The following is a 55,407-nucleotide window of genomic DNA, read 5'->3' on the forward strand; positions in this document are numbered from 1 at the left end:
AACTAAAAAAGCGTTGGTAGAGAAAAACAGATAAATACATAAACGATTGCTGCTTAATATGGACACATGATCGAAAGCCCACATAAAGGCAAGGGAGAAAGAGAAATTGATGGCGATTATAAACAAAAGCACAATACCAAATGATTTGACAATTATTCACAAGGTCATGGTCTTTATCAAAATGAGTATATATACCTGCAATGAACCACCATCTTTCCTGTTAAGGCATTCTGATAATTCTTCACGCGACGATGGAATACAACAAGTTCATTAGGGTCCGGTGTCCCATGGTCGGGCCACGTGGTGTAATGGAATTGATGTACTTGTCGTACGGTCTTCGTCTGATTAGATAAGTAGAAGTTCATTATAAAATAATACTAAACGACAAAGGTATTGATTTCATCAAAGAATATTTATTTCGTGTTTAATATCACCACCGTATATACCTATATAAGGGCAATCAAGTTATAAATTATTTAATTTTTATAACACCGACATGACAAAGTTTCTAATCCTAAAATAATATATGATGTTATTTTTTTATTCATTACTCTCGTTGGTTCAAGTGGAAGCGCAACAAAGGTCTAGCTGTAATAGAAAATCGAACTACTCGAAAGAAAATATATGGCCGGACAGGTGAAAAGCACATGCATTATTACCACACTACCCGAGCACCCGCTGATAAAAATAAACAAAGCAGAAGGATACGGTCGAATAGTCAGTTAAGTTAAAACAGCATAATCACTACACCTTCTTTTCAGTTACTGTAAGATCCCGGATGACATAAAAGGCATAAGATCGTTCCCTATCCAGGATGATGTTGAAATGTGTAGTTGACATTGGTTCTCCCTCATCTGGCCAGTATTTATCACATTTAGGCTGAAATTTCGATAAAACACAAAAAAAAACATGATAGCCATTGAAAAAAACATTATTGTTTGAAAACAATTTTGCAGTAATGTTTATTGGAGGTTTGACATAACATTATTTTTATATTTCTTCAGAATTACACATTCGAAGCTACTCAAATTTTCACTTATTTCATTCTTATGTTTCTGTATGATTTTAAAATGTTGCTTTGAAGTTCAACAGTACCGTAGTATATTTTGTTATTTTAAACGAAATGTTTTACCTTTGCTCCTTCTACCAGATTGGTCAACATGACAATTTTGCCAGTCCTAAGTTGCCAGATCATACGCCAAAAGTCGTTAACAGTTCCAGGCCTTGGACCTGTTCAATATAATTATTATTGAATTGAATATGTAAACATTTGAATAGTTCAGTTAGGATAAATAATATTTTCGCCTTGTATTTTATAATTATTCTGTATTTTTGACATATCAAAGTACAGCAAAAACTAGACATGTGACTTACAGGTTGAATGTTGACAGCCACTAATAGCGGTGTCATCACGGTCAAGCCATTGGTGGCATTGATATGGAACCGTTGACGTGCTAAAGTTTTGGGGTCACATTAAAGTAAAGCCAAACAAAATCTTTCCTTTTTTCTAAGTTTTTCTTCAAATTTATATAAAGGCAGCAGAGTTGAAAGTGTTGATAAGATAATTAGTGTGAAAAGGCGTTTTGCAACTTTCCTACCTTGTGTAGCGACATATTCTGCAGTTTTTGTGGCGCTCTGTAACATAAAATATTTTAAATTCTAATACACAATTTCATGCATAGGTGACAACGAATTATTGCTGCGGACAAATTCAAATATACACTTCTCCATACGTTTGGAACCACCAAGTCTAATATGAAAATTTTGATAAAAACTTATTTATCTTTGCAGAAGTAGGTCTTGTTGAACACCTTGAGTACCTTTTGTACTGGATGCCGCATGATAAACCTAACGATAACCTGGATTTAAATTCCAGCAAATAACTGTTATTGGTAAATCATACCTGTGATCGTATTGTATTGAAAACTGGCACATCGTAGATTGACATATGTTGAAAATGGCAAGCGTATGGACAGGTTCAAGACCGTAAGACATACGGACAAGAAGTTGCATGTTTTAATGTTGGGTTGGCCATTATGTTATATCATGTTGATGCATGGCTGTATGTATCTTGAAGGGTGGATTTAGCATCAGGATCGAGAAACACTGGCATATGTTGTTTTGTTTTTTTGTTTTTTGTTTTTTTTAATTTTAATAATAATTGAACTATATGGGATCGAATGGATTAACCAGCTCTGAAGGTTTATCCATTTCCTGGCATAGTTTTCGACGGAATCCGTAAGCATGTTGCAATTCATATTTCAATTAATGGACGGGGTTTCAAGATGCTTTAACCCTTCTAAAACTCTCGTAGCTTAACATTTTGTATAAGTCTAAGTCGTCAAGTGCGGTGTGTCTGATAGGGCACTAGTTATAAGTAGATGTAGAATAAAAATAAGCTGACGGAAAGTGGTTCTTATATCAACTTAATCAGTTGCAGTTGAAATGTAATGATACAATGGCTTTAGAATAACTACGAAATTAAAGGTGTATTTCTGAATTGAAAGTGTGTAAGAAAGATAGCTTGAACGAATTTATGGCGTAAAATGTTGCTAATGTTAATAGTATCCACTCACTCAATAGTAAGAGACGACACAACTTGTGTATAGCTTGTAATAGAAGTGAGGTGTTTTACCTGATGTTGGCATTCTATTCACATAAAAAGTTGATGAGTCAATCTTTCTGATCAATTAACTTTTGGTAATTTGATGACTTTTCTGCTAATATGAAACAGTTAAAGTCAATATTTTTTCTAGATTTTGGTAATGCCTTTTTAAACACGTGTGTTGATACAGGACTTACGGTTCCATAAATGTCTATTCCTGTCGATTGTGTATAGTTTCGTTGACAATTTGAAAAAAAAATCCTATATATCCTGTAAAGTTGTCATTGAAAATGTTCCTTGAAAACAAACCTAGGCCCTAATTTTAGATAAGAGTGGTCCCTAATGACCAACTGTATATACGAGATCATAAACAAGCGAAAACCCGTAAAATGGTTTTGTTTCCATTATCAATGTCTAGATGACTTTGAAAACAAATTATACTTACATCAATATAATTGGCATTGATATAGTCTGAGTGCGGGTCGTTCCCAACTGTGCCAAGGATTACACGAGAATGGTCATCTGTTGAAGAAGAATAAAATGAATATCATTATATTAGTTAGATTTATCTAGATGACTAGAAGGAATGAATATGTACAATACAAAACTTAGATATTTTTCATATTTATTTGAAAGCAATAATTCATATCGTTCTACTAATCTAAGATCCAAGTATATACTCGTGCACTTTCTTTTCTTTGTCTTTTGGATAACAAACATGAGATACTCACAGGGAAACGTGGTCTTAAATCGATTTTTGGCTTTGTTTTGTTGAAGCATTCCAATTTTATGCTCATGTAAAGCTCCATATGGTATAGACTACAATGAACATGATATATATATCATATATGGATAGTGAATTGATATATAAAAATAGAAACGACATGCAAACAGAATCTTAATTCAGATTCGATGAAACTAGTGCAAAATATCATCAAAAGACAAATAAGGTGTTCTTGCGTCACTGACGACATCCAAACTAAGTAAGTGTCGTCATTTTCCCAACAATTCAAAATCTCAATGAAATCATTAAAAAAAATACGATTTTATCAGTCACCAACACCTTCCAAGAAAATTGTGATATTGGGAACAGGGGATTCAATATCGAATAAATTACGACACCGTAAGTTGAAAACGTAGAGCTGTTGCTATCCCGAAATGGACAATTCATTGTAGGAATTGAACTCATGACGCTTATCATACAACTTGGTGGAAAGTTGGATCGAGGTGTCGTGTTCTTTATTTTATATTTATATTTTATAGTTAAAGTTAGTTAGAAAAGAAAATAGCTTGAACATAAATAAAAAAGTAAAACGTACTTTAATTATTTGGTGCATTATAAATTATGTAATGTGATAAAAAATAGACAATTGATTACATATAAATGTGATCAGACATAAATACTTTTAATAAAGAGCATACCTTGTATTCAATCTCGAAGGCTTTTGACTTGTTTTTCATCTTAGCAATTACTAAAGACTTGAGGTCAGAAACAGGAAATCCAACAGGACCGGAATTGTAGTAGACGTTATCTCCAATGTCTGATTTCCTAGACACATTTTCAGCATTGACGTATACGTTGGCGGAGTCGTTTGGTAGTTCGTCTGGTTTTTCGTCAGGCACTGCATTAAGGTTCAACATACAAGGTATGTATATGTGTGTATGCGAGGGTTCATTGTGTTTTATTTAGAGCAAACAACAGTTTATTATTTATCAATAGTTTCAACTTAATGTATAGAGTGTGATACCGTTACTCAAAATACAGACAAAATCTTATAGCTTGGAAATATGGCAAGTAAGATTTTGCTATTTAGCAGAAAGGAAATTGTCTCCCTTTTGCTGTCCTAGGTGAAACTAAAAAATGTTCATCATATGCTATACATGTAAATCAATAAATGATAACATTTTGAAAGTTAGTAAATCGTGACTATGATTGATTATTTCAATACCCAGCGGGTAACCTGCTGAAATACATTATACAAATAAGTTTAAAGTACTCTGCCAAGGGAAAAACATATCACCTAAAGCATTGCTATAGACGTTTCTTTCAGCGATACCACTGTCAGCATGCGAGTCTACTCGCTCTAATGGTTGGTCGTACACATTCCCATCGTAGTCTTTGTGATGACCTATATCATCGAAGGAGTCTTGTTTACTGGCACTCAGTCGCCGTCTATATATAGAAGGTGAGTAATTGTAAAACATGAATCATATCAAGATCAGAAATATCTTGAATTTACCAGTTTCATAGAAAAAAACCGACAATGATGGAATAGTCGAAAAAGAGTGATTGTCTTCACATTTTGTTAAACGCTTGAAAGTATTAAAATGAATACAATGAATTACACAATGAATATTTTTATCTCCATTTTTGACATGTTTCATGAGGTTAATACTAAACTGCATTTTCTAATACGATTCTTTATCTGAAAAATATATATATCTTTTGTTTGCAAATTCAGATAAGTCGTGAACAAGATACAAATTAATTTGGAAGTAAAAAAAGAGCACAGTTCGATGATATCTTTGCTTGTTTTAACAATTGCACTTGGAAATTCAAAGTAGAGAAAATAATAAGACTTTCATTTGATTTAGTGAGGTCGTTTAACATATAATTATGTTTTTGTTGAATAACCACGGTGGAATTACCTCCTGATGATGACAACTATGACCGCGGCGATGACAAGGACGACAACCACGCCTACTAAAGCTCCGACTATTGACCCTGTGTCTACCGCTCCAGGAGTATCTGACCTCTGATCTTGTCCTGGCGAAAAGGGAAAAGCATCAATGGTACATATATAACTTCTTGGCATATTTTCTCTCTATCTGATTAGCATGATGGAAGATATACCGACACGACAACACTAAACTCAACGAATCATTTTATTGCTTCAAAATACTTCAATGTTTTGAATGTTCGTTTTGTGATATTTGTTTTCCTATGCACGGAATTAAGATTCATTATCAGTATATGTTGAAACATGTAGACGATTGTTAAGACTTTATCAGCCAAAGCAGCAGACAGAAATAGCATATATTCCGAGAAAATGAACTGCCACCTTTCTATTTTATAAAGCAAAATTGGCACGTAGATATCACGACTAAATATTGCTGGCAACTTATATTAAATATTTGGTCATGATGTCAAAGAACGCAGTTTTAAACAACAACAACCAGGAAGGTACCGACATCTCAGCTTAATCTTAAATCAAACTCAAATTTGATGGAATAAAGGCAAAATATGATAAAGGAAAGATCTACACGGAGAAAAGTACGAGAAAAATAAGACAAGGGTTAAAAAAGTAAGCGACCTCTGCCGCATTATGTAAGTCTTGGTGAATGCAAGCAAATACTGTTACGTTTTCGAATGAGAACAAGTTACAGAACAATGAACCACTAGGCATACTAACGAGCATCAGCACGTAAAGCTCCATATAGCACCAAGAGGTGGAATATATCTAAATGCGATCATTATGACGACCGTAAAACTTTCTCATATTCTTCATGGTACTGTATTTATTGAAACCTTGTGTCGCGAATTTGTATGTTGTTTGTCAGTTGCTTAGTTCTTTCATGAAATTCTTGACCCACTGGGTGCATGGTGTCGCTATCCCGGAGGAGAAAATTTACACCCGGAATATTAATAATATATTGCTTAAAATACAAATTTGTAGAAAGCTGTCCATGTTGATTTCATTGTAGGAAAAGATATATATTTCAATTTACATATTCAAAGTAAAAAAATTCTTAGATAAGCAATCGTAGTTAAATATTAAAACTGTGTATTATACAGATCAAACTTCTTCATTTCTACCATGTACGAAAAGTACGAAAATTACTTGTTTCACAGTAAGGTCCTTGGTATCCAGGATCACATTCATCCACACACAGACCAGTGTCTTTTTTACAACTACTACAGTGGCCACACGACGTGTTGCAACTCATTCCGTAGAGACCCGGCTTGCATTCTTTTGAGAAACGAAACAAGTAAAGGTGTATATTGCTAGAATATAGAAAGCAGATCAATAACTCTAACCAATACTAAACTTTGTGCAAAGTTAATCAAATACTCAATTGCATTTCATAGAAGGTTTACTGGCAGTACTTACTTGTACATTCACCGTTTTGTTGATAACACTCGGAACAATTGCTGTTGCAGGGCATTGAACAGTTTGTCCCATAAAGTCCATCAACGCATCCTGTTATTGAAATAATTTCATTAACCTATTAACAGTGGTTCCATAACAAGTTATAAAGAAATCTGCTTTAACAGTTTGATAAACAATAACGCTTCTGTCTTACATCTGATATAAATAAAGATAAAGACACAAAAATGATTTATTTGACTTCCCGTAAATCATTCCGAGGAAAAAGTTTAGATATCAAGGCGACTTCAATTTACCTGTCAACCTTGATTTTCATGCTGTCATGATAAAATGTCAATTGTGTTCTTTTGGGGGGATTGTTTTTCTCAATATATGTTTTCACATATGCTATTCACATTCTTGGACATGCACCCATGAATGTAGTTTTACGATATAATTTAAGTAGAGGAAGAATAATAATGGATTATTTTCTAATAATAGCTCTTTACTTTTTCTTATTCATTAAATTTACTTCATGCTTCAACAAATACAGTATCAAGCTATCCAAACAAATGAAATTGTCGCTTTAAACTCAAGGGAAACATATACACATTTAAATTTTAAAATTGCATTTTTTCCTTATTTATATTCCCATTAGATGATTCCGTTTTCACTTTTCATTTTATGATTTTTCACAAAATTTCCCCTAGTGTTATAACGTCCAGGCAGCAATTACGAACCTCTATACATTACAAGGCAGCCGATTTCTCCGATTGAATCACGTGGCCATATGACGTATATGAAATCATTTATGGATGCAATTGGTCACCGAAACATAATATACCATCAAAAATGAAAAAAATACAAATGCCGTAAGAAAATCTACTGAAGGTAATATACGGAATTACATTATAAAATTAACTCTTATGGCGGATTCTATTTTTCTATGTACGAGGTAAAATTATTTCTACAACGAATGAAAATCTCGAAAGGTATCTGATATGTCTGTTTACATGTACACCAGTTTCTTGATGTAGTATGCCATGTTTGAAAAGTGTGCACCTTTAACTCTTAACTCGGTTATTTACCATACGAATACTTGTGTTTTGTTGTCGCAAGCCATAACTATAGATAGGTTATAAGTTCAGAGCCAGGTCTGCTAGGTTAGGGAATATTACCATATTATTTGACGTTAGATAACTAAAATGTCACGTCTGACAACAAGACTGTGACACTTTGTATCAGCCATTTTACACAAAATCCTATCTATTTGCACTGTTCTCTTGGGAATTGCCAACAAATTGTATTAAGATATCCATTTTAAAACACATGCTGTGTACATATTATATATGTCATGAAAACTATTTATTTTACACTAGCCATATTTTTCAACCACCAAGAAAACGACGTATTTTGATGCTGTGAACACAAAATATCATTCTTTTTAATTAAATGCAAACAGTTTCATTATCACCGGAAACATTATCATTGCTAGAGTTTATATGATATACTATGTCTTATATCCTCAGTGACGTTGTAGGCTTTTGTCCTAATGATATTGTCTAATATAAGCAAAATTCATTCACTCACCTAAACAAGTTCCGTTGGCATTCTCACACAAGCTATTCTTACAGTTTGCTGAACAGTCTTGATCACATGTATCGCCATACTTTCCAGGAACACAACCTGAGACATAAAAATTATCTCCAATCACCTAAAGAATTTGGGTTTCTTTGTATTATTTTTATTTCATTATACGTATGGCAATTACATTGTGTTTCTGATCATGAGTTATATTCATAAATCACGTCAAAAACCCGATAGAAACAATAAGATTTCCCGGATAAATGGAGACTGCACCAAATCCAACATTAATTAGAATGACCATCTACATTTCTCTTATCCGGAAGTTGATAACCACGTGACTAAAGGGAATATATGCATTGCAGTTAAATAATATCATTTTATTAAACTATTGCAACTTCTTTTTGATAATTCATTTTTAGTCATTAATCACCAAACGAACATCTGTGTAAGTCGATTTCAATGTCAAAATTAGACCACATAATACATTACTCACCAATACAGTATCCATTGGATTTCATGCACAAGTTATTATTACAGTCTGCAGAACAGTCTTGGTCACATGTATCGCCATACTTTCCAGGAATACATTCTGATAACACAGAAACATCTTTCATATTTCTATATCTAATTAGTTACAGCGGCACTTGGTTTCTTCACATGATTTATGTCAACAGGAAGTAGTTGCTGCTAAAGGAAAACTTTCTTATTCATTTTGAATTGGTGTTGTAGGTGTTTGGGAGTGATGTAGGAGAGATAACAGTGGTTCCCAATAAATGGTCGTTATTGTTCCTCGCATGGTCGTCACAAATATCATAAAAACAATAACAGAATGCACATTTATTATTTCTTCCTAGAAAATGGTTATACGTTTGATTGATTTAAAAACCTGAGAAGGTATGATAATGTTTACAATAAATATAAATGAGATAGAAACATATTCTGGAAACTGAGCAGTGGAAAATACACGTAACAATTCTGGACATGTGATATAGTTTGCGGGCATAATCTACCGAAGCTGAAAAAACACAGTGAAAACATAATCTGATGAAAATTCAGACATGAGACATATTTGTCGACAACACCGTCAGCATTGCCTAAGGCTGATAAGATCAAAAGTTCTGCTATATAGGAATTGGCAGTTCTGCAGTACCACATCCCTCATTTAGGTTTACATAGATCTGCCTTAAGCTTGTGGTACCATAACTATATTGATGAGGTTGTGGATTACCTTAGGTATTTAAAAGTGTTTTTTGGTATGATACATAAATAATATCTAACGGTTTCCCACTTAACTATCTAATATTTGTGTATAATTTCGTAATATATTTGTACGATGAAAATCAGTCTATTTTCTTTGATAACCTTTTTACTGAGAAATCATACCAAAACGTCGACCCTAATAAAGCCAACCGTGGTCTGAAGAAAGGCCAAAGAAAATATTACCATATTATTTGACGTCAGATAACTAAAACGTCACGGCTGACAGCAAGAATGTGATATATTGTATCAGCCATTTTACACAAAATCCTATTGAATAACACTGATTTTGTAGGAATTGCCAACAAATTGTATGAAGGTATCCGTATTAAAAAAACAAGCTGTGAACACATTAAATATGTCATGAAAACTACATTTAGTCATCACATGCCATATGTTCCTGCTAACAAGAAAAAAGTGCGTTTTGATAATGTGAATACAAACACCTCATTCTATCTAACCAAATGAAAACAGTTTCATTATCACTGGAAACATTGTAATTGCTAGTGTTTATATGATATACGATGTCTTATATCCTCATTGCAGTGATGCTTTAGGCTTTGATCCGAATGATAATCTCTAATGTAAAAAACATTTATCCACTCACCAATACAATTTCCATTGGCCCTGACAGAAACAATCAGATTTCTCTGATAAATTGAGACTTCGCCAAATTCCCATTTATCAGAATGACCATCTCCATTCTCTCATCCAGAAGTTGATAACCACGTGACTAAAGGGAATCTATGCATTGCGGTCTAATGTTATTGTATTATTAAACTATTGCAACTTCTTTTTGATAATTCATTTTTAGTCATTAATCACCAAACGAACATCTGTGTAAGTCGATTTCAATGTCAAAATTAGACCACATAATACATTACTCACCAATACAGTATCCGTTCGACTTCATGCACAAGTTATTATTACAGTGCGCAGAACAGTCTTGGTCACATGTATCGCCATACTTTCCAGGAACGCATTCTGATAACACAGAAATATACTCCATATTTCAATATCTAAAACGTTACAAACATTCTTGATTTCTTGACATGAATTATGTCAATAGAAATGTTGTTATTTCCTTGTAATTGTTAACAGAAAACTTTCGTATTCGTTTTGAATTGATTTTGACTAATTACTGTCATTCCGTGATAAATCGTTGTTATTGTTCCTCGCATGGTCGTAGCAAATATTGTAACAAGATTAATAAAATGTATTTTCATGGAACATATTTATTTACAATGAGATGAAAACGTATGCCTTTATATATCAGTTTTATTGATGAGGTAGTGAATTAACTTTGGTACTTAAAAGCGTTTTTTGGTAAGATGTATAGATAATATTTAATGATTTCCCACTTAGATATATGATATCTGTGTATACTTTCGTACTATATTTGTACGATGAAAACTGATATATTTTCCTTGATAACCTTTTTGAAGAGAAATCATACCAAAACGTCGAAGAAAGGCCAAAGGGAATATCACCATATTATTTGACGTCAGATAACTAAAATGTCACGTCTGACAACAAGACTGTGACATATTGTATCAGTCATTTTACCCAAAATCCTATTGATTTACACTAATATCATAGGAATTGCCGACAAATTGTATTAAGATATTCATTTTAAAAAGCATGCTACGTACACATTAAACATGTCATGAAAACTACATTTATTTTACGCTAGCCATATTTTCCGGCCAACAATGAAAAACGTATTTTGGTGCTGTGAATACAACAATGTCAATCTATTTAACCAAATGAAAGCAGTTTCATTATCACTGGAAACATTGCTAGTGTTTATGTGATATACGATGTCTTATATCCTCATTGTAGTGATGCTTTAGGCTTTTATCCGAATGATGTTTTCTAATGTAAGCAACATTTATCCACTCACCAAAACAATTTCCGTTGGCCTTCTCACACAAGCTATCATTACAGTAAACTGAACAGTGTTGATCACATAAATCGCCATACTTTCCACGAACACAACCTGAGAACATAGAAAATATCCCTTATTACCTTAGGATTTTGTATCATTTTATCATTATTTCAACATAAGTGAAGGCATAATATTGTGTTTCTGGTCATGAATTATATGCATATGTCACGTCAAAATCCTGACAGAAACAATAAGATTTCTCTGATTTGGAGACTTCGCCCACTTCCCATTAATTAGAATGACCATCTACATTCTCTCATCCAGAAGTTGATAACCACGTGACTAAAGGGAATCTGTGCATTGCGGTCTAATGTTATTGTTTTATTATACTAATGCAACTTCTTTTTGATAATTCATTTTTAGTCATTAATCACCAAACGAACATCTGTGTAAATCGATTTCAATGTCAAAATTAGACCACATAATACATTACTCACCGATACAGTATCCGTTGGACTTCATGCACAAGTTATTATTACAGTACGCAGAACAGTCTTGGTCACATGTAACGCCATACTTTCCGGGAATACATTCTGAAAACACAGAAATATACTCCATATTTCAATATCTAAAACGTTACAAACATTCTTGATTTCTTGACATGAATAATGTCAATAGAATTGTTGTTATTTCCTTGTAATTGTTAACAGAAAACTTTCGTATTCGTTTTGAATTGATTTTGACTAATTACTGTCATTCCGTGATAAATCGTTGTTATTGTTCCTCGCATGGTCGTAGCAAATATTGTAACAAGATTAATAAAATGTATTTTCATGGAACATATTTATTTACAATGAGATGAAAACGTATGCCTTTATATATCAGTTTTATTGATGAGGTAGTGAATTAACTTTGGTACTTAAAAGCGTTTTTTGGTAAGATGTATAGATAATATTTAATGATTTCCCACTTAGATATATAATATCTGTGTATACTTTCGTACTATATTTGTACGATGAAAACTGATATATTTTCCTTGATAACCTTTTTGAAGAGAAATCATACCAAAACGTAAAGGCCAAAGGGAATATCACCATATTATTTGACGTCAGATAACTAAAATGTCACGTCTGACAACAAGACTGTGACATATTGTATCAGTCATTTTACCCAAAATCCTATTGATTTACACTAATATCATAGGAATTGCCGACAAATTGTATTAAGATATTCATTTTAAAAAGCATGCTACGTACACATTAAACATGTCATGAAAACTACATTTATTTTACGCTAGCCATATTTTCCGGCCAACAATGAAAAACGTATTTTGGTGCTGTGAATACAACAATGTCAATCTATTTAACCAAATGAAAGCAGTTTCATTATCACTGGAAACATTGCTAGTGTTTATGTGATATACGATGTCTTATATCCTCATTGTAGTGATGCTTTAGGCTTTTATCCGAATGATGTTTTCTAATGTAAGCAACATTTATCCACTCACCAAAACAATTTCCGTTGGCCCTCTCACACAAGCTATCATTACAGTTATCTGAACAGTCTTGATCACATAAATCGCCATACTTTCCACGAACACAACCTGAGAACATAGAAAATATCCCTTATTACCTTAGGATTTTGTATCATTTTATCATTATTTCAACATAAGTGAAGGCATAATATTGTGTTTCTGGTCATGAATTATATGCATATGTCACGTCAAAATCCTGACAGAAACAATAAGATTTCTCTGATTTGGAGACTTCGCCCACTTCCCATTAATTAGAATGACCATCTACATTCTCTCATCCAGAAGTTGATAACCACGTGACTAAAGGGAATCTGTGCATTGCGGTCTAATGTTATTGTTTTATTATACTAATGCAACTTCTTTTTGATAATTCATTTTTAGTCATTAATCACCAAACGAACATCTGTGTAAATCGATTTCAATGTCAAAATTAGACCACATAATACATTACTCACCGATACAGTATCCGTTGGACTTCATGCACAAGTTATTATTACAGTACGCAGAACAGTCTTGGTCACATGTAACGCCATACTTTCCGGGAATACATTCTGAAAACACAGAAATATACTCCATATTTCAATATCTAAAACGTTACAAACATTCTTGATTTCTTGACATGAATAATGTCAATAGAATTGTTGTTATTTCCTTGTAATTGTTAACAGAAAACTTTCGTATTCGTTTTGAATTGATTTTGACTAATTACTGTCATTCCGTGATAAATCGTTGTTATTGTTCCTCGCATGGTCGTAGCAAATATTGTAACAAGATTAATAAAATGTATTTTCATGGAACATATTTATTTACAATGAGATGAAAACGTATGCCTTTTTATATCAGTTATATTGATGAGGTTGTGAATTACCTTTGGTACTTAAAAGCGTTTTTGTGGTATGATATATAGATAATATTTAATGATTTCCCACTTAGATATATAATATCTGTGTATACTTTCGTACTATATTTGTACGATGAAAACTGATATATTTTCCTTGATAACCTTTTTGAAGAGAAATCATACCAAAACGTCGAAGAGGTCTGAAGAAAGACCAAAGGGAATATCACCATATTATTTGACGTCAGATAACTAAAATGTCACGTCTGACAACAAGACTGTGACATATTGTATCAGTCATTTTACCCAAAATCCTATTGATTTACACTAATATCATAGGAATTGCCGACAAATTGTATTAAGATATTCATTTTAAAAAGCATGCTACGTACACATTAAACATGTCATGAAAACTACATTTATTTTACGCTAGCCATATTTTCCGGCCAACAAGGAAAAACGTATTTTGGTGTTGTGAATACAAAAATGTCAATCTATTTAACCAAATGAAAGCAGTTTCATTATCACTGGAAACATTGCTAGTGTTTATGTGATATACGATGTCTTATATCCTCATTGTAGTGATGCTTTAGGCTTTTATCCGAATGATGTTTTCTAATGTAAGCAACATTTATCCACTCACCAAAACAATTTCCGTTGGCCCTCTCACACAAGCTATCATTACAGTTATCTGAACAGTCTTGATCACATAAATCGCCATACTTTCCACGAACACAACCAGAGAACATAGAAAATATCCCTTATTACCTAAGGATTTTGTATCTTTTTATCATTATTTCAACATAAGTAAAGGCATAATATTGTGTTTCTGGTCATGAATTATATTCATATGTCACGTCAAAAACCTGACAGAAACAATAAGATTTCTCTGATTTGGAGACTTCGCCAAATTCCCATTAATTAGAATGACCATCTACATTCTCTCATCCAGAAGTTGATAACCACGTGACTAAAGGGAATCTGTGCATTGCGGTCTAATGTTATTGTTTTATTATACTAATGCAACTTCTTTTTGATAATTCATTTTTAGTCATTAATCACCAAACGAACATCTGTGTAAATCGATTTCAATGTCAAAATTAGACCACATAATACATTACTCACCAATACAGTATCCGTTGGACTTCATGCACAAGTTATTATTACAGTACGCAGAACAGTCTTGGTCACATGTATCGCCATACTTTCCAGGAATACATTCTGAAAACACAGAAATATACTCCATATTTCAATATCTAAAACGTTACAAACATTCTTGATTTCTTGATATGAATAATGTCAATAGAAATGTTGTTATTTCCTTGTAATTGTTAACAGAAAACTTTCGTATTCGTTTTGAATTGATTTTGACTAATTACTGTCATTCCGTGATAAATCGTTGTTATTGTTCCTCGCATAGCAAATATTGTAACAAGATTAATAAAATGTATTTTCATGGAACATAATTTACAATGAGATGAAAACGTATGCCTTTATATATCAGTTTTATTGATGAGGTAGTGAATTAACTTTGGTAAGATATATAGATAATATTTAATGATTTCACTTGATATATAATATCTGTGTATATTTACTATATTTGTACGATGAAAACGATATATTTTCCTTGATAACCTTTTTGAAGAGAAATCATACCAAAACGTCGAAGAAAAGGGAATATCACCATATTATTTGACGTCAATAACTAAAATGTCACGTCTGACAACAAGACTGTGACATAAGTCATCTTACCCAAAATCCTTTTGATTTACACTAATCTTATTTGTAAGATATTCACTGTACATATTAAACATGTCATGAAAATATATATTTTATAATATCCGGCCAACAATAAAAAACGTATTTTGGTGCTGTGAATACAAAAATGTCATTCTATTTAACCAAATGAAAACAGATTTCCTGAAACATTGTCATTTTATTTAACTATAACTTCTTTTTATATAATCTGTCGCTTTAAATTTCAAAATTAGACCACATAATACATTACTCACCAATACAGTATCCGTTCGACTTCATGCACAAGTTATTATTACAATGCGCAGAACAGTCTTGGTCACATGTATCGCCATACTTTCCAGGAACGCATTCTGATAACACAGAAATATACTCCATATTTCAATATCTAAAAAGTTACAAACATTCTTAAGACATGAATTATCATGTTGTTATTTCCTTGTAATTGTTAACAGAAAACTTTCGTATTCATTTTGAATTGATTTTGAATGATAACTGTCATTCCGTGGTAATGTTATTGTTCCTCGCATGGACGTAGCAAATATTGTAATAAAATTAATAAAATGTATTTTCATGGAACATATTTATTTACAATGAGATGAAAACGTATGCCGTTTTTGATATCAGTTTTATTGATGAGGTTGTGAATTACCTTTGGTACTTAATAGCGTTTTGTGGTATGATATATAGATAAGGTTTAATGGTTTCCCACTTAAATATCTTATATTTGTGTATACTTCCGTACTATATATGTACGATGAAATTTAATCTATTTTCTTTGATAACCTTTTTGAAGAGAAATCATACCAAAACGTCGACCCTAATAAAGCCGATCGTGGTCTGAAGAAAGGCCAGAGGAAATATCACTATATTTTCTGACGTCAGATAACAAGACATTTTGTATCGGCTATTTTACACAAAAATATCCATTAAAAAATAAAAACATTCTTCGTACACATTGAATATGTCATGAAAACTACACTTATTTAACATTTGCCATATTTACAAGCCAACAAGAAAAAGGCGTGTTTTGATGTTGTGAATACAAAAATGTCATTCTATTTAACCTGGAACGCGACAGTTTCATTATCACTGGAAATATTGCTAGTGCTTATGTGATATACGATGCCTTGTATCCTCATTGTAGTGATGCTTTAGGCTTTTATCCGAATTATATTTTCTAATGTAAGCAACATTTATCCACTCACCATAACAATTTCCGTTGGCCTTCTCACACAAGCTATTCTTACAGTTAGCAGAACAGTCTTGATCACATATATTGCCATACTTTCCGGTAACGCATTCTGATAACATAGAAACATCTTTCATATTCTATATCTAATTAATTACAAAAACAATTATATCAATAGGGACACTATTATTTTGTTGTTGCTGCTAAATGAAAATTTTCTCATTCATTTCGAATTGATATTGTAGGTGTGTGGGAGTGATGTAGGAGAGATAACAGTGGTTCCTAATACATCGTCGTTATTGTTGCTCGCATAGTCGTCACAAATATCATAAAAACAGTAACAGAATGCACATTTATTATTTCTTTCTTGGGTAAACGTTTGTTTGATTTAAACACCGAAGAGACATGGAAATATTTACAATAAATATAAATGAGATAAAAACATATTCTTGAAACTGAGCAGTGAAAAATACCCGTAACAATTCTGGACATGTGATATAATTTGCAGGCATAGTACTGAGTCTTCATGGCTCAACTTGCTAAAGGGATAGGAATCTCCAAATGCATATCTAAGCAGCTTTCAGATTTCAAACAGAACTATTATTGATATGCCCTATAACGTCAGATTGTGAAGTGAAATATATTATTTCTGTTTACTGATAGGATTAGAGAAATGATTAATAAGATTTTGTAACATCCAAAGTAATGGGAATTAACACATAATTGCTAGTTTCGGATTTTTCCTGTTTGTTCTTAAATGAGAATTAACATTGTATGATTGAAATCAACCTAGCTGCTCTCGCACCATTGACTCTGAGTTGGAACCAAAATTATGTTGAGGGTCTAAAAACAAAGTATGCTAATCCAGACGGAATAACACCATGCAGTGATGTGATATTTCGCCTGGAGATATTGTGTTCTGTTCATGTCTATGTAAACAAAAATACAAAAATTGTTTCATACAATAAGGGCATAAAAATAATCATATGTCACTAAAATCTTGATCGTTTAAATGTAAAATGCATGTTACATGTTTTGTTATATGTTAATGCTTTGACGAGTGTTTTGTGATTAACTTAACTTTCTGTTTATTAATCAATATTAAGCAAATAGAGGCGGAAGGTCTTTTACAACATTTAATTTTGATACTATCGTACTGAAGAAAATTAAAGGAAGTCATGATAGTGATGAATAAAGCTTACAACACTATTATACGTTTTGAATATATATGATATTAAACGCATAAAAATTCCTTTTCGTTTTATTTTGGCCAGTGAAATATTGAAATGTATCAATTTGGGAAAAGATTATATCATCACCGCAATGATAACATAATATTTATTATGTCAATATTAGTGATAATATTACATTTCCAGTGATGATATTACTTTTTATTGATGATAAAATTTTCGTACTTTTGACCAACGAAAGCGGTGTTCTCAAGTCACTTCATTAAGAAATCACCGACTTTCATGTTTGGATGCAAATGAAGCGAAGGTTGAATGAACCACATATCTAAGGCCGATCCAAACATAAAAGAAGCCAGTGTGTTCAAATAGGAAAGTCTGCGTAATTCAATGACTCTGATTGGTCAAAACTGTTTAAGTTATATCTTTACTGTTAAAGTTATATATTACTGCAGTGATGATATACGTCTTTCATAAACTGATATAAAGTCCTACATTTCACGGTAAAAGAGTAAAACAATTATGCATTACTGTTTCTTTATCAATAACGAGAAATCATACCAATTTTTATGGCCGCCTGTTTTCATATAAACTTACATAATAACAACTGCAATATATAATGACCTTTTATGGGAATTCAGTTGGCACTTTTTCTAAACATAATGTGATACTTAGATTATCTTCAAAAACGAAATTTCAGACAGAAGTTTGTCACAAAAGTACCTGGTAATAATAATTTACAGGAGTGGAATAGTATATATATATTGCACTGCAGAGAACACATACAGCATTTGTTATCTAAAATCTCGAATTAGTCACTATCAAACAAAATATCACGAATCGTTTAAAAGTCATGTCAGTTTTCAAATGCATTATAATCTATCTGACCAAAAAATAATTAGATGTTCACAATTTCTATTGTAATCACTCATTTTTATTCGTCAACAGTTAGACAATCACAAAGAGACAGAAACATAAAAAGAATTTCTCTCTGGGTAAATGTCAAGTTGTCATCTTGGTTTTCATTTGCTATGTGTTCCTGTACAACATTTGTAAAGGTGCCCTGGGACCAACAAATTCACATAACATTATTGAAATTGTTGACATTGTACTTCTTCAAATCGATTGTTGACAAAAAGACAGTTAAAACTTCAACTATGATGATAAATCCTTGAACTATGTAATAATTTATCATTAGGAAAAACTTATTGCATGTTACAAATAATTAATTCTTTGTTAAATCACATGCTTTGATAAAATATACAGATATCATATGACCAGTCTTATACAGAACTCTGGGTTGATAATGTCAATATAATAAATAATACAACCATAAGAGGTTTTGAGCGTGACGTTTCGATAACAGCACTGTCACCTTGATCGGTCAAACTACCTTTCTAAAGCGTACCAGAAATGGCGTATGTAGAGTACGAGATGGTTCGGAATTAGCTGTGTTAAACACATTTTTCGCTACAACTACATTACATCTTGTGTACGTGTATCTATAATCCCTTTACCATTTTGTCACACTAATTAAGCTTATATAACATTAGGAAAGTCGATCTATTCACTACTATTTCATACACTGCACCAGGCATGGACGCTTTTCATCGCCCATTGGTGATGACAATGTGACCATCGAAACTTCAAACTTAATTTCTACTGGTTGTGTTATATTGCTATTTTGTTTACAATATAGTTTTCAATTGCAGTGAGAAATAAACAAAGGTAGTTTATATCAAGACACAATATTAGATATAGTTGAGTCAAAGGATTAGACAAACTATATCATGTAGGTATTTCGTCTTTTCGGGACTCGTCTGTGATGCGAGTTTTGATACCTAGAAGGAAACTAAGGACCATCATAATTGGTCGCAAATCTAGATGTAGGGAAACATCAAATTAATCTATTACGGATTTTTAAAGTTGTTAATTATTTTTCAAAAGAGCGTCAAGTACACGTATATATTCTGTACTAAGTAACTACGAGAATGATATAAAGACTGGCATGCAAGTTATCTGCATTAGAGGGTGGCAAATCCCTGTATGGAACATGAACATTTTGTATGAACTAATGTTTTGACAATAAACTTGGAACTACATTTGGTGCAATAAAATAACAATGACTTGTAAAGGCAAAATGGTTGACAATATTGAGTGTAGTAATTTTTAATACCAATCACAGTTGTTAACTAAATACGGTACTGAAAAACACATTATATTTATATAGTACATACCAATATTCGGTCTGTGTATAAAATAATACACGATAATCCGATAGTTACTCATTTCACATACCTAAACAATGTCCAGAGTCTTTATTACAGAGGCTGCCTTTACAGTTCGTAGAACAATCCATGTCACAAGCACTGCCATACTTTCTCGGGAAACAGTCTTAAATGTAAGAGATCTATATTATCGATAAAGTAATAACGACAACACGGATCAATTAATTGTCAGTTTTTGAGGCAGTACACACCCTTTATTAAGTTTGTATTATTTTTTAATTACGCCCTACATGTATCAACAGTAAGAACCGCCCGCTGTAGGACGTGTCAGGTTTAAGTGGAATCTGCAACCCAGAGGGGATAATAATAAAGACGGTCAGACACCTTAACCACTCGCCACTTCGGCCCCCTTTATAAAATACAAACTATTACCAAAGTTTGACAAATACAGAGAAAATAAAACAGGAACAAAATCACATTGTCTAGATAGTATATAATACTAAGAATCAAAGAAAGAAAGGATCAAACGTGCTGCTATTTGGGCAACAGATCAATTCTGGTTTCAATGTTTTGTAAAAGAAAATAAAGATGAAACCCCTTGATTGTGCAGGGGGCCTCATAATTCGTTTCCTCTTACGACATTCAGTCGGATACATCAATCATATAAGTCATCCGCATTCGCACATTTATCAGCAGTATGTGATACATAAAAACTGTCTGTAACAGAATGACCTATAGAACTTTCAGAAGGAATCGCAAAATGAGATCAGCATATCTTTGAGAATTCATTACTGTACTGGTATGTTATTTTATAAACTTACAAAAGCAGGAGCCAGATTTCGGGTTACAGTTGCCTCCGTAACAAGTTTCTGGGCAATCCTTTTCACAGTTGCCATCACCGTAATGGCCTGCTGCACATCCTAAGGGTGAACATAATAAAACGTTTCGAATACAGGTTTGATTTTCAAACATATTTTTACACTATATGCCTAGAAAAGATTAGTAAATATTATTGTTTCCCTCCTATCTTTCTTTCTCTATTGCTTTCTTTCTTTCCTGCTTTCAAGCACTCAGAAGCTAAGATTCTTTTATGCTTTGGAATCTATTAATATCTCACATCATAAAAGAGTGTAAAAAGTAATTGGTGTTAACAGCAAAAAGGCCTGGAAAAAATAGTTTTAAAAAAGTCACGCAATAGAATGGTAGAGAGTCAGACAATAATGTGGACTTGTGCTGACTACCTCCAGCCTCGAAGGGCACATCTAGAGTGTGACTTTGGTTAAGTACCAGTAAATAGCAAGAAATTAATGTCCAAGGGACATATATGGGAGTAGAAGAAACAGATAAGGAAGAGAGGTAAGATACATACAGAAAGGTAGAAACAGGATTTTAGCTATAGAGACGCCTAAAGAAAAACACAGATCGACACAGTCGGAGTAAGACGAGAAATAGGTAATTTAGAAGACAAAGGTGGACAGATAAACATACACACAAAACACGCTACACAGAGAACAGATAGAACTGCACAAAAAGACACATATAAACAAAGACAGACAGTGAGGGAGAAAACGAAATAGTGGTAATGACAAAACAGAAATTTTCTTGCTAGAAAATGCATTATAAACCGCTATTTAATTTTAGTTCTCATAGGACAAAGGAAAACGTCCTGGCATGGCATTTGTATATAATGAATTTTCTTCAGTATATCTAATGTAGATTTTTTTGTATTATTTTAATAATCTTTACTAAAAATAAAGATAATTTCGAAGGATTAACAGATGTACTTACCAAGAACTATAACCTCACATAACTCCAGCACAGCTCTAGCATCATACCAGGTGTATCGTGGTGGAACGTTTCTGTAGTTGTATACAGTAACATACCGGCCAACATACGGGCACTGATGTATTATATTCAGTTGTACCGTTGCTTCAGTAGTACTCGTATCCTCATAACAGCGGACACCGTTTGTTGGGGAATCCGTGTTATTAGATATATAAAGGTGGTAACCTCCTAATCTTTCCCCAAATCCAGCTGAAAATATGTCAAATGTAAAATAGTAATTATTCAGTCTATACAACTGCGTTATTATGTTTTTGCCGCAGGTTGTTTTCTCGGAAGAAAATACTGAAATCTTTAGTTGACAGCAGTATCATCACAAACATCAGTATTATTTTCTTTGATGCCGACTCCAACATGAACAGGTTTGAAATAAAGGCACGGATAGGCTTTTCTACATCAACCCACCCCGCAACCCCCACCCCCGCGTATTTTAAAAATGTTTTCCTGCTTTACAATTTTCCAGTTTTCCAGTTTTCCAATGTATCTTCAAAACGACCTTCTATAATATCATGCTGTACAGTAAATATAATATATAAAGGCAATAAGGCAGGGAAGTCAACTCGAGATCAATTTTCAATCATATCATATTATTTAAGGATTTCTTGGAATTTAAGTGAATTGAAGTTTATTGTGTGATTTTTATCTAGTGACATGAGATGCGATTCGACGGAAGCCGTACGTTTAGCTAACAACTTTAAAATTAGGTACACATTACTATAGGCAATGAAGGCTAGGAACGTAAGCCAATAATATTTCGCAAATAACTGTAGTAGAACTGTCACATGAAAACGAGCGTACCTTCTGCAACTCATAGACATTATTTAATATTTAACATTTAATTACAATCTCCAAAAATTCGACCTCCAAGCATATCTCATCTCCATTAGAAAATGATTTTTGACTTTTAGCTACAATGTTATCATGGTGCGGTCAGATCAAGTGTTTTTTAAACTGTCTGCAATGGCATGTTAAACAGCCTTTCCATGTTCTGCAATTGAAAAATATTTGTGACCTTTCGAAAAAACAAGAATTTGAATGACTGAAATGTTCGGAATTTCGTCAAAAAGTGTAACGTCAAATATAGAACTACCATAACGTATTTTCGTCACAAGATTACTCTTACAGCATTCAGTCTGGGAGACGTGAGATGTTTTATCCGTTCTGAGCCTAATTGCGTGTTAAAATGAGGTCTTATCATATTATTCAGCTTGTAAAAACAGTTGATAGTGTTAAAACTGCCAACAACAACCAATGACATTAATGGTCTGGTCATTGACAAAAAGATATATCGATATACCGAATGAAGATTCACACCAAAACATAAGTGGCAATCGATCAATATACCCTCGGCTATGAACAACATAAACAGGCAACTTGTACACCAAAAGACAAAACATCCCTCCCCTCCCATAAGCCAGACTAGCCACTCCTACAAATGGGCACCGTAACGAGTGGCAGTCATCACTGGGCCACTTGTGGAAAATAGAAAAAATTCAAATTACTTGTTTTCAGATTTGACTGACATCACTAGAAAGAATTCCTGTGAAATTATAGTCCTTTTAACAATCACGCCGGTTCATAAGACGATAAAGATCATACATGAGCGATTTCAACAAGACAAAACAAGGAAAAAACAGCGAGCCTACTTTGGATGTAGTCAGGAATGAAAAGGAGAACAACCTTACATCTCACCAAAACCAGGTTAATACACCATAAATTTTACAATTGAAGAGGGGACAGAAAGAAAATTCCTTTCTTCGATTCATTGATCTTAAGAAGGTCGGGTACTGGTAAACAAGAAAATATAAACATATGAACATAATTCTAATCCAAAATCAAATTCAATAAAACTAGTGCATAATGTTAATTCATAGAAGATTTAGAGAGACTCCTGAAAAAAGCACGTGGAGAATGATATCATGTGTTCAGAAAGAGTAAGCGTCTTCTGCTTAATCGATGACTCCTCTCGTATCAAGCACTCAAATGGGAACTAAACGTTCAACAACAGAACCAACTGGAAAGCTAGCGACTGTCAAACATGTCCAGCTTGGTATCGAAAAGAGATCAATGGTGACCGTAAGACTTTCCCCTATTTTCCATCAACCTGCATCTTTTAAAAACCTTTATTATAAGTTTGTCATTTATCGTTCTGCACAAACACCGTGAAACTGAGAAAAGAGCTTTGAGTATCGAGTAAACTACCATGTACATCCCATAGGTTGGGGATATATGAATCTTGCTATCTAGATATAGAGAAATCACAATGGCAAAATTGAAATCATTACTATTATCTTACAGGATACTCGATAAGCGGTTAATGTAAGAGAGCCTGTCGGTTCTTCATCTTCAATTGTGTTGAGTATAGCAGATAGAAGTGGTTAATAAATATCTTGTTATTTAAAGACAAGACCTCATCAATATGTCTGAACGTAAATCCTAAAGACCTTGCAATGCCTTATTTTGCCTGTTTTAATTAGCCTTTCGATAAATTTAGCCTCATATGAAAACCAAAGCAAGTCAGGCAACAGAGAGTCACAGTTACTCCTCAACATAGGTATGGTAATACTCTGTTTAAAGATCATCACTCTAAACTTCACGACGATTGTTTAACCCGGAAACTCGATCATTTCTGTTGTTGTTTTTTTTTTTTTTATATTTTATTTTATTTTGGGGTATTGTTCATGAAATACATTTAAATATAGCCTACAGCGATACACGTATACCGCCCCTCGCCCTTTTTTGGAAAAGAAAGCCCTCATAACAAGAGAACGAAGGAATTGTTTTACTTTAGAATGGACCATGGTGGTGTACAGTGTGACAGCATCAAATTTAAATGTTCTCTTAGATGTTTTTGGAGAAGTATGTTGATGATTGAGTTTATTGGTCGGCTTATTGATACCATTGAACAATATTCTATTTTTTGTATTACATTGGAGTTTTTGATTCTCGTTTGTATGTCTCGTTGTTGATTACAGAGTTCTATTAACTGACTCGAATTGTCCAAGATATACATGTTAGATGTCGACGGCGAAACAGAAGTAGCTTACCATCACCGAACATCTGAACGTATTCTCTTTGTATTTTTGCGAGGGTCTCCGTGTTAGCCTCTCATGTATTCGTATTTGCCTCCGTTATATCGAATTTCATTTTAGATTAAGTCTGTTGGCAAGACATTATTTTCTTTGTTGTCTTGATAATCCTTTACATAGAAAGTATAAATGAAATATTTGTAGCATATTTCAATAATCAGGTGTATTGATATCAAAAATTTAACAGTGATCCTGTATTTCTTACATTCTAGTTTCATCGGTAGGGGTTTGTCATAACAACATAACTATAGTTTTTGATCCAAAATGTCAAGCTGATAACGTGTGCAAAAATATTCATTCTGAACAGCAGACAGGAAAAAATAACAATTCGAAAGAATGTATTTTTGCAGACCACATGTAGGTGTACATTGTTAAAAAAAACTTAACATAATACCAAGCCTGAATGGAGGTCAAAGTATTTTAAGTAATTACAGCGAATTTCCTCATTGACAACTCAAACAATTGGCTCATTCACCTGAGAAATGGAAAAGCTGTCAATTTGGCGGAGCATTCCTCACCTTTCAGAAAGAAAAAAAACATTTTTTTTTTATTTTGCTTTGCAGTTTGGTACAGAGACAATTTTTAAAGAGTCTTATATCTCGAAATTCCGAATGCGATTTTTTAATAGCAAATTTTGTCGATTGGTTTGTTGAAGCAATGACATCGTGATGTCCTTATTATGTGATGCATTTCTATTTTCAAATCAGAACATAAATTAATACCTATCTTACCAGGGACCCATTCCATCCCAACCCTTTTTCGAACATCGTTGATGTCACAATTTATCAATATTATATTTAATGTTACGTAAACTTACCTCTATAAATTATTTGTATTGTGTCAATGGTGCTCCTCTGTCCTAGATCTACACGCCACCAAACGGTCTTAGGATTCCCAGCTACAGACGTGTGTGTACAACAATCAGAGGCTATATCTGTATTTGTGCAAGTATCCACTGCCGCTTCTGCTAGCCATTTTCCCGTATGTTGGTTGCTGCTTTGCTGGGCAGACTTTAAAGCAGCTATATTACCTGTAATTCAACACAATAAATATAGGTGATCAAGTAGGGCTTGTAATTCATCATGACAATGGTAAACTGATACTGCAATTTAAGGAGCGATTTTATCAGACTTAGAACACAACAGTTAAAACCGTATATGTGCTTAAATGAACAGATGTCAATTAATATCATGTGAAAACGCATGGTTTATCGTGGTGCATATCCTGAATGTATGTCTTCTTTAATTTGTCACATAACAAATATATGCCTGGTGTAGTCTAGATAATCATTATGACACCAGAAGAACAATTGTTAATCCTACTAATTCAATAAGATTTAAAATACTTGCACTACAGAAAAATGAATGCCGTGCACAAATGCTCACAGAATGTATCATTTAGCTTGAACAAATATACAAGTATCCAAACGACTAAACAACATGTAAAAACTTCTTGACGTGTACGCTTTCTGGAGAACGCATGGAAATAAATCACTCGACACTTGTCTATAAATGATGACTTGATATGCTCGTAAAGGAAACATTTTTAAAATCCCCGTGATAAATACAGCCATATTACATTCCATATCAACAGAATAAACAACTTTAAGAGGTTCAATCGCTGATTTGATTAGATGCTGAACCTCTCAAAATTTGGTTGTCCACGATATACACGAGCTGCTGTGTTATATCGTACTGTGAAAACATAAAGTCATGTATATATTGACCGATTGAAAATATTATCACAATGTAAACCAAGACACAGTTAACATTAAAATGAAATACAATGATCTCATGGTTCACGTTTTCGCATTAATGCATTTTTCGGTTTAGTTAAGTTTTTAAAACCGACCACTGGTAAATTCAAGGAAAAAACATATGCCTCTGTGCCATGAAATGCTTCTATACTATAGCATCCCCAAGACTGTAGACCGAAAACCCAAAATGATATTTTGTAATCAGGAAGTACGTTGTATACGGTGAGATATTTATTCTGTCTATGTGTTTATGTTTAATGTTTTTGTTTTCTTACTTATAGTACATACGTTAATTACTTACCTTCTGGTCTGCAGGTGTTGAACATCAGGAACAAGACCAGATATACGCCTCTGTTTATTACTTCTCTTGTCGCCATTTCTGTGCCTAATGGCGAATGTTCAGCAACAAGGAAGTAGAATGCACAGTGTCGTGGATTATTTTTTATATATATGTGAAGTGTGTTTAAAGTCTGGTACATGACCTGTTCTGGTAGACTGAGATTCACTAAATGGCTATAATACCTATAAATACCCGTGTTCACCTTTAAACAGTCGGTGTGCGTTACAAACTGTGCACGGGTATCATACATATACACACATCAGTTTACGTCGTTGTATGCTATGTTACAGTATAATTTATGACTACATTATTTTTATGGACCATTTTTTTTTTTTTTTTTTTAATTTCATAAATTTAATCCGTGGAAAATATAAGACTTACATAGAAATGATGAAAGTAAAAATGTAAACATTTGGGTTTTTTAAATCACACAGTCTTATTTGTTCAAATAAAACCACATCCAGCTCTGATAGTAAATACATCATGTTCCTTTCCAAACAAGACATGAAAAGGAAGTTTAGTCTTTGAACACTATCAATAAGTTGAGGCGTTATCGTAATAACGAGATCAATTTAGTCGTATTAACGAGATCACTAAACTTAACTCGGCATTACTTACATGGATTTATCAAGACTCAGAGGGCGGGTGCGGCGATGAAACAGTCTTATTTTCCTTGTACTTTTTCAAGATTTTCCATGTAAATACTTCTATTATTCATAGTTTGCCCTAGTTTATGTTAATTGAGTTTGGATTCTGATTATGTTAACACGTTGGTATTTTCTTGATGCCCTCATAACAACGAGATAACATAGGTCGTAATAGCCAAATAACAAAAGTCGTAATAATGAGATCATTATAACTTTGTATGTAGTACTAATCAGCTCCCTTAATATTCGCTTAGGTCAATTCGTCAATTTTAATGATAAACACGATATTGAAAGACACATTCAAACGGTAGTACGAGAAACAATAAACCGCCACCCCCACCCAATCCTCCCGTAGTAAGAGGGACATTAACACCATAACACGAGGTACAATCACCCCCTACTACGAGGGACATTAACACGGTAACACGAGGTACAAACACGGTAAACCGAGGTACAATCACCCCCGTAGTACGAGGGACATTAACACGGTAACACGTGATACAATCACCCCCGTAGTACGAGAAACATTCACCCCCGTAGTACGAGGGTTGTTAACACGGTAACACGAGGAACATTAACCTCCTAGTATGAGGGACATTAACACGGTAACATGAGAAACATTCACTCTCGAAGTACGAGGGTCATTAACACGGTAACACGGGAAACATTAACCCCCGTAGTACGAGGGTCATTAACACGGTAACACGAGGAACATTAACCCCCTAGTATGAGGGACATTAACACGGTAACATGAGAAGCATTCACTCTCGAAGTACGAGGGTCATTAACACGGTACAACGAGGAACATTAACCCCCGTAGTATGAGGGACATTAACACGGTAACACAAGGTACAATCACTCCCGTAGTACGAGGGTCATTAACACGGTAATACCTTTGTTAACCTTTAAACAGTCTGTTTGTGTTACAAAGAGTGCACGGGTATTAACAAGCACATATACACATATACAAACATCAACAATTTTGAATTACGAAATAATCATGAATCAGCTTCAAAGTCTTTAATGCATAACCAGCAATGAAGAAAATATCGTAAGTATCCACCGAGTGTAAGGATTAAATAAGGGGATTCTTAAACATTGGTGCAAACAGTGTACACCCGGATGACGTTTATACATTAGAACGAAATTGTAATGCTTTTGTTTCATGAATTGTCATATCGTGATGGTCAGAAAAAAATAAACGTTTTAAATATTGCTAATATTGCATAATGGCCTGAAATGTTACTTGTAGCCGCTACATGATATGTCTATTGGATAACGAAATGTTCAGACAGAAAAATTCAAGTAAAATGTTATATCATTATTTTCAATAGAAAAGATAGCTCTTTATATTGAATGTATTTTTTATAATGTGCATGCTTTGCTTCTTTGTTTATTTGTTCAAAGCTACACTATTATGGTCCAACTTCCCGTCTAGGTTTTGACTTTTTCGTTTCAGTCACTTTTGATTTTTCTCAATCGCTTCCTAGAATTTATGTCCTTAGTATCACCGACGAGTCCTAGGAGAACGAAACAGCTGTATGATTCAGCTTTGTTATACTGTATCTTATTCTTTGTTGTATTTAAAGGTGTTATTCACTTATGTGCCTTTGTACGATCTCTGAATTAAAATTTTCAAGAATGAAAGAGCCTACAGTTCCGGGCATGATGAATGCAGCTCTCTTCACTTTCAGTAAAGTTTGTTTGGTGATTTTTACAAAATTGATACAATACTTTTGCCTACATGCAAATGTGTTATGAAAGTTTGTATTGTAATTGCTTAAAAGGAATTATCCTCACAATATTTTTAGTACATGTAATTTTTTTTTGGAACTTGTGTATTGATACCAACAATAGAGTTGTTTACATTCACATTATGGAGATTTGTTTGGAATGACACCTAACTTATGAGTATATGTACTTATTTAAGAATGATAAATTCCGTAATTGTGTGTTCAATCTGTATGGGAGTGTATGTGGTATGTTTTATGGGATACGTCCAATCTGACCTCAGTTGATACATGAGGGTATTGATTATAGTCGAACGATGCCAGAACACAGATTATGCTTTTGTGAAGTAATTCAAATCAGTCTGCAACGGCTTTGATTTGACTTTGTCACATTCATAATGCTGTTTTGCCTTTTCAAAATCTGATAAGTTCCTGCAGTGTCATTTCATGCACATGTCTGTGGTGTCCAAAAAAACCTCTGACATGTCAAGGAAATGTCTAATTATGATATTCGTCTTATAGATAACTGCTACTGAAGCTTTGATGTTTCAGTTTATCACTATGTTGCTCATATAGTTTCTAAAGATACTTTAGCATTACTGGCACTGGTCATTAGTTTAAACAAAGGCAACAAAATATACCTTCATGTGAATTTGTACAAAATAGCACTTACTATTAGCCATAACTGAAATCAAGTTCCAATAAAAAAGTAACAGGTGCATGAATGAAGAATTGTCTTAATTAAAAGCAACGGTCAAAGAGAAACATTTTTTTTAATCCTTATCATGATTCGATGCCGGATTAGTAAACGCCTGCTAGTCTTCAGTTTTTCTTGTATAAACTCGAATTCTAGTTCATGACAAATATGAATGTCATCATAAACATCCAATATAAAAGGAATTTAGAGATAGATATGTTTCAGGAAAAAATCATATGCATGTTTGTCCTGTATTTACGAACTACATAATGAATTCCGGACGTTTCGCGAGAAGATGACGAGAAATCTGAAATCCATCCACTTTGTCACCAATCTTTATACTGTCTCTAGCACTATTGATACAGCAGAACACACCGCTCGGTGTATACCCATCTCAAAAAACAAATATATGATATAGAGTATCTAACGTATAAAGACTTATGCTTAAACGAATAAAAAAGAAAAGACACAAAAAATCCTTCTTATGCGAAGCGAAGGTCTTTAGTTTTCTTATGACATTATTGTTTAAAAGTGTCACTTTTGCTGATAAATCTCACCTGAGGTGTCTACAATGTAATAAGGAATTCATTTTAATTACCGAGAAATTGAGCCTTCACTTGAAGTCAGTGTATTGAACTAGATAAATGAATTTGTTTTTCTTGATTGCTGCTTTATGACTTGTCAATATTTCTTGTCATTTCTCGATGAAAAATAAAATCTGACCTCGCCCACTTGGCAATGACTGTAGGAGTCAATGGCAACAGACCACCTGATGAGTGGCTGTCATTCAATCAAGTAAACTAGAACAGACTTCAACGACATTAAATATTTTAATACCTTTCAACGTACACATCAATTTAAAAAAAAGATGAAATAATAATGAAATTGACAGGAAAATATATTTATTATTCCACATTTTCACACATTTTGAACTTCGGTCTAAAAAGCAATATCAGACCACCAGATTAAATCAGCGTCTGCTTATCAGTTTGTTTATCCGACTTACGATAACAGGAAGTATTTCAATCTCGGTAATGTCTTTGGCTTTGATAACGAAAATTATGTATATGATCCGCTGAATCATGAATTAGATGGTGATCCAGGAAACATCAGCAAGACATTATCTGTCGTATCTGGAACAGCTAGGAATAACTATCAAGCTGCTCTTCACACACTCACTATCACCAATGACTACTTCTGTCACGTGTGGTCTCGGAGCCTCTCCGTCCACTGATTTGCAAAATACATTTCTGTTTGTCCCTTTATTTTTATTTAGCTCACTCAACTTTGAATGACTGAAAATGGCGCGAATAAGCTGTCACATCACTCACGCTCCAATGCTTAGTGATTTGTCAAACAATATCCTTAACTAGATTACAAAATTGATAGATGTATATGTTTTAGTTTAGAAACGCATTTCAGAAATTAATTATAAGCTTTGTTAGACTTTATTTACTTTCATATAGCACATGCATGACAAAATAACTGATATGCAAACTAATTCGTTCAGTTCATTTATTACTTAAATATTTTCATATCAAAGCTTAATTGAAATAGGATATAAATACTAGAAAAGGAGGTTGGATCATTATAGTTTCTTCATATTGATTATCGTATTTGGATAAATCGAAACAATATTTTTCTTTTATTTTGATGAACAATGTCCTTATGCATCGTATTTATTGTCATCAAAAAATAAAGATGTTGATATTATATGTATTGTAGATATTGGTAATATCACGTAAGTACTTACTGGCATCGTTATAGCATTGATGTAATCTGTCCTGCCATTTGTATATCGACAGAAGTAAACAATTATGAAATTAAATCTTTCATAAAATGTACAACATTATTTCAAACAGCCTGTGGTTTCATTCACGGAAAGATTTAAAGCTGAGCTTGAAAAAGTTGACGGCGACATGATTGAATTGAACAAGTAAAATATATAGATAATCTGAAAGAAAGGATCTAGAGAAAAGAAGTGAGTTTTCAGAGTTTCGACTTGGATAATACAACGTCCTCATATACGGAATAGAAGTCACACATAAGGAAAACATGAACGCTGTGCGTCATTATTTTCGTACAGTCGTTTATGATTATCTATAATATCCATCGTCTCTCTCAGAGAAACACTAATTTAAACACTACAAATTATCATCCAACGTCGATAAATGTGACATTAGATACTATGGATGTTATGCACCTTCCGAGAGGTGACCGGATTACGATCGTGACCGATATACGAGACTTAAACAAAAATGCTTAACAATCAAGGATCGGATACACTATGAGACAAAGAGTCACAAATATAAAGACTAAGATTCAAGGGTCTCTTGCGGTGATAGATGTGTGATTAGAAATGAGACCAAAATATCTTAGTAAAGGTCCATGGAATATAGTTTAAACTGAATTGAAGTATGTGACCTAATTACAAGGAAAAGTGCCAGAGAGAATGATCGAATGAACTGTATTGCTGTAGTTATTTTGATAATCTAAAGACCATAATTGTTCGGAAAATACGATAATAAATGAATTGTTGTTAAGTTGTTGAGTTCTTCAGTTGATGTTTGTTGAAATGATCTAAGCTAAAAAGAAGGAATTTGAATGTAAAATCACACTGAAAGACGTTCAGTTTTAAAATGTCAAAATAACGAGAAAAAAGCCCAGGCTTTAATGGATTTTGAGCATTTTGTTCTGTTAAATGTTTCTGCGCGTGCAATTTTTTGTCAATTACACAAAAACAATGTAACATCACAATGATTACAAAAGACAATAAGCCAAGAGACCTTTTGAAGAATTGGAGATCAATTTCTCTCTTTAATGCGACCTACAAATGGTTTTTGCATGCTTAACTAACATATGATTGAATGATATTATGAGGACCAGACAAATGAAAAAAATGGCCAAAGAGGCATTTGACGACATGGAGCTACATTCCAATAATCAACTCTTTATCTATATCTAAACTCGTCAACTTGATTATACGTCTCCTTCATCCTACAAATAAACATCTAGTTAAACTGAACACAATTATTTTCTCAAACGTTTGGCGTGGCACTACCGAAAGCAAGAAAGCAAAGAAAATCCAAGGCAAAGAAGAATGGGTTAAATATGATACACTTGGAATCATTCCAATAATATTACCTCAAGATAAGCTGGATAAGTATAATAGTCAATAACACATGTTCCTGTCGGGTTCATATTTTACTAGTTGTATCCAAAACAATCTTTGAGGAAGGCTTACAAATTTATATTTTCGGTGATGCGTTTTATAGGCAAATTCTAGATTTATTGGGAATAGATCAAGGAAGGAGGTGTTTTTGGATGTTGTATGAAGTAAAAGTATTTGCTCCAACTAAATATAGGTATGTGTTGTCAGGACCATAGTGGTAGAACTCAAGTTTTACAATTAAAAAACGGTAATTATTTTACAAAGAATGCTATGAGCAAAGTGTATATAATGTACGATTTTTTATGCTGATGGCAAATAATATTTTTACAACAATATCTGGATTTTCTTCGGCGTTTATCCATCATTTACTATATATAATGTTCTGAAAAAGACGATTACCAAGGATCTTTCTATTTTAAGAGGAGTCCAGTTATCGGAGGATTTACTCATGTACCTTAAATTTATTAAAACGGTTGTAAGATATGGACTTGTACAGTCAATTGGATCATCATTGATTAAAAGTAATGTTTCAAAGTGGAAGAGGGATCTTTATCTTGAGAAAGATGATAAATGGTGGAGAAAAATGAATAAATCTAATTTCATGGTAGCTAAAGACAAAACAACTACAGTGGTTAGAGTCTACGCTGGTACATCGTGTATTGCCAACATTTTTGTTCTTTGGCGAGTTTAAAGTGTTGGGCTATCTCATATGTACTTTTTGTAGAGAGGAACAAGAAACTTTTTGCATTATGTTTACGACTACACACAGGTAAATACAGTTCTTAGAGAACTGAAACAGTGGTTACAGGAGAATACCTTCTTATTATTTGGCCAGAACACTATTTATATGCTATTTAAGCAATATGTTTATTAAAATATACTTCATAAGATGTATGTTTGCTTTGAAGTTTTGAAAACTCATATTTGCTATTACTACAACGGGGAAAATGCATGCACGATCAAATGAATTTCTCTTCACTCTTCAATGGATGGGAGAGGATGGCATGAATTACTAGATAAATCAATGTTAAGTATTATACCTAAATGGATATATCTACAGTGGCAAGGAAAGTTTCTGAAGAAACTGTACGATAAAGACAGTGTTTTAATCGTATCGTTTGAATTTGATAGAACATTATTCTCTGTAGTCACCAAATGTCAAAATGACATACAATAAACTTATCATATGGTGATTGTACTTACGATTTTCTATAATATAATACGTTATGTTCAATTCTACACAGTATCCCCCAAATATCAATTCAAACAAGGGTATTTTCCATACAGCAGTAATACAGCTAAAGCATTGAATCTATCACCGAAGTAAATCAGTCAAATTGCTATAATCAGTCTGTAAACAACTTTAAATCACCTACTTTCAGATCTGCTGGTTTGGAGGAAGATGAACAGGATCAGAAACACATCCCTGGTAAACACAGCTCTTGTAACAGTCATATTACAGACGTATTTCCCAACGTCAATGTACCGTTCAAATGATGTTTGTCTTTTAAATATGTAATCACGCACATACGTTCATTAACAGAGAATTAAACCATTTAGCTCTCAGAGACAGCGTAAACCGTATACTACTTGAATTGAATACCACGCTTTGGTGCACACACTTCTTTTATTTACCTGTACTTTTTAACATCAAATTTCCACTAGAAATCAATGATACACACGCTAGAAAATAAAACCGTAAGTTTCCATTGGATATATTGTTTCCAGCGTCATATGCTGGTACAAAATAAATAAACAAAATATACTCGCAAGTTTCTTTTCGATTTCCTAAATTACGATAGCCATACAAATCGTATTTTAATGAAAAGTCTATTCTTTTCTGCTTCATGTTGAATATCCAATAAGTTAGAAACAAGGACTAAATGAAAATTAATATGGCGGACTGATGTGTCAGCCTGCCGTTACCGTGATTAGCGTATGTTATATCATTGTGCTGCCTCAGCAGCTGGTAAGAGTAGCCCTATCAGTTGTGTAATTTTTCCCCACTGTATTGTATTTCCCTGTGCTTTTAACTTCTTTATGCACCCTGTGGCATACATGTTTGTCCATTACATGCGCAGTGTATGTTATATATGTGTTTGTTTGTGTGTATTTTAACACAACCATCCCTTCGTTCTTTTTGTTTCATTTTAGCATTTAAAATGGAAAAAAGACCGACCGACTGTAACTATAGGAATTACTCGGCAAGCGTCTTCAACTATGTATCGCACTGTCTTCTTTCAAATCCAAGATAGCCTCCCTTTATCAAGTACAAACCTAGGTTCTGATTGATATGAATACACAACCTTGGTACATGTACCATGACTCCTTTTGAAGTAACATCTGTTATTGTTTCCAATAATGTAATATTTCCGTTCGAAACCATTCGATGATTTTTCATCACAGTTGATATTCAATATAATGTTAACTGATAAAATTGAATATTGTATAACAATCAATTATATGGGATGATCTATGAAGGGAGAGGGATAGATAGAATGATTAAGGATGAATTTTTCAAGTTTTCAAGAATTATAATGTCATGACCGAGATGGAATTTGGAAGCATGAAAGATGTTTTTATGCTTTATTTTGATGAACTTCTAATCCTGTTCGGTATTAATAAAGAGTAGACAAAAAGATGTTACAATTGAAGTAGTCATTTACAATCAACTGTAAGCTGATGCCAGAATGTTAAATCATGAAATTATTTCAACATTTTTTATCCTGATTCTTCAATATACATATTGAAAATTGCAAAATTGAAAACACAACTAATTTAATACCTCAAAATAATTCGCTTCACGTTTTTGTAAATTAGCGCATTGATAAATTCATATCAGTAATACTGGCTTTACATTAACCACTATACAGAAGCGACAAATCACGCAGACATATTTTATCGCAATGCCTGCATATCTTGTTAGGTCACCGCTTTATAATACTAATTAAAATCTAAAATATTCTCAAAATAAATTTGACACAAAAACTAGGCAAACCTTAAATGAATGGCTATTGTTACGTTACGGAATTAACGTACAACAAATAAAACCCAACAGCTAGGTTAAAATTCAAACAATTTAATAACAACAAATAAATTCTATACAGTACAATTCAAAATATTGCGATGGTGTACAGAGCCAGCTACTACTTAATCAAAAGTCAGAACTTATCTCTCAGTGGAAATCCTCCAAATCCAGATGAATCCACAATAGATTGTCCAGAAAACCGGGTAACCGCAGAATAATCCAAGATTTATTCCCACGCTGGGTATATATAAGTGCAAGTCCACAAGGCACTATCACTAAATCACTGTACAAGTCCACACTTCAGAGACTGAAGTCTCAAAATAAGCTCACTCAAGGCGTTAAAACTTCAAAAAGGCTCATCAGGGTCAGTTCCATCATATTTATATACATTAAAGGTTTCTAAAGTTCTTTTCTAGATGATTCTAGACTAGCAGGTACCTAGCTTGTTAACATGTGTCTCTAGAAACTTCCGGAAACACCCAGGTAATTCTAATAACCGAACTTTCTAGATTTAGAAACTTCGGGAAACACACAGGTCATTCTAGTAACCGAGCTTTCTAGAAAAATCTGCCTAGCACGATCTACACATATTGTGACAAATAATTATAAGGAGTTTTTTTATGTAAACAACCAATAAGATACAATGCATGTAAACACGGCACATCTGAATTTGGATTAATACACACCATCTATACATAACACTATGTATTCTGTGTTTTATCAAGGTATAGATTACATTAGAAATACGATGGTACGACTCAAAATTCCAAAATGATTTAAGGGCACTAAGGTGTTGGCAGATTATACCTATTTTCGGTGAATATATGATAAATAGGAAAATATAGATTGAAATAGTCCTTCCGAGTACAACCTACAAGATATTTTATACAGCAATCTCAAACATACTGAATGGAATATTAAGCAAATGTGTTAATCTCTTTACAAAAGATAAAAAATGTTTTTAAAATGTTACTCAGATCAAAAACTGTCAAGTAAATAATTGCTATATATGTGTTATCAAACCATATATTTACGGTTAAATATTTATGTGAACTTCTATACCGACAACTCATACAAAGCATTATGTTGTGAAGTTTGTACTATAACATCCCTTCGGTAACAACATTGTTTAACAGATATGAGTCGTGCAGCATAAATCTGATATGACGGTCAGTTGTGGGAATGTGACAGCCCGATTATTTGACGATCATTTCATAGACGTGTGGCGCTCCTTCCTGTTCATTCGAAAGAGACGTATAATTTGGATCCGGAACGGATGATTCTGTAAGGCAATAAAACGAAATTGACGAGAGTAGGATTTTTATATAGTTAAACAAATGACGTAGAAAATGTTATTAAAAAGATATTTTTGAAGGTGACAGCAAATAATAAATGCCTTATATTATAAATATGTCTGTCTATATATCGAAAAATCGAAATAGTACTTTTGTCTTTACTCATTACCTTTGTCGTTATCTGATGACTTTTTTCTATTTTGGATTATTCTGTAAAGATAGAAAGTTGATAACTGTCAATCAGAGGAAGCAACATCGGAGGTGAATCACGATATCGGGTTTTTCTCTATTTGTTATTGTTATGATATATTGCGTTTCAAGCTTTAAGAATGCAAAAGTATACAAAAAACATGACAAAGAAATATTTTCTTATTAAACAAAATGACTTTCCCTGCCCGGAAATGTTGCAATGACATTTCAAAAAGCTTAATCCTACCATGTCTCTTTCTTTGCCGTATTCCTAAATATCCTCTATAAATTATAACCGTTTTTTCTGTCTTGAAGGCAAATTCGTATCGAATTTTAATTTCCGTAACGTTAAGTATCTATTAATGATGGACACTTTAGCTAGTGTACGGAATAGTTTAAAATCAATTTACATTCACATGGTGTTTTATAAAGAGTTATTCCACCTGCTATATGCAAATGTGACTTTTGCTCAGAATAACAACATGTTTGTTTTTAAACATTTAAGCATTAAATAAAAGTAGCGCATTACCCGAAACTGACATTACTTAACGGAACGTTCTCAGAACAAATCTATGATGGTCAATGTGATTATATACACCGAAAAACAATAATTTGACAAATCAACAGTACTGTTCTTCTGTCGTTTGTTAACAATTTTTAGCAAGAATTGTATAACTTTGATAAACGACTGTAATTTTCATGTTGGAAGTTTTGTGGATGACAGCACACTTTACTAATGTTACTTACCGAAGTAGACATATTACCGTTGTGATGAACGCAGCAATCAGTAAACCAATAATGACGGCTTGAACAGCTATTATGATTAGCTTATGATCGGCTGAAATATAACAAAAGAGTCTGTTTGCTATTAAATCAGTACTGATCTTCCCCTCTCTGTTCAGGAAGTAGACATTTATTTCCTATAACATGCTTCAATTAGTCTTGCTCTCTTACAATTCATGCTTGAAAATGAAATGCTGATGTTAAGGAAATTATCTCGAATATTTCGAAAAGTATATACTTACCAGTGCTGATACAATGACCGTCGTCTTTGTTACACGTACTGTCAGTGCAAGTGTCCAGACAATCTGCACCACACACAACTCCATACTTTCCCGCATAACATTCTGCACAAAAAATACCATGACTAAATCACTTCATAATCTTATCCTTGAAGAATGTCACACTGATAGATATAACATAAAGAGTTATGCTGAGTATTGTTTATTCTATTATGCAGTTCTGTTCTAATTTGTTGTGTAAAATTTGCAATGGACTATCGCCGTGAAAGATATTGTATTAACGTCAAACAGTAGAATTTGCCATCAATTTCTTCTTTTTGTTTATCTTCTAAGACTTACAAATATATGCATAAAACACGTCTCGCTACTTTACCTAAACATTGTCCAGTTTGTTGATCACAAACGAAATTTTTACAAGTCACGGGGCACGTTAAGGCACATGTCGCATCATACTTTCCGATAATGCAATCTACAAGTGAAAAGGAATTCTAATTTTAGAACAAATGTATCAACAGTTTTATTTTTTATCAGCCGTCGCTAGTGTCATTATTTATGTTTATGTGTAATATTGTGAATTGCAAGACTTTAAAAAAAATCTTCGAATTTTGAAAATCATAGCATCATCTCGAAGGATTTTTTTTTAAAATTCACTTTTGAAATTTTAAAAAGAGGTGATAAGAAACAGGGAAGACACAGGAGTACCAAAGATACCATAATGATCCATAGAAACCTTGTCTCTCGTTGAAGATTGTTAATATTCACTCATATTGCAAAATCGAATTCCTGAGTCAAATATTTAAGAAGTATTCCATTTTTTGTAGCGTAGCATTTTGATGGCGTCAAGTTAATATGTGTCGTATTCCTTATTCAAACAAAAAGTGGGTCTTTTGTATATTTAAAATTTGCTGATCTTTTGTAAACTCTTTTGAAGAACAGAATTAAGTTTCTGTTACATGCTTTGATAAGATCAATCTTGTTTTATCAAAGCAGGCCAGCAATTCGAAAGAGAATGACATGGCATCATCTAGAAACACTTTAACATAATCTAAATTCAAAAATATTTTTAAGGCAAAATAGGTATGGCCGTTTATTTCTAACATGGTTCGTGGTCGCGAACATTGTCTTTTATGTATTCTTTTTTGGTGCTTGATGTTTCCTCACTTCTTGCCTTTGAGCTTAATGTTCATTCAAGTGGAAAAAAAGTAAGTCGCTTCTTTTCCAAAGACATACCAAAGAAACTAAATGATATTTTCTGTTATCCGATTGTCGCTGATGGGATGTAAAAAGATTTGTTAATCAGTATAATATGAACGAGAAAGTGTTATGCCACCGCGCCCAGGCTATGATGTTACAGTGTGATGGCACTAAAAAGTGCCCATCAGTGACCACATCATCAATGGAAGCCGTCCCTTTTTGACTGTAGCTATGGCAGAGAATTACAAACAAAATAGCAAACGTTTTCCATCCCCTATCAAAGAATCAAATTCCAGCCGTTTTAAGTTAAAAGATAGCACGTTATCCAGTGTGATACAGATCCCTAGGTAATATTGATATTGGATTCAATAAAGATAGTATCCACCAACACCTCAGACACTTCATAAACCTGTCCTTGTCTTCGACAATATAGTATGCAGACGTATGTTAGCAACCTATTCGTGGTGTAAATATAAGCAAACAATTTATACGTATTCAAGTGAATTGTATGACATTTGAAAAGAATATCATGAATATACGTTTGTCGTTCTCAATTGGTAACCCTGTGTCGTAAGGTCAAGTACAAAACAAAGAAGCAATATCAACTTGCCATAACAATGTCCCGTCTTGCGGATACAAACATTGTCTTTACAATTCTTCGGGCAGTCAATGTCACACGCATCCCCGTGTTTTCCATTGGTACATTCTGTAAAACAAGCCATTCCTTAGATAATCAAGGTCATAATTGTGTCATAATTGGCAATGTGACAGTCAAATGGTCAAGATTCAGTTCAAAAGTAAACTTTGAAATAAGCATATCTCCATTCCAACAATGTACAAGGAATCTTTCAATCTTTCAAGAAGTGAACTTGCCTATCATTCTTAAAAACAACTCTCATCTGATAATTGGTGTAATGTATGCCTTTGGATAGAATTCGTATTAAAAGTATCTCGTACAATACATTTTACTGATCACATATGCAATGCATTGTATATACGCATATAATACTAATTTCACTTGTAAAATCTTGTAATATGATATATCATTATATCATATAATGACAATGAAATGACGTCACTAACCCGTCGGAGCATTATGACGTCACAAAAGAATTAATAAAAATAACGTTTACTGCACTATTCAAACGTAATTTTCATGTCATAAACATACAGGTTCGAATTTGCTTCCCTCCCATTCAAATAAAAATGTCAAATTCTAGATATATCATATTGTTTTTCACGATTTTAGACATTTAAGTGCTATTTTCACTTCTCTAAAGATACTGAAAGTTTATAGAATATGAAAATAGAACACATTGAATATAAAGCATTTTCATATAACTATGGTTTGGAATTAAATCCCTGTGTTGTGAGTGAACACAAAGAACATTTTGAAGGATCCCATTGTGTATGAATTTGCATTTTAATTTCCAGTTGCCATTGAAGTTACAATTATAGTCTTTCGTAGCAAACTTGTAGTTGTTTTACAGAGAAACAGGCATTAGTTGTGTTGCTCTGATAAATATTTGCGTTTTTGTTTAGGTGATGCGCCGATTGAAATAAAGCGTGACAATTCAATTATATTATCACTTACCTGTACAATTTCCAGTGACCTTGTCACAGAACCTATCTTTACAGTTGTCAGAACATTTCTGATTACATATACTGCCATACCGTCCAGGAACACAATCTGCGAGTATAGAACAGGACCGAAATGACAAAACACTTATCTACTCTATCTGTTATTAACAAAAGATTTTCGGTAAGTTTACATGATTATCTCAATTAAGACTGAAATATTGTAAAAATACATTTCAGAATCAAATTTAAAAAAGGAAGAAAAAAAATGGAATCACTTACCAATGCAGTATGCGGTTTCTTTTTCGCACAATATATCGTTACAGTTTACGGAGCAGTTGTGTTCACATCCATTGCCGTATTTTCCAGGAACGCATTCTAAGAATATAGAATGAGTCCACAATTATATAAGATAAATCTACTGCATCTCACATTGCCAATATCATTGCTTTCCTTAATGTTACATATAGTAAAGAAAACCATGTAAGATAGAAATCGATTATACGGCGATTGTTAATGCAGAATTCGTCAAAATCATGTGTATCCATCTCACAGTCACTCCTAATTTTACTAAACGGTTGCATGCACAAGTTTGGACATGAATAGGAGAATAGTGTTAACAGTGGAGGGGGTTGGAGGGACCCTAGATTGTGAGGAAGTCATTTTTGTTTCATTCAGGTCAAATTAATTGTGATTTGTTGTTGTCCTTACAATTAACGGATTAACGTATTACCATACGAATCAGGGACACATTCTAAGGAAATGAATGGAGAATAAATTTCATTTCATTTTATTGACTTGATATAACCGTGAGTAAGTCTCAGTGACAAATGTGTACTTATCATTGTTTTTCGCGAGATGGGTTTTTAAGTAGTGAACGCAGGGGACAAATGTAAAATTCACCAGCAGAAAGAATATGTTGTAATCTGTGTAACCTTAAATATCCTACACCAAGTGTAACTACATGTTTCTAAACCAGAGCCAAATTATTAACGAAAAGCTGACAAATTAATCGCTTGTATCGGCATACTTTTTAGGGACACATTCTAAGGATATAAAACGTGCTATTCATTATCATTTGTGTTCGCTTGTTGTGTTTCTTTATACATTGTTGTCCACGTTAAGTAACTTCTATTAAAACTTTGGAAACATTACACAGGTCTTAATCTAAACGCAAAATCGATGTAACTATTACAAAATATAGAGTGTTTAATATGAAGCAATTCCGTTAGGATGACTTCCTTACATTGTGGAGAATAAGTGATTAAGCAAATGCTAGATAAGAACCTGTCAATTGTGAATAGTAACGACCTGAAGATATAAATATTTACAGGTTCATTATTTTCTTAAGTTGAAAATGTTGTAGCAATATATTATACGGTAAAAATGAACGAGGCTGTACTAAACGTAAATAAACCTGTACAGAACCCAGTGTCCTTGGCACACAACCTGTCCTTACAGTTTACAGAACAGTCCTCAGGACATGTATCGCCGTACTTCCCGTTAATGCAATCTGTAAACAACAGTACGTAGCAAACAACAGAAGAGAAACCAATTTGAAAATCTTGCGATATCAAAGTGACGGACAGGGGACAGAGGAAACACGTAAATTTTGCAATATCCCGGTACAACTTCACAATAAGGTATGAAAAAGACACTCACCTGTACAGTACCCGGTGTCCTTAGCACACAACCTGTCCTTACAGTTTACAGAACAGTCTTGGCCACATGTATCACCGTACTTTCCGTTAATGCAATCTGTAAACATCAATACGTAGCAAACAACAGAAGAGAAACCAATTTGAAAATCTTGCGATATCAAAGTGACGGATTTGGGACAGAAGAAACATGTAATTTTGTAATATACCGGTACAACTTTACAACATGATATGGAAAAGACACTCACCTGTACAGTACCCGGTGTCCTTAGCACACAACCTGTCCTTACAGTTTACAGAACAGTCTTGACCACATGTATCGCCATACTTCCAATTTGAAAATCTTGCGATATCAAAGTGACGGACATTTGGGACAGAAGAAACAAGAATACACTCTAGACACTCTAGACATATCAGGAATTTAAGCCATTAATAGATTAATTATGTTCCAATACATATTTTTATCCATCCCTGAAACCTTTTATTATATCTATATTAGACAATATTATTGAAGTTTTGTATTAAATCTTTGCAGTCATTTCCAAATATCAAAGTTATACGTGTTTTGTATTAGAAAAGGCGAGTTACAATGGACAGTGTTATGCCATACAAATGACTGGTTACTGCAAAAACTGACGCAAAAAAGTAAGGAATCATTTACTTCTTGTATCCATATCTAACATAATATGACCAGTCAATGGTGCTGCACAAATTCATTATTTTCTGTTAAATTCAGTCTTTGTCAAATTTGAGAAATTGTTGGCTCTTAGTTTTAGTGACTTACGGAAGCAAAAGCCCGTGTTTGAGTGACAGTTCCCCCCGTAACAGCTATCTGAGCACGCTTGACTACAGTCACCGTCACCGTGAAAGCCAACTGGACATCCTGGACACAGATATGCGCGTTATGGAAATATAATTTTGTTGTATACATTGTATTTTGTCAAATATATTGCTGTTCAGAATGAAATAATAATATCCATGCCAACGCAGTTTCTAATAAGCATTTGATAAATTGGTATTATAATGGAACTGAATTATCTGAAAGGTCATGTTTACAAATCGAATAAACATAAGACGTTTCCATTTCCCTACATTTACATAAAAAGCAGGCTGTTTAAAACAATGATATAAAATAGTTTGATAGTAAACTCACCAGACGCTTTTACCTCACACAATGATAGTATTGCGTCATCAGCATACCATTCGTACCGTTTCGGATTGTTTCTGTAGTTGTAAACAGTAATATACCGACCTACATACGGGCACCGGTGTGTTATTTTCAGTTGCACGGTGTCTTTAGTAATACTCCTCTCCTCGTAACAGAGGACACCGTGTGTAGGGGAATCCGTAAAATTGGATATATATAACTGGTAACCTGCTGTTCTCTCCTTATCCTTTGTAATCTCATCTAAATACAATTTAAAAAAAGGAAATAACATGATTTACTCGTAAGTGCTTTAAGAATATTAGGCTCGCATCCTGTTATTTTGAATGTAGCATTTTACATTATGCTTAATATTTAGTTTACATTCGTTGTTATTGGCATATACTTATGTACGGCTAGCAATCGAATGATTATAATTGTTTGAATATTGTATATTATTATCATTGAATATTGTCTCCTTAACTATATCGCAAAACAATTGTTCCTAATCTAAATGATAAAACCAACAGCTCCGAAAGATTCCATTGTTAACATGGAAAAGTCCGTACAAATATTGGGCATACATCGTTCGGTCACACGCACTATGCAGTATCTTGTGCAAGAATGTGCGAATGGAAGACATGTGTTGTGCGGTTCGATAAAAATGTTTGACTAACATCACAATTTAAAAAATAAAACAGAAAACTCGTTAGTTATGACACTTTAGCGATCATAGCAGTATAAAGATATTGATAGGTCAATACAAAGTCCATTTTTAATTCGACAGTTTTCGAAATAGCAAATGACCCCGCGTTTCAAGCGCATAATTTCACATCTCAGAGAGTGGCGAATTATGTGCTTCGAGTACCAAAAATACTTATTAAAGGGTATGCACGTGACAGGTTAGGATCTGTACCGGCTAGGTCTCATGTGTAACGAAATTCACCCATGCCGATATATCTAATTGAAAAAATTATAGAAAATTGAGTAATACAAAAGTAATGAAAATACAATTTCCTTTCTGACGGTCTGAGAATTTAGAATCATTGCTTAGACAAAAGCAGACGTGCCTTCTTTTGTATATAATGTATGTATTAGTGATTGCATGCAAAGACAATGATTCATCTATATTCGTTAAGTTTAATGCAATAAGGATATAACAGGTTGGTTTTTCTTTTTTTATCTTTGCTTACTTTATGAGTTTGCAGAAATCGTTGAAAAATGACACGTCATACCATACACAAGAATCAATACCGCAGTAGTTATTAACTTTATTTAACATTAAGCATGATTAATTGATTGGTATATGGTAATATATTGCCTTATGAAATGAACGAATGATTCTGTGGCAAGGACTATAGAAATAAGACAACGTCGCTAAAAATGAAAGCAGCATATTCCGGACACATCAATTTCATATGTTTTAAATGACAAAATGTATTTCTATTTGGCATATACGTACTTCTATAGATTATTTGTATAGTATTGATGCTGCTCATTTGTCCAAGATCGACACGCCACCAAGCAGTCTTAGGACTTCCATCTGTCATCGTGTGTGTACAACAATTAGACTCTATATTTGTAGTTTCACATCCGTCCACAGCTGCTCCTGCCAGCCATTTATAGTCAAAATAGTCACTACTTTGCTCAGCAGTCTTCAAAGCAGCGATATTGCCTTTAACAAAAGATGGAGAAGATTTCTTATAAATAGATGATAAATAACTTCCTGTCATCATCGCATAATTTGTGTGAGTATGTAATATTTAACCCTTTTTTTAAATCACCGGCTAATTTAAAATAATTTGGAGCATTATCAATGAACTTCCATGAAAATTAATCTAGAGTTTTTTTTTCGAAACCAATTATAGATGCCATTCCTAATTATGCAAGACCTCTTATGCATACTCGTACTTGGTAATTGGAGTGATGAATCTGTTATAAATGAGACATTCTTACATAAACATACAAAATCAATCAAGAAATGATACAGTGGCAAGTACCTTGTAGCTGTATTTGCACTCAACACCCATAGCCTATAATGTATTTGCAACACGACTGTTAACTCATGTTCAATGATTATCAAATCATAGAAAGGGCAATTGATGTGTCAGTAAGATTACTAGTTGTAAAATTTAATATTACAATTTCCTCCCCGATAACGATAACATGGTATGAAAAAGAAAACAAAATGCAGGAACTTGCGATATATGTATACTGGACATTTTGTACACGATAACTCTAATCACAAAATGTAAATTTGGACATATAACATGTGTAGGTCATGACTATAAAATTTCAGAGAGAAGAAAAGAAAATAACTAACATGACTTAGGTCAATTGATAATTTTCATCATTTTACAAATAGACGTGAATGTCTATAGCTTAAGAATATTTTTATATAAGACGGACATGCTTATTTCATTATGACCAAACAACCCTTCCAAAAACGTTGTTGGAGAGTTACCGGAACAAATTTAAGCAACCTATTTTTCTGACAGCAGACATCATAATTTGGGAAGGTCAGTTAGAAAACCTTATATATTTATCTATTTCATATAGTTTTTACAAAGGTTATCGAGATTAGTATTTGAATTTCTCTGACATAGAACGGTAACAATACACTTTCCATGATAAAAGGCAAAACTGGCAAAATGCATGTTTTCGTCATTTTATGCCTGAAAACATTGGAATGGATGTAAACTGAACCGTGTTTTGATATATTCAAAAATGAGAATTATCATCCTATTTTGTTTAGATTCCTCCGATAAAGAATAAAAAGTCAACCCATATTTTATCATTGTACATGGATTAAAGATTCGACCTGTTCCAACTCAGCGTATTGATGCCTGGAATCTAATTTGGATTATAAAAAAGTTATACATGTTTGTTCCAGTGATCATAATCGCAAGCAAGTCCTATTCTGTCACTCTCTACCGAAAGTGGTTAATGTGAATATTTGTCTACTTAAGAGGACAGTCAGGAAGTTTCCCATCCAAGAAATTATTAGTTAGCTTCACCAAATCACTAGTCCCATGACCAGGAATAGAATATATTGTAGTGTTTTGCATATATTTAGCGACTGTCTCAGTACGACGGGGTTATATCTTTTGTATTTACTCAGCGTCTGTCCATGCACAAATTGAAAGAATTACCTCAATGAGACAAAAAACACACAAGTCAACATCACTTCTCATTACAAATTTAGAATTTTATACAGCAATACTAAATGATAGATTAACCAACATCCTACAACTGTTGACTCGCCAGTGATGCCAAGGGCTTAAATACAGCTGAGGCAAATCCTGATTGATTATGATGAATATTTGTAGAAATGGACAGGTTTGATATGCCTTCTTTTGAAAGGTTTTCTATTACCACACTTCTGTCCCTAATATCTCACGGTGTATTGACGAGATTTACTTTTTTCTCCGACGCACGTAACTTTATAAAGGAATTACTCATGCACACTCACTATACCTCCTACAAGATATAGCGCCAGGTGTCAGAATTGACACAATACAAACCATGTTCGCTTCCGTGCGTTTGTTTTCAATAGGTTATGCTAGCTTGTGTGTTTAAGTGGAAACGCAAAATAAGATGGGGAGGTGCACTAACCCTATAATTTAATTTTGTAATTTTCCATATATCTGATAATTTCAGAAGAAAGTCACAACATGTATTTATTCTGAATTTTGAAACATCATCTTTATAAATGGAATTCCTACATGTAAAATAATTCAGGCCCAGTCTGTGTAAGCGGTATATGGATGACACATTAGAAATAGTTTTTAAAAAGTCACAAAAAGATTTGACGTCTCATATCAATACAGTAAATACCACCAACAGCATGAACTTCACATGTGAGAAAGAAATCAATGGCGCTATGCCATCCCTTGATACCCTCCTAGTAAAGAAAGCTGACGGTATTATCTAAGTATTGGTCTATAAGGACAAGACCCACACAGACTAATACCTCAACTTCCGTTCTCACCAACATTACACCAGAAATTAGGCGTTTTACGAACCATGCTCAACAGTTGTGAAACGATTGTCACAGAAGAACAAGACAAAACCACATCCATAGCACCATCAACATGTGGATACCCTGATTAGGCAATCCAGAAAGTAAACGATGAATCTGATGTAAGCGAAAAAGATATAAGAGATGAAACACCAAGAAAAAGAACAAAACGAAAGAACAAGTTGTCATCTCTGTTATCAAAAGCCTCTCAGAGACCATTCAGATAATTTACTATGGTCATGGCTTCGCAGAGGCCTTGAAACCTCACAAAACGCTCCGAAATTTCCTAGTCCACCCTAATTATGAAACACCCAAAGAAAACGCCGCAGAATGCGTATACAAAATCAGATGCAAGAACTGTGTAGCATCATATATCGGAGAAATAGGCAAGAGATTCGGGGTCCGACTAAATGAACATTTGAAAGACGCAGAATTCCAAGAAGGCAAAAATTACTACAACAGACCGAAACATTCCCTGATCAATAAATCTGCACTTACATGTCTTTCCACACAGTAAAATATTATCATTGACCGGGAAAATTCCTGAACAGTCGACAGGAAAAACCACCTTTTTTGATGGTTGATTAGGGAAGCCATCAGGTTACGCCGCAGCGGGCCAGTGCTTGAGGTGACCACACACTCTCGCACATCTATTCCCTAGTGTTAAATAAAGCGTAGTCGGATTGACTACAGTACATTGTTACCATCTGGTGTAATGTCTGGTTTATAATATGTTTATCACGAGAATACTAGTACGCTCCACACTGGTCATATTTCTGATGAAGGTGACCGTGTAGTCATCAAAACGTCACTCTTAAACCTTTTACTGGTTGTGTTATAATATCTTCTATTCTTCTGTTATACTAATACTGACATTCTATATAACGAACTTGTGTCCTATTACCTAAGAAAGCTGTATGATTGATTAAAGTTCGAACTCTCAAATCTTATCAGATTTCGTCCATTTATTACTCACCATCAGCACTGGTCCTGGTGAAAATGCCAAACAGGAGAACGAACACATTTTTGCTAAACAGCACTCGTTTGAACGCCATTACATATCAGAAACAAGGAAGTACAAGGCATGTTCTGACTGTGTCTTTTTGTGTTATTTATAGAACGTGCAGATCATAGTTTGATATCTAGCGAGGACAACCACTGAATAAGGTATAAACATTTTGTAAACATTCCAAGTGGCCGAGACGCTTGAAACGCCATCCAAAAATAGCTCAAAACTGCACTTAAAATTTCTACGATGTAAGGGGAATAATTCTTATTATTGTCATGTGAAATGTGAAGTGCTGGTTTACTGAGTTACGTTTGTACGAAAAAATTGGAAACAACATGTAGATATGAATCGATTTATATGAGAAAGTTATATGATAGTCATCATTTTTCTTTTTTGTTTATGTTTAAGTATTTTTTGCTTTTGTTTTCTATTGAACTTATTTAAGTTTAGTAGTTATTCAATAGTATGGCATAATACAAGAAATAACATGTAATCTGATATACATTTTCTATCACAGTTACATTATGGACGATCTCTCCCTTTCTGTCTATCGTTATGTCACCAATGGTTTTTCTCTCATCTTCCGCTGGAAGCCAAGTCTATATTAAGGAAAATATTTTTTTTTGTGACAATATCATCATGGACAGATATTTGTTTTAACGTTTTTATTCTTTGTGAGGGTTTTTTGAAGTGTTGTTTGGAGTTGTATTTTCAAAGTATTTCAATAATATCCCATAAAATAACTATGAAATTGTCATTCCTGAATTTGTTATTGAATTTTGTTAAATTGATTTTAAAGTTTCAGTTCTTCGATCAACGTTAGTTTCATTATCTGGTGCGTATGTGCATGTAGGTGCTTGCACAAACAAAGACTTCAGTATCAATGATGATAATTGCCGTACATTTGCCATTGTCATTATCCACCACGGAGTATATCTATAACAGATTCACCCAGATTATGTTTCCAAACTAACCACTTTTAAATGATACATATAACACGTCTAAATATAATTGATTGATTTCATTCTTAAACATTAAACGTACTTACAAGCACCACTACAGTACTGATGTAGCAAATCATGCCATTTGCATCTGATAATAGATGATCCAGTTCTGAGCCTTTCATCTCAAGAACAAGCAATTAATTTATCACCATATTTCTTGAAGTAAGTAACAGCGAAATACTGATAGTGATTTCATATCCTAATATTACAACGAGGAACATTTTTTTAAGGGATTTATTTATAGAAACAAAGCATGCAGGAATATTCGTGAAAAGATGCCTAATAACATAAGTTTAGAACTGATGAATGTGCTGTATTATTCGTCAGAATATGGTAAGTACCATACTGTCAAGGCATACATGTGTAATAGCGGTATGCAGTTGGATGTGTTAGGTGTTCGTGATAACAATATACTCGAATGAAAACAAAACATTATTTACTTGGATTTAACAACATTGACATGGTAATTGTCGTCGATAAAACTCGATTATCCTTCCAGAACATCTTTGTTCATATGGTGACATTGTTTCTACGAACTTGAGGTTTGAAATCAGATTCTCATGTCTATCGGGATTTTTTTCTTTTTTATGTACCGATAATTGCAATGTCTCACAAGAAAAAAATTGCATTTCATAATAAGTACACGCCTATTTCTGTCTTAATATATGAGTGGTTTTATTGTTTGTTGTTTTTGATATTGTTTATAAACATATATATAAACGATTATGAGACTGAGGAAACCAGCAATATTGAACTTGTTTGGCATCATAAGCTGATCATAAGATGAATTACGACACAAAAGAAATATATTTACGTATATGGACTTAACGTGAAGCTAGAAAATTTAACCATAACCAATATAAAGTAGCATAATTCTTTGAAAAAAATCACATGTTTTATATAAAGAAGATATGGTTTGCTTTCATCGCATCATCTTGATAATTATTGAACAGCATGATTAATACATCATCTGATTTTTATAATCAATAGGACTTCGCGTAAAAAACGTAGTTCATTTTATTGAGTATACATGTTTTATTAACTTGCATTCACGTTTTTATGCTATCCCGCTATTCATAGTCGGTTTCTCATCTCAAGTTTGACCACTGAATCTGTTCGGGAAACCCCTCTCAAATTTAAGGCTGATAATATCAAATTTGAAACGAGGTAATTTATCTGAAACATATAGTGCCACTGTACGTAAACACTTGGATTTTTTTCGGCAATCAATTTTTTATGGACAAGAAGACGTTGTTTCATAGCTCAAGTTTAATTCAGAATTAAGGAACAAGTGACATTAATAGCCATCGTTTCTGAAAATGTCCGGTCACACACGTATTTTACACAGCATGCAAAGCTTTAACCTAATTCCACTTGATCAGACCGTCAGTCAATGCAGCAGAATACACGCATTTGGCCATACCTCTTCAACCGAATCATCTTGGAAGGCATTCCTGTTCACTGATGTGGTGTTGTGTGTATGCGTTATCATATTTGATCAACGGAGAGAGATTCTTCTTATATAACTATGACTTAAATTCTTTATATTTCAATGGAAACGATCTCAACACTGTCACTAACAATAATAATTAAACAGCCAACATGTTCTACCGGGATGTCACTTTATGGAATTTTCTGTTTTATATCTTGCTCTGAGAGGTAAAAACGCACGATTTAATCTTATCATTTACAAAAGATTGTGTGACAAAATGTTCACAAAACGAATTTACTAGGTCGTAGCTTTAATATTAAGAATAAATAAATTTAGATAATAATCCAAACTCAAATTCAATAATAAAAATGAACAAAATTTTAATAAAATCAAAACTTCAAATGGTAAATAAGCAAGTACATTGATAATAAAAATAAAATATTCGGGAAGAGTAAGCGTCTACCACTTCTCCTATGACATCCACCATGCAAATATTGGTGAAAATAAGTAAGAAGTAAATAAGGAATTCAAATGTCTTCAGAAATAATTAATAAAGGCAAAAACCAAATGTTATTTTGTTCTTTATTTCCAGTCTTCTTGTACACAGATCAAATTATTTCACAGATCTGGCTAATACATCCTCTTTCATTCTTCCTTTATGATACTTTACAAAAACATGATCACATCGAAACTTCGAACATTGTTTCTTATATTTAGTTACATTCTCCTTCAACAAGAACATATAAGTTATGAGTAAACATGGTAATAAGAAGTTAGGAACTATTTCGTAGTAGTAATTGATTATAGTATTAACTTATTAATACATGAAAGAAAAGTTAGGGTTAAAAAAATCTTTCAATCACATGAGCTGTTACCAAATTAGGAGTAATACAAAGGTATTTACATCTGATTGGTGCAAAGTATCTTATTGATCGTTATAAAACATACATGTATGTATACATATAGTGGAACAAACAACTCAAAATATCAATTGAAATAAATTCTCAAGGAGTCAAACAATATCGCAAATACATATCGGATGCTAACATACAACGTTTGTTAATATCTTGTATAAAATATGGACTAGCAATAATGTTGAGTGATTATACAGATAACAAAGATTGAAAAGCGCGTATAGTCATTACTGAAACTACATAATCCAATGTATCTAATAAACCATAATAACTCGCAAGAGATCCCAGAGGGATTTCCACGCCTACCGTAGTTTCATTTTGGTTACTCTGTATCGATTGAGCCTGTTATTCTTATTTACATTTTTTCTAATTTGCTCTTAATTGAAGTTGAATTTACATGTGGACATCAAACCACCAACTACTCTACAAAAAAGAATTCTTAACATGTCTCAATTAGAAGTGACAGCACATGGGTCTTTTTCAAGTAGTCCGAAATCTATCAGCACGACTAGGTAACATGATGAGTCTTCAAATAAAATTATAGTGTGATTCATTCAGTAACGTTCAATGAATCATTTAACAAACGTTATCAAGATCTAAATTGGCTGCCTGCTTGTTTTTCTTGTCACGAGGGACAAAAGAAACCTTCATATCAAATAACCATCTAGTACTTATTATTAATATTGCACGCAGTTTAGTTCAATTTAACAATTTTTTTATAAGCGGCCAACTTTTACCCAGGTTTGATTTTAAGACACAAAAATAATATGAAATAATATGTCAACAGAAACTTGTGGTTGAACACATTTTGAAAAACAATTACAATGTATGATATCAAAAATAGAAAACAAAAGTAAATACGTTATCATACAATGTATATTGAATTTATTATTCATAATAAATATATCTATGTAAGATATGCCCTGGATATTGTTAATTATCATAATGTAACCAATATTACTTTGGATGGAGCAATAGCGGTGGGGTATTTCTTTAGATGCTTTTCAATGTACATCAACTTGGACATTGATCTCTAACACATAAGATCACTTATACATGATATGTGTTTTGCACGTGATCACCTCCTTTGTCTTTACTCATTGGTCAGTGGTCTGTGGCTAAAGTAGGGTTGATCAGTGGGGGTGGCTCCAACTGGGGCACACATTGGTCATAATCCCTGTTATGTCCTCAAAGGTAACTTCGGATGTTAGCCCAACAACCGACCACGTAGGGCACTCGTGTTAGATACGCGTGTCTATTCAGTTTTGTTAAAAGGTTTTTGAGGGAGTCTTTATATGTTCGTATAAAACTCTTGTCATTGTTTTTCAATTCTGTTGCAATGGATGTCAGGAGGTTTTCAAGAGTTTTCCCAGATCTCCCGAGATTTATCTCTGGTTTTAAACCCTTGGAGTTCCGATGATTGTACCCATCTTTGCTGCTCTTCAGTATTATCAATGAATATTGACAACAAATAATTGATACAGTTCATGTCAACATATGTAAATATGTATCTGCATTTAAATTATCAAATCATTAATAAATTACAATTTACACTACGTTATTTTTTTATTGTCATTAAATTTATTGGAGGACAGCAGCAAACAAATCGCTGACCAGGGTCAGGCTGACATAGATGTGTATGTTTGTGCGTGTACTTACATTATGACGTCAGAATTTAGGACATTGACTGGTTACACTCTCGATATTGGATACTTTATTTCTGTTTGAAGAATTTTATAAAAACAACATCGAAAAGAATGTTAAGATTTTAAGAGATTGGCAGCGAAACTTGATATTGCTATCTTAAATTTGAGAACCAGTTATTTACTCACATACAAATGTACGGGGAGAAACAAGATAGCCAATTTTATCTAGAAGTCATATAAATGTATGTATTATTCTGAAAAAGAGAGTGTCATTATTTAATGACAATAATTATTATTGTTTATATAATTATATTAACTTACATGTATAAGTGTATTTTTTTAATCAAAGGGAGTGAACTCTTACATAACTGTGTATGTGTTTTTATTTAGCACCCATGAAACCTGTTTGTCTAGGCTCATAGGTCAGATCTATTTTTATATGTCAAACTGACCATGGGTCAGTGCGTTCCCGCCACCCTTACTCTCGTATAAGACGTGCTCCAGTGGTTTTCCTTGAATATTTCAATTTCTCATATCCGGTTGCTAGATGTTTGTCCTTAATTTACTAGAGTCACTCCTACGCCTTCATCGTTTGTGAAGAGGCAAGTTTCCTTTTTATTTGTGTTAATAATAATGAATTTCAATTATTATTATCAATGTAGTTAACCTATAAGTGATATATTGACGAGTGTATATAATCGTGTGTTTTTTTAAACATTGTAATAACGACTGGGTTATCCAGAATAATATATTAGTAAGGATTTGCTAGTCATGCGTAAAGATTGTAACTTGAGCCAATTGCGTAAATGCATGTAGTTATAATAATGTATGATTCATTTGT

General features: G+C 33.3%; 2 protein-coding genes across 2 annotated transcripts; both read right to left on the reverse strand.

Moving 5' to 3' along the window:
• Positions 1 to 195: 195 nt before the first annotated feature.
• Positions 196 to 27,223, reverse strand: LOC132562464 (protein draper-like; the record flags this gene model as incomplete). Its single annotated transcript, XM_060227206.1, has 21 exons — positions 27,148 to 27,223; positions 25,908 to 26,120; positions 21,948 to 22,193; positions 20,981 to 21,079; positions 20,230 to 20,325; positions 16,761 to 16,856; positions 12,933 to 13,028; positions 11,441 to 11,536; positions 10,426 to 10,521; positions 8,774 to 8,869; positions 6,718 to 6,807; positions 6,448 to 6,576; positions 5,255 to 5,372; positions 4,627 to 4,778; positions 4,028 to 4,227; positions 3,337 to 3,424; positions 3,051 to 3,127; positions 1,599 to 1,635; positions 1,133 to 1,230; positions 751 to 879; positions 196 to 341 (listed from the first exon to the last, which is right to left on the reverse strand). Coding segments are annotated over exons 1-21 (2,474 nt in total), but the record flags the coding sequence as incomplete, so codon positions are not given.
• Positions 27,224 to 37,036: 9,813 nt separating this feature from the next.
• Positions 37,037 to 49,616, reverse strand: LOC132562466 (cell death abnormality protein 1-like). The gene is made up of 15 exons (XM_060227207.1): positions 49,538 to 49,616; positions 46,003 to 46,215; positions 44,550 to 44,804; positions 44,177 to 44,279; positions 43,645 to 43,739; positions 43,401 to 43,496; positions 43,156 to 43,251; positions 42,021 to 42,116; positions 41,755 to 41,850; positions 40,771 to 40,866; positions 39,340 to 39,435; positions 38,970 to 39,071; positions 38,692 to 38,782; positions 37,925 to 37,965; positions 37,037 to 37,742 (listed from the first exon to the last, which is right to left on the reverse strand). The coding sequence occupies exons 1-15, from the start codon at positions 49,614 to 49,616 to the stop codon at positions 37,657 to 37,659; spliced, it is 1,641 nt and encodes a 546-aa protein (XP_060083190.1). The 3' UTR covers positions 37,037 to 37,656.
• Positions 49,617 to 55,407: the final 5,791 nt, after the last annotated feature.

This window comes from Ylistrum balloti, unplaced genomic scaffold, assembly GCF_031769215.1.
Source record: "Ylistrum balloti isolate Yb309-2 unplaced genomic scaffold, AGI_CSIRO_Ybal_v1 Utg371426, whole genome shotgun sequence".
Classification (NCBI taxonomy): Eukaryota; Metazoa; Mollusca; class Bivalvia; order Pectinida; family Pectinidae; genus Ylistrum; species Ylistrum balloti.

What these genes read in the sequence shown, in the direction of transcription:
- LOC132562466 (XM_060227207.1), bottom strand. Translation starts at nt 49,616, where the DNA reads ATGGCGTTCAAACGAGTGCTGTTTAGCAAAAATGTGTTCGTTCTCCTG. An exon ending in GTGTGAGGTAAAAGCGTCTG is followed by an intron (nt 44,280 to 44,549) that starts GTGAGTTTACTA and finishes ATCTGTGTCCAG; the next exon opens with GATGTCCAGTTGGCTTTCAC. An exon ending in ACAAACTGGACAATGTTTAG is followed by an intron (nt 39,072 to 39,339) that starts GTAAAGTAGCGA and finishes TTTTTTGTGCAG; the next exon opens with AATGTTATGCGGGAAAGTAT.